This window comes from Malurus melanocephalus, unplaced genomic scaffold (genome assembly GCF_030028575.1).
Source record: "Malurus melanocephalus ecotype Western Australia unplaced genomic scaffold, MMel_1.1 scaffold_304, whole genome shotgun sequence".
Lineage (NCBI taxonomy): Eukaryota > Metazoa > Chordata > Aves > Passeriformes > Maluridae > Malurus > Malurus melanocephalus.
In genome coordinates this window covers 372,515-444,603 of record NW_026623536.1, presented here as the reverse complement: position 1 = coordinate 444,603, position 72,089 = coordinate 372,515, and the positions used below count along the sequence as shown (strand labels likewise).

At 39.6% G+C, this 72,089-nt stretch overlaps 1 long non-coding RNA gene across 1 annotated transcript; it reads right to left on the bottom strand.

The window, feature by feature from the left end:
* Positions 1–36,032: 36,032 nt before the first annotated feature.
* On the bottom strand, positions 36,033–65,321 carry LOC130579954 (uncharacterized). The gene is made up of 3 exons (XR_008966067.1): positions 64,870–65,321; positions 39,232–39,333; positions 36,033–36,367 (listed from the first exon to the last, which is right to left on the bottom strand). It is a non-coding gene; the product is annotated as an uncharacterized LOC130579954 (long non-coding RNA).
* Between the last annotated feature and the right edge of the window lie 6,768 nt (positions 65,322–72,089).

The window sequence follows — 72,089 nt, the reverse complement described above, 5'->3', positions numbered from 1 at the left end:
AAATTAGAGATATGGTTTGCACTGTTCTTTCCTGGAGTGGTTTTCCTTGTTTCAAAACCCACAAGAGTGTAGCTCAAGTAGGCTRCTTGAGAGGAAAAATTCATCATGTGTCTACTCCTAGGCTCTTGTGTTGTTTGAGGGCTAGCTAGACYGTGGTAAATAATCCACAGACTCTCACAGGAGGCAATGCTGGCTCACATTCCTTCTGGAAGAGCACAGGCTTGCATCTTTTGGTATCCTCCTCCTTCTTTTACCCCTTTTCTCTGAGATGGGAATGAAGAGGTTCTTTCATCTCTGGAGACTTCTGTGATGTTTATTTGACACAGACCTTTGTAGTTCGATTTCAGCTTGACTGGGCCCATCGAGGTTGCTTTCCATATTCTGCTGCATTCATCCCTGCAGACTGTAACCTGAGTTTCCAAAATGAGGATGACTTTTGGCATGTGAAGAGGGAATCTAACTCCTTTACATTAGGATATGCAAAGATAGCTATATAGGTGTATGTAAAGATATGTAAATGATATACAAAGAATATGTGACCAGCAGCTGGACCTCAGTCAGGGACCATACCATGATCTTTCTCTCTGGGGGCAACCTTGTGAGTATCATCTGATGTGTGTGCCAGTGCTAAGGTGATTTTATACTTTGGCATTTTTCCCAAAATATACCAAAACCAAGTAAGCTTTGCTTTTGTTCTGCAGAGCTGTTGTGACAATGAACCTGACGGGCAATTTGTGTTTCCACAGTAAAAAGGACTATGTTTAGAGCAAATSATTTTAACTCCCCTTAGTAAATAAAGGGGGAAAAATATTAAGCTCTGACACTGTGTTTTCCAGGTAATTGATTTTTAAAAATGACTTTGCTTTCTCATTTATGGCCAGGAARCAATAAAACTACTCCTCCCATCCAYCCCCCATTAAGTTCAGAAATTCACCACAGAGATGTTGCAAGTACAGAGAACCAGGAAAAGACTGAGTGCAAAATAATTTTAAAACCAGGCATCACATTTCTCTATAATGGTGGATAACCTCAATAATTTCCCCTTTCTTCACAGAGCATGAGGGATAGCATACTCATGGAATTACACCTCAGCCCTTCAAATGCTACTCACCCTATCATACAGCTTAATCAGTGATGAGATTTGTTTGAATGAAGTAGTTGCAGGCAACCCCTGGGCAATACTGCAGAAACAGTTTTCCTAAGCCTATCCCTTGCTTCCTAGGAATGTTGCTAAAATTTTGATGTGTTTTCCTAAGGATTTTAGTGGCTGCAGGTGAACATGGGATCCTGTGACATAACAAATAATTGCAAAATCTTCTTGAGACCCAGGTGGGAGTGTCCTTCAGCTTGTGTTCCTTTCAGAAGGAGCCTTTTGCTGGTTAGAAAAACCGGTTGGTACTTGCATAACCTAAGTTTTGCAGTTTTCTCTGAGACACCTTATCCAAGTTACTGTGGCAGCTGTGGCCTGAGAGTTGTCTGTTTTACAGATGGGCAAATAATGTGAGCATTAAAGATGCGTGTGGGGTCAGAGGTTGGCTRATGTTTGTTTAATTGAGTCCTGTGGCAGAAGCTGGAAAACCCTCAGTGAGAAGTGTTGYCATTCAGGGTGCACAAGAATTCTGAAATAGGTCAAATAAATTGAGTCTGAGCCTCCTGCATCTGGTGGAGCTTTAGGGTTTGGTGCACAGTGATTGTAAACTGCTTTTTCAATTTCCTGATCCTAAASGTGCTAAATCTATTCCTGTGCAATGCTGAAACACAAACTCCAGGCCCTGTCATATCAGATAGCTACTACTGGGTTTGCAATTTTTGAATTATTATAAGATAGATTCTGGAATGCTTTAGCATTCCCCTTCACATTCAGTTTATGGGAAAAAAAAATAAAAAGAAGGTAAAATGTGATGAAAAACAAATTTTCTGTAGTTTAAAACAATCCTGTTCCTGAATGAGATGGCTGGCACAAGTCACTGATAGACATGAATGCAGAACTGAGATGTGCTGAGTTTGCAGTGCAAGCTGAAAAGGAAATAGATATTCCTGGACAGGGAGATGGGAATTTCCCAATGTGCACATAGTGCCAGTGTGTGCCAGGAACAGCGGAAGATCTTTAATGCACAGAAGGGATTTAATGACTTAATGAACCCGCTGTACTGAATCAGTCAAAACCCAGCAAGTAAAGGTTTTAGAAAAACATGCTGACTTCTGGCAAGTGCTGCATATTTACTGGACTTCACTTATTTTATGGGCTTTGATAGATCATTACTTTCACGTTATATATGAGGATAATTACCAGAATTTCAGTGAAGTATCTGCCTCTTTATTTTCGGGGAAAAGTTCATGTGTATACAGAAAAAAAGAGCTCATTTATATCCATGATTTCCCTCAGAATACCCAAAAGCCTGAGGATGTTTTGCTCAAGTGTTCTCACTCTTGAAATTTAGTTTCACTAATATATGAATATATTGTGGGCTATACTATCCAGGAGAATATTAGTAATGAAAATTGTGAGAAAAAACAGAAGTATTTTAATGTATCATAGGTCACTTAATGTATCAAAGGTCAGATCCAACTAATCTCCAACAATCTCTCAGCATAATAGGGCTGCATATAAAATGGGTTTGAAATTCTGCACATAAGGTGGAATAGATTCCTCATGTCCAGTCAAGCTGGGACAATTTATAGCATCTGGCAGCTCAGCTATGCACAKTTTAAGTGTCTTCATTCAGAAGACAATATTATTTTAAAAGCATGCAAAGCATTGTTTTCAGAGAAAAGGAAGCAAAAGTTATGTATAACAAAAAAATCAGACATGCCTCGGTTTCAGTTTTAGAAACCTGGCCTATATTCCTGAAGTGGTTTGGAACTGTGGGCCAACTTCCAAGGGGAACACCCTGCTCCCCATGGGGAAGGATTTATGATTTTATTCAGGATGTATGAAATGTGATGATTTTGGCTGGAGTTCAGCAAAYAGAAGAGGGGAGCAGCGTCTCCATTCATTTACACCCCTTTCAGCCTGCCTGTTGTCAGAGACATTTTAATGACAATGAACAAAGGCAGAACGTGGGCTGCAGAATGGGAACTGTGTGCTTTGTAAAAGGGGCCAAAAAGAAACTGAACAAATTGCTGACCCTTCTGTGAGTAGGAGCTGCTGGTGCTGGCAGAGCTCTGAAAAACAAGGCTGCAGCTGAAAACAACAGCAGATTCTGAGAGCCCCCATTAGGGACTTTTCTTCTAGACCCTGAGTTCTTGTTCTTTGTGACCTACTGAAACAATCTRTTACAATACAGTGTGAACTCAGCCTTTGGAAATAGATTAAGCCAGTTGTTTCCAAAATTCATGGATGTGCAGACAAGTAGCTCTATTCCCGGAATATGCAGAAACTTTTCACCCCCTGAGCTGCACAAATGGACATCTGTGCATTTTGAGGGAAGCTGTTTGACATGGAATTTTTAAAACCTAACAAAAGTTCGCATATCCAGTCATACATAGCCAGAAGGAAATGTTTCCCACTGTTCCTTCTTGCTGATAGTTTAGGGTTATCTAACACATGGGAACTTTAATGAAAGCAGTGTGTGTGGGAAGAATCCCTATCTAAAAGAAGCAGTGTTGATCCCTGGCTTGCATCCATTGCCTTGCATCAGGGAATTCCTCAGGATCCCTGAGGTGCAGGAGGCTGGCCCCTGCAGCACCCTCTCACTGTGCCTTCCATGGGGGAGCACGCCTGGGATGTAGCTGAGGCTGCACAGGAGGGAGGTTTAAACCATTTGTGAACTCTGGCAAGCCCCAGCTGCTGCAGCAGCCCTTGKGAGGATGTTGCAGCTGAAGACAATTTTGAACAGTCTGAAGCAGCTCTGAGCTGTTGAGCAGAATCCCTGCAGGCCCCTGCCTGAGATGGAAAGTCCAGAGATTCTGGCAGATMCTTGTCTTGCTGTGGGAGGTGGTGACCAAGTATCTGCACTGAGATACACCATCAGTACCTTCAAMAGGGAGACAGAACTTGCTGGGTGGGAGCAAGGCTCCTGCCTGTCATTTAAACTTACCTACATTTTGTAAGCAAGGCAATAACTTCATGAAACACTGGAAGTAGCAGGTATTGCCTGGGAGGCTGAAAGTGAGAAATGAACTCGTGAGCAGGGTTCCACCTGGGATCTGTGAGAGCCTTAAGGTCATCAGCAAAGATGYCTTGACTTGAAATTGCAAACTTTCTTTGGGATGTGATGTGCACTGGAATAATCAAGTATGGAATGATTTACTGGCATTTTATGCAGATAGAAGGGTCGCTCTAAAGGGAGATAGATTTGCTCTTGAAATGGGTTTCTTTGTGATTGAAATAAAAATAAAATGCTCAGCTTTTTTCATATCGTGATGTAGGTTGAAATCTTCTCCATGGCCTTGGAGAGAGAGAGGGCTCATATCCACTGGACATGTATAATGTCAGCTATCATTAAATTTTTCATGTAGTGTCTAACACATGCAGAGTATGGATCTCTGATCAAGGCAAAGCTTCCAGAGCCTCAAACTGATCAAAAAGCAGCTGCAGTGCAACAGCATGACCCTGGGAAACCAGAACATCACCTCTACAAGTGTTAGCCACTGCAAAGTAAAAACCTGAGACTCTCACCTAACTAAGCTGATCGTGTCTTTCTGCCTTCTCATGTACTAATATTCCTAAATATGGGGTAAAATATCAAAATGTAATTATAGACTAGATTCTTGACTTTCCCTCACCTGTAATAGACATCCTGCTGCTTTGTTAATATTGCCATTCAGGTACAATTTAAAATCAGCAGAGAAAGTTATTCCAGAACCTGCAGCAGAAGGTCACAAACTCCCTTTGAAAGCACTGATACTTCCTTTTGTTCACTCTTATGTATCTGATTACAAATTACTAAATCCTACTGCTATTTGAGAACTTTTAGATTCTAATCAGTACTTTGATGAATGTACCGCACAATAATGCAGATGAGTGATGTCACYCTTTAAGCACACAGCAGCGTGCACTGACAAAAAAAGTGGAGAAACTATTCAAAAGCTCTGGGACCTTGTGATCTGGKAGCTTCCTTTGTAATCAATCCCAACGGTAAATTGTTGCCCAACAACTTACATTGTTAAATTGTCTAATTAAACATTAAAAGAAAAACCCCATGCAAATACAAAATGTTCAGCTTAAGTTGTGAAGAGTTGGCTTTATGTTGGTAAAGYAGAATGAAAATCTGGGATAAGGAAATGTTACAGAAGTTGGCTTGAATAAATAAGAAGGAAACATGAGYAAGTTCAACAGTGTCATCATTAAAGAGCTTTTCTTTAGGAACTCAGTAACTTCCTAACACTTTGTGCTACAGCACAAAAGACTGTTTATTAAATTAAGTAGAGGTAAACATCACAGCCTTTTCTTCCTTTTCTCATGTAATGAAATATGGTGTAAGGAAAGAAGAACAATTTAGCCAGGTGTTAAAAGATGAGAAAAAAAATTCTTAAAAGGTAGGCTGTTTCTGTAAAATATGATGAAATCAAGTTGTTGAAAAAAAAAATCATCAACATCATCTGTGTAATTTTTCTATGGCAGATGACATGGTCCTGACCTGTTCTTTTAGTCTTTCTTTAACACACTTGTGTTCAGTATTTTCATTGGGTATGAAAATTCCATAGGACTATTTTTGGTAAAACCAGTGCTGAAGGGATGTGGGGGCAGTGCAATGAATTTAGGAAAAGGAAGAAATGCAGAYGTCTGCTTCTGATACCTCTTCAACACCAGCTGGCAAGGGATAATGCCTGTCCCTTCTGATACAGTTTTTATAATTATTTGCCTCTTGGTTATGCATTATGATGTCAATATTCTTTTAACGTGGATTATGAAGGAGTGACCTTGTCTTGTTTTAAAACATGCACCATAAAACTAGGATAATTGGGGAATTTCCTGTAAAAAGGACTTTCCTGCCACCTCACAGTGTCTGGGTAGTTTTATGTGCTCTTCTGATGCTTTTCTTCAAGAAAAAGAAATGCATCCATAGCCAACTTTCCTAAAGTTTTCCTATACTTCACAGAGATATGGTGCAACCCTTTAGAGGTGCTGCTACCTTAAGCATCTGCCTTTTAATAACCTTCTTCGTTTTCTCTTCCTGGGGCTTCTGACACACCCAGCCCTTTTGCCTGGTGATCCTGAAGTATGAGAAAAGGTCTCTCCTCCATTTTAGGTAATCAGTGCTGTTTCTTGGTTGTAAATGGGATTAAGCAATCTGGTGATTGAAATAGTGTGAAATATTAAACCACTTGCAAGTCTGCCACCAGAATTGAATAGATGTTTGGTAGTACATGGTCTGATGATAGTTATTCATTCAGAGCTTTTTTTCATTCAAGAATTATAAATGAATTTCTGTGCTCCAATGTTGGAAATTAAACCGATATCTCTGTATTTTCCTATCCCCTTCTTTATGAGTGCGTATATATGCAGCTGCAATTGCCTGTGCTGTTTTATCTGGGAAGCCCATTGTACAAACCTAATGTTTTTCCCTACTGAAAGTGGGTTTTTCTTGCAGTGTCACTTTGATTATGGCAGCGTCCTGTCTTTTCAACACTTAAGCATGTTGTGTCACCACATGATTAACATTTAAAGCTGCTTTAGCAGTGAAAGTCAGTCTCACTTACATACTTTTCCCCCTTGTTAATCTTAATACGGGAAGTCACTATCCTTTAACTGGACAAATTCCTTTCAAAGTGAGCTTGAAATGAACACGGGGCGTAGCACTGTCTCAGTTCATATAATTCCTCCTCCGTCCTCTTCTTCCTGATATATCTGATGCATGTTAAAAGATCCTGGAAATAAGATAAACTGTAAGAAGTCTCTGGTAATTTCAAAAGGGATCAGGGAGTCTGAARCATTGGAAGGGGTCACCTTGAATTTGTGTAATTATGACAAAGGCAGGCATGCCAGCCCAGATGGTCTTTATACTTTTTTACGCTATAAAAAGGGGCATTACTGTTGCTTGGATGGAAGGTTTTTTTATGATCAAGAACAGAAGAAAAGGATTTAGAATTGTTAATATACTGCTTGAGTGCTTAGCCATTTATATTTACAGTAATTGCTTCTGAAAAAAARGTCCTTCTCCTGCCAACTGTAGGAAAAATAAAGGCTGATTGAATTAAGTCTGGGAACCAGTTTGATTAGAAACTGAAACAAATCTCCTAGGACTCTAGAAACCTGGTTCATTTGTGGCATTCCTTCCATMCTGTAATGGGCTCTGATGCTTGATACCAAGTGATAAGAAATGCTYGTTTCTGAAAACAGCTGTTGTGGGTTTGGTAGTTTGGAACTGCTTTTGAGAGCTGAATGTAAACCATAAACATGTGGAAATGCAGGCAAGTCAGATTGTTCCTCCAGATAGGACTGGAACCCATGGTCATTATTTTAAAAATGTTCACAGAAAATTTGAAGAATTGCACCTTTCACTTTTGGAAAGAAAAGCAAAAGCACCATGATTCTGGTGAGACTGTAAAAGGTCTGTAATGTGTAATGTCATGTGTGTGCTCTGTGACATATAGCAGACACTGGGCAGTACCACAGATCAGCATTTTGGTATTTTTTGTTTCCTGAACTATACCCTGTACCACTATGCTAGGATGGCACTGATATTGCTTCAGAATCTGATTAAAACTAAAACAGAATTCTGTTTAGTAATAACTCAGGCCTTCAAATGCTTGAAAAATTATGACCCTGCTTTCTAACTTTTCCATCACTCATTAAAACTTGCAAGGGATACTTGGCCTTTAGTACCTTACAAAGTTTGGAGCTCTTCACCTTTAGCACTGCTCCAAGTGCAAACTTGAAATTCAGGCATTTTGTGGGGCACAATTTCCAAGCTGAGAGCAACAAGATCTTTTGGTCAGGAGATCACAAGATCTTTTGGTCAGGAGATCACAAGATCTTTTGGTCATGAGATGAGCTTCACTTCATTTCTGTTGTTTCCCATCATCAGTCACCACAGTTAAATTAGGTGTGAACTCCTTGGGCCATCCCTAAGCTAACCCACTGGCCAAAGATTTCTGTGTGTCCCARTCCCAGAACAAACAGTGGTTTTGCACATTTTTAAACAGAAAAATGAAGTTTTTCTCTTTATTCTTAATTGTAGAGATAATTTTTAGATTATTTATCTGAAGCGATAAATACATTTCACAGGTAACTCTGTTTTGCAGGTAGCTCTTYAAAAATGACAAAACTACTGGTAATTATCATTCTATATAATGTATAATTATGTATTTTTTACAGAATAAAGAGTGAATAGTGGAAGTAAAAATCATGTCATAACCTGCAATATGAAGTGTTATGGAAGAGCACTTTTTAATGTGGCTGCATCTTTCATCAATTGTGGGAAAATGTTTCTAAAATACAGCATGGGCAGGCACTGAATTACAAATTGAATTTCATGAAGCAGGCAACACAACAATGAATTAACACTGACTTAATTTTTAAAATATTTAAACACCTGTTTTTTTGGTATCAACTGATCACAGTAGAGTCTTATTGAATGAAATTGTTATTGAATTATTTTTATGTATTTTGGCCTATTATGTATCACGAATAAATGATGTAAATTTAGTCCACACTTTGGAAAACAGATTTTTGCCCACTTTGATGTGCAATGGAGTGATATTTGATAATTTTGCAACAGTTGCAAATTTTTCAGAGAAAAGCATGTRAAGAATTGTGTACATAAGGTGCAGTGACAGTTTGCATACACAAATTTTGTGCAAATAGAAATGAAAAAAACCCATGCGGTGTGTAAGCTGGAAGCATAATGCATGGAAACTGTATGTGTAGTTGTGAAAAAAAATTATAGCCTGGCTTCCTAAAAACAAATTCTATCTTCAGCCTTAGCAACACAAAACTTTTAGAAAAAAGAAGAGGTAATTGGAAGCATTTGAATTATAAGTGTTTCCAAATCACTGAACATAAGTATATATAATTTATTAACTACATTCAGGAGGTAGATGGTATAAAAGCTTGCTGAATTAACACATTCAGCTGAAGGTTATATGACATTTACCAAACATTTTTGTGACACAAATCTGGGGAGCAGATGGGAGAGCTGCAGGAAGCCATAGCTGATATTTCAATATATTCTTGCATATTTTCTGTGGTTTCTGTTTGGTTTGGTTGTGTATTTGCTGGGATCTGCTGCGTGGCTCCACAGCCACTTGGACCCTATGCCCAGAGCATTCTTGGCTACACTTGATTTTATGGCTGTTGATTAAGACCTATGGAATACCCTACCTCCCTAGAGGAACTCAAATAATTTTTAAAAGGTTTTGTGCATGCAGTTTCAGACTCAGGCTTAAGAAAAAGAAAGGATTMATTTAACCCTGGAGATTGAGGGAGGAAGGAAGGAAGCTGGGAAAGGGAAGGACAAGGAAGCAATGGAAAGATAGGCAAGAGAAAGTGAGAGAAAACATCACATATAGAGATCCAAAAGAATGAGATGGGTATAAAWGGAGAAAAAAGATTGCAGTCAGTCAAAATACTGTTTTTCTTTGCTTTAAATACTCCATAAGCAAAGCAGTCAACAGGCAGACAATTATAGCACYAGGCACTTTAGATTACATTAGGGTGCAAAACAGGCTTTGCTTTCCATGGTTTATGATATCCTTTGAATCCTCTGGAAGAATAAATTGATATAACTTGATGTGACTCATACAGGAAAGCAGATAATCAGTGGTGTGCCATAATACAAGTGAGAAAAAGACAAAATAGAGTCAAAGAGTGCTTACACTGTTACTTTTATCTTCTGATACTGTTTATCATATTGGTATTATCATTATTATTTGCTAATGTTATCATATCACCTAATGACAAAAATTCCAGGCTTGGAGCCAGGATCCTAGACAAAACATCCTAATGCTTATGGCAGTTTCTTCCTTTGCTGGTTATGAAATTGTTTCTGTGAATGAAAATAACGATAACAACGAGGAGAAATGTACACCATGCCAGGACCAATTTCCTGCCACACCAGCAGCGATGCACACAACAGCCTCCTGCAGCTGGAAYGATGCTCTGGGATGGAGGGAGCCTCAGCGAGGAGTGCCACTGGAGTCATCTCAGGAATTGTTTTGCTGGCACTGGGATCACGGCTGCTGATTTAGTCCTTCAGGCTGCAGCATCTTCCTGTGCACTAAAAATGAAAATGCAGGAAAATAGGYCTGGCAAGGCTGGGAGGTGTTCAGATTGAGGTTTCAGAATGGATTTGCTGTGAGGATATCAATGTTATGGCAAAGTTAAAAACTTCATATCTGCATTTTGCTGCCTTTTCTCTTCCTGTGTTTTTATTTATTAAGTTATGCTAAAGGCACCAAGCAAACCTTTGATGAAAATGCAGTGCCCTGGTTTTTGCAATAAATGAATAGGAATTTCTAAAAAATCTATCATCTGCAGTTTTATGGAGAGCCTTGAGTTATGTTATGTGTCATATTTTTTGAAACTTCTTTTGTTAATCCTTTTGTAGGCAGACGAGATCTCCACGAATTAGCTGATGTTATACCAGTAAAAATGTCTGTTGAAAAGACAGATTAAGGAACTTTTCTACTGAGGTTTGCATTTGATAATATTTTTGCCATTAGATCATGCTTTTGTGGAGTTCCTAGACTCTTACTGGAAGGTTGTGCTGGATCTTTAACTGCAGTGAGTGTCCCTTACATTAATTAGTAGCTTATATTGGAAGCAAAGTGCTCCTGAGTCTTTCAGCTGTAATTCACCAATATTAGTCATAAGCAGGAAGGTGAAAATTTATTTACTGAAAGTAAAATATTTCTTTTGGCCAGAATGCAATTTTTGCCACTGGTGCTGATGCTTTTTAGGGCAAWTTTTGGTAGCAGCCTAGTAAGCCTGTGATTACAGACACAGACAAATTTAATAAAAGTTCAGTATAGTCTCATTTCCTTTGGTGTAAATCCAGAGTATTTTGCTGAAATCTATTGCCATCTGACTAAACTTTCTGTTTCCAGGGGCTGCCAGTGTACACMGTATTTGGTGTTATCAGCCCAGAGTACATGTATATTTAGATTTCCTCATTATCATRGAAAGCAAAAAAAAAATAGCCAGTCCACTTTATGAGTAACCAGATGACAGACTTGTGCTCTTGATGTGACAATTATCTGGTTTAGTAATTATGATCAATGGCAGAAGCAACAGGATTAATAATAATGCAAAAATTACCTTCTGAATGAAGTGTGTATTTCTGTCTTTTTTGTGCAGAGACTGAATCTGGGAGGTTAAACAGCCTGTCTGATGCTTCCATTCCAAAGTTCCCCCTCTGGAGTGTCCCAGTTTTGATTCCCTGAACTGAGGCATTGGAAATGGGAATCAAATAGTTAGACTTACTGGAATAAACTTGCTGTGGAGGCTCTGAACACAGTGCACTGACAATGTCAAGCACCCTAATGCAGATTCTCTGAGCTCAGTGGTAGCTGCCTGGATTTAGCTGAGCCTTGGGGTTCTGGTTTACACTTTTGGATCCGGCCTGTRCTTTTCCATGTCAGAAATTATTTAAACAGCTATTAGGCCTGCAACAAATTGCARTGGAAAGATCAACAGAGCATGGAGAAGCTCTGTTTACAAGGTACCAGTGACCACTTGCATAACAAACCTGTCAATGATTTATAAAGTGTACAGACACCGTACCACACAAAGTCTCACTCAAAACAATGGGTTACTCATTGCTGTGTGGTTTCAGTGATCTTCTCATCTTTCTGGATGTGCTGGACAGCAGGAAGGCCCTGCCTGTCTCTTTAGCACCTGATGATCCTTGGACAACTTTGCTGCCCTCTCTGTAAATGAATGTCAGCTTTCCTACAGAAGTACAGGGCTGCCTGCTGAAGTACAATGCCTGTTTTATTTGAATGTTCTCTGGGAAACAGTTTAGAGAGCATCCATATCAAACAATTCCTGCGCCGCAGTGTTTGTACCTCGAAGAGTTAGGTCAAGGGTTTTGGATCAAAGCCTAGCTCAGGCTGCATACATCATGGGGCCCAGAGAGAGAAGCATTAAATTTCTTGCTTAAAACTGGCTGKTAAATGCAAATGCATCATCCTTTGTGTTATATAAAATCTGAGCTGARTGTTCTCAGTATTTTCTTGAGGCAGCAAACTGTTGAACAGATTCCACTTCATTTCAAGGTCTTTCGATCAGGCTCTGGATGAGTTCATCAAGCTATATATTCATTATAGGTGATGAAAGGTATATAACCTTTCCGGAAAGGAGGTGGTCTGCTCCATAAATAAATCCGGTTTTGTAAATTAAAGATGTGCTAGAATGAAATACCTGGATCCAACAGTGCTGAAACATGAGCAAGGCAGTTGTAATGGCAGCTTTGGGAAGGAGGCTGCTCACAGTGGAATGGATGGACCTTGTGAAGTACCCTGATGGTCTGAAACTTCAGGCTGTGCTGGATCAGGGGAGGAAGTAAATTCCTTGCCAGAGTTTCTCTCAGTTGAAGCTTGATTGTGATAYTGTTGTCAAATTTATTGGCAGCGGGAATTGCCTATTGGTGCACTTGCTATAGCAGTTGGATGCCAATGGAAAATGTTTTATAGCTATGGCAGCGTTAGAGGATCTCAGTGGTTTTCCTTAATGACTGGACACAATCCAGTCACAAATASATTAGGATACAAATGTAATCTATGTTTGTGGAAAAACAAACATCCCAGCTAAGACCTGAGCAAATCCTCCTCAGTACTGACTGTGACCAAGGTAGAAGCCAGGTCAAGTACTGAGAAATAAATATTCACCTCATAWGAAAACTGTAGTTTATTAAATCTGTGGTTGTTTTACATTGAAGTACCAATTCATGATACAACCAACTTAAATCTATCAAATGCTACCATCATTCTTTTTAAATTTGGACTTTCCCTTCCACTCTTTCTGAGTAATTCCATTTTRATTTCATGGAAAAGATTCTACCCTCAACGAAGCTCTCAGGAGACTGCAAAGCTACTGTGGACAAARGGGCTACAGTCAGTCACTTACCAGACAAAATGTACTTTTTTATGGCKTAATGCAGACTCAAAATAAGAGCCACATTTTAAAATTTTAGCATGACAAGTCATGTGCACACACAAATCATTCTGCTGTCATCAGGGTCTTAAAAAACCATATTTTTTTTTGAGAAAAAGTAGACTAATGCAGTTAAACAAAGCACATTACAGAAGGGGGAGAGGGAAATCTACAAAAGGGAATTTARTGTACTACCTATTAGTACCTTTTAAAATCCCTGTTCTGTGCCTCAAATGTTAAATAGCAAGCTGGAAAAAACATGTATTCTTCCTGCACGAATGTTGTATTGCTTCCTTCAACATAAATATCGGTCTTAAAATACAAGTTTATTAGTGAATGAATTGTATTCTTATTGTGGTGCAAGCAAATGCTGCGTGCTATTGAAAGAGTTTTCCTTAATAAAATGCAGAGGCTAGAATGTTCAATCTTTTGAAGTTGCTCCTAAACATGTAATATTTAGCTTGAGAAGCAATAGTGAGGAAATGAACATGATAAGAGCTCATTCAGTAACAGCCCTAAATTGATTATTTCCTTCCTTATGTAAACTTATCAGTCAGCCCTTTGGGCTCACTTCCGAATACCAGCTCAGCACAAGAGTCTTATCACAAGGAAATGGAATGTAAAAGCCCTGACAATTTTGATAAGGCACGTACTTTGGTTATGATCCTATCTCTCCCCTCCTCCCTTTTAAATAATTCATCTGCACTAAAAGGGGAGATGCCCTCTCTGTAACTTTGGTATAAATAAAAGTTGATGTTGTTGTAGTCAGAATAAATCCTGGTTCTGCTGGTTTCTCAGAMTATTCTGAGAAATATTCAAGATATATTGAAAATTGCAAGCAACTTTGGAATGGAGTGGCATAGTGGTCTGGATAAATTTTGAATTTGTAGAGACTCTTATGAGTTTTGGACATAATCTAAAGATTCTCAGTTGAGTGGATACTGCAGGAAAGTTAAGACTCTCATTTTTTATTTACCACTTATTTATTTGCCACCTTCACCCCACCCATGATGCTGTGGGTCTCACACCTACTTGTGACGGCAGAACCCAGACTGAATAAACATCCAACAGCTCACACTGCAAAAGCCAAACATGCAAATTTAAAAAAAAAACCCTACTACACAAACAGCAAACCACACACTCAAACATACATAAGGCAAAAAAAAACTGACAAGCAAGCTCTACCCAYCAGCCACCACAGACTCAAACTTCACAGTTTTAGCAACCAGAAAACCAGCAAAACAGCCCCAAATACAAATTTCACTTCATTCATTTGTCCCAGTAAAGTAATAATTTAAAGGGGTACGTAACAAGTTTTGTGGTTCATTGCATACCAGGACAGCAGGGCCTGATAAAAGCACTCAAATGACAGTGCTGTTTTTGTTTGAGATGTGATGACATGCTCCTTAGGCAAATGTTAYAGGCAGCAAATCCGTGACCCAGTAAAATACACTCCAGACCATCAAAGTAGTTCTACAGTTGATGAAATCCACTCTTCTCCAACAAGAATGACCTAAAACTCTTCAGAGGAAAAAAAGAAGTGTGGAGGAATTCAGAGAGAATGTTTTTAAAGCAAACAGTGACATACCAAAGTTCAGTGTAACTTTTTCAGTGAAACCTAAAACTAAGCCAAACTTACCTGATTTATTTTTTCCAYAGAAACTCAAATCTTGAATCGTTTTATGCAAATTAGGGAAAAGACATGACTGAGGCTGGACAAGTAATTTCGATTGGTTGCTTAGCTAAACCTCCTCTCAGGAATACTTRTCATCTAAAAAGCGTCTCATCATCATAAATCAACAGGGGTCTTAATCTTGGCAGTTTTGAAGTGCATGGCAATGATACCATTGATTTTAATAGGGTTAGGATTTTTCCAGCATTTTCATGATACTTTGCATGAGGAAGCCCTTGGACTTTTTCACAAGACTTCTTAAGTGCTTTATAYTGAGAAAAATGTTGCAATGGCGAGTCTATTTGGTGAAACAGTGGCAAAAATAAGACTGGAGAAAAAGACATGGAGCAAATCCAGACTATTCCTCCATGCACATGAGCATCCAGAGGARAGGAAGGTTTTCTGATGGAAGATGTGTGGTCTGAGTAGATAAATCTATGAACTTTCTTAACTCTGTGCTTTCTATGTCATACCAATATCACCACATGTGCAACTGACTGTACTTATCAGAAAAAAAATCTTGTTAATATTTTTGGAGAAAAAAATCACAAATAGCAGGGATAAGGAAAAAACTATATATTTGCATGGTAGCAAAATAGAAGAGGGTGTAACTGCTTTGCCTGTCATTTATTTCTTTGGGCCTACAGCAGCAAAGTCCTCAGGGAAAGAAATTACAGTAGCAGATATTATCTTATTTTACTGCTGTATTTCCTATCTGAAATTAATAGTGCGTAGGATTTTGATTATAATTGATATAATTATTCATGAGTCTGTTTTGTTATACAAGCAAGTAAAGATCACTTTGCTGCTCCATAAAGCCTGTCTTGTTTTATGRAGTTTAAATTAGGGCTTCAAGATATTAGTGAAGTGGACAAATGTAATTGCTGAAATTCTCATCCAGCCACCAAACTGGTTCTCAGAGCAGACAACAGATGGAAGGTCTTGGATTTTCCATCCATTTCTGCACTGCTGAGCCTCCTTGGGCTAGGTTTTGCCATTCCCACTGAATGGAGTACTGTACTGTGAGAAGAGGTGCACTGAAAATGTTGGGGGTTGCTCAAAGGTGGCAGAATTGGTTATTTAGGTCAAATAGACTCAAGTACTTGGAGAGCTGGGGAGCTTATGTAATGCACTAGCATGGTATGAGGAGCTACAAACAGGAGGAGAGGCACAGATGGAATAGCTGCACACTYTCTGAGCAGGTGTCTGATGACATTTCATGGTGATCTGGAGACAATTGTGGGGCCAGAGGCTTCCTAATAAAAATATCTGCTGAGTCCCAATCAAAACAAGCCCCACACAATTCTCAAAATACCATATAAAATTAGACCAAACCAGAAAATKAAAAAGATTTTCATATATTGTGCAAAGAACATTGCACACCAATCTGTGAAGCTGCTGTATTTTCAATGCATGTTAAATTCTCCACTGTACAGAATCTGTACCTTGGAGCAGAGTCAGTTGCCTCTTTTGGTGAGTTAATCTTGTGAATTAGCATTACAACAAAGCCYGAAGAAGCCTCCTCCCCTTCCATTTCCTTTTCTTTTGTAGAGGATCAGTTATTCACAGGACACTCTTTGTTTTGCCAAACTTTGTTCCACCCCTGTGTCTAGTAGAGACCTGTTCCAAGATGTGTTCCATTGGCTAGAAATGCGGCAGCAGAAATGCTTTTCTTGCAAAACTGTCTTTGCAAGCATTTTATCTGCTCTCCGCCCTAAAGAGGAAAGATTTTGTTGAAAACAAATAGACCTGTATGCATTCCCATTGGGAAATTCTCCTTAAAAAGGCACATTTGGGGAAATGGGCTATATATCTAAATATGTAAAGGGATTTCTCAGAGATCTGTCACAATCTGTTATATTTCAGTGCTGCTCATGGGAATACATTTCTAAAGGAGCGTGAATTGTTCTGCTTTCAATGGTTCCAAAACATTGAGGCAATTCTGTGAGGTACATTTTGCTTAATTACATCTGGTATAAGAGTTTCCATTCCTTCAGGTGCTGAATTCCCTGCTAGGGGTGGAAACTGCATCTTCCCCCTCATAACCACCAATCCTAATAAGTGCATTCTATACTGTACATTTATTTTTTTGTGGGGCATCATTGACTCTTGAGACTTGCAGATCCAAAGGTGACTTTGTCCTGATGCAAATACAYTGCAAATACATTCCCAGGTTCTGCATGGCCTTGTGAGAATTTCGAGAGGAAAAAGGTAACAGAAAGACATGGAATATTAGAAATGCTTGTTATAAAGTTGGAAAAAAGTCTCACCAAGCCTCAGATCCATTCTTTGTGGGTGAAATGGGAGAAAATGTTTCAGAGGAGCTGACTGAGCATCAGGTGTAATTCAGGTTAATAGAAGAATTTGTTCAGTATAAAATCTTCTGCAGAAGACAATTTTTCATTGAAAGTAGAGACATGAATGGGTCTAAGATAAAAACCAGTTATTTTTTTTTTTTAAAGTGAGTAGCCTCTGTGTCCTGGTACCATGTGCATGGTTTCTGCACCATGTCTGTTSTACAGAAAATTAACATGGTTTTTAATTGTCTGAGGGCTTGCTGAGRAGTTGGTTTGTTAGGGTTACTGCAAATAAAAGAAGATCTCAGTAGTCAGTTATTTCTTTGTCTAAAAGAGGTCATTAAATTTGATGATAGAAGCTGTCAATGTATAAAAATATACAAGTGAATAGGACGTGAGAACAAATGCTGACAAGTGCAGTATACAGCCGGTGCTCATGACAAGACACAGGATTGAACTGAACAAATGGCTCATAAAGCTCCTTTAGCAGGAGGACAGTAAAATCCTTCCTCTAAGGYGATTTAGCTTTTTAGTAAGCATTTATATGGAGACAGGGGTCTACCCTGGTGGATGGGGCTGCTTGCTTTTGCCAGGCACTGCAGACAGTGCTGCAATATAACTTGAGTTTATTATGGCCCTAAAACTATTAAACTGTGACTGTCCTTTTTTCACTTGAAGTGAGGTTTGTCTCTAACCAAAAGGGGACAGCCATTCTTTTCCCATGCTGACTATTGTTTTTGATGGGCAGGCATCTCGTGTCTTTTGAAAAAAGCAAGAGCTCAGTTTGTGCTAAATGGCTGCAAGGGAAAATATAGAGTTAACTACAGAAGTTGATCAGTAACTCACAACTACAGTAGCKCCACTTAACATTCAGAAAAGTTAAAACAGTTACTCCATTCTCTGTCTCATTGATTAGCATTATCCAGATGAAAAAATCAGTGATGTCCACTTTCCTGGGGGATGAGCTCTGATGGGTGTAGGGAGAGCCCAGGTCAGGAGCCCTCCCATCATGATGAGGGTCTGAGTGATGCCCCAGGTAGCAGAGAGCTGTGGTGGCTTACTCCAGGGAGAYAGGCACCTCTGTGGCTGGTGTGGGTGTTGGATTTGTGGACACCCCAGATCCCTTTGGAGTGAAGTTTCCATTCAGGGGGTGACCATGTTGGACTGGGACTCCGGGCTAAATCAGCAATAGGCYGCCATCCCTCTGCCTGATGTCCTGGTCTGCTTGTGTCCATCCCTGGTGTGTCACCATTGTTTGTGGCACAGGACAGCTCCTACAGCTGTGTCCCTACCCAACAAGTCCCCACCATGGTATGGGGCTCCTGAAAATAGCCCAGCAGGCCCACGATGCTGGGTTCACTCCTCTATTCCATTTTGGATGCTTATTCTGGGGAGATGCACAGAAACTCATTCCAACTTGCTGAAGTGTTTTTTAGAGTCACTCTGAGGTCACAGAGTCCTCTGAATCACCGAGGTCACTTAGACATAACCTAAGTGTCTTTGAGAGTCCTTTGAAAATTGCTGCTGGTATTTTCTCTGACCGGGTCATTATCTGCTCACTGAGAAAGAGGAGGTTTTGTAATGCACATTTTCTTCAAACTGAATGTTTGCAACATATGAGTCCTCATTTGGACTGGAAGTTCATCTTTCAATTCATGAGATGCATTAGAAAAAAAAAAATCTCAGAACACACTGACAAATTAACACTTACAAACCCAGATTTCTGCAAATTGTTTGAACCTCATGGAAGCTTTAGATAAATTCTTTATTGATTTTATTCAACTGTTTCTTCAGATAGAGCATTTGGATGAAATAAACTTTGCCTTCCCATGGCAATCTTTGTGTTGATTAAGAAGGGCTGTGCACTCTCTTATAAAACAACCTCTGTTACAGGAGCTCTTGCACACCTGCTTTCTTGAAAAGAAAAGAATGCAGCCATCACAGGCAAACACCAGTCCTAAATCAAAGCAGGGGCTGTGGATCTGGTCCAGGGTGACAGAAATCTGGTGCTGTGCAGAGCCTAACCCAAAGCAGGAGTCTGTCAGTGCTGCTGCTCACCCCAGACATGACGATGTCTCAGCAGAGCAGTCCCCTCCTTCCCTAGGAAGCCTCAGCAAAAACCTGAATGTTTCAGTTTAGTCCAGGAACATCATGCACTCAGAGAGTAGGACACACATCTGTTCCATATGGRCACCAACCATGACTTTTAAGCTGTCTTAGAGACTTTTTCTGGATCTGTTTTTTACCTTTTGCTCTATGACAAATCCCAGTAAATGCATATTAGCAGATTGTTTTTATTATCCACAAATCCCACAAAACTGAATAAGTTTTCCACGATATCTCTCTCACTCCAAAACAGAAAACCCCAACAATTACAAACATTCTCATGTATCCAGGTCAGAAACCTCAGTTTATGTTATATCTGTTATTATTCAAGTTGACCAGTCTACCCTGGCATATTTTGACTTTAAACCCATATCTAACCTTAACTGTAGCATGATGGTTTTGATATAATCAGACCTTTAAAACTTCAAGCCCTTGTACCCTTGTAGTCTTTTTGAAGACACTGTTCTGGGGCTTGGAGTCATTTGATGTCGTTTGTAGCTATCAAATTGAGCATCATACAAAATGCTTAAAATTTTATTAACCCATTGTATTTAATACCTGACAAAACAAAACAACAAAATAAGAGYAGCAGCCAGCATGTATTTCAGGAAGACATGGCAGGCTTGCAAAGAGTGGGAGCTCTGCTTCTTAAGTGGATGAGACAGACAATAATTTACTGCATTTTGAGAGCACCTGGCACTCAGTCTCTTGGCCATCAGGAYAACTTAAGGGAAAGTGGTGTTTATCACAGTGCCCTGTTAAGTGGATTTGAGTACAACAGAAATAAACAAAACAGCCCCTGGAAGAGTTTCAGGACTTTCAAACTGGTGAGTGCTCTGGTGTTGCAGACAGCTCGGGTCATTTATTAGGAGCCAAACAGCACAAACGACAATTGCACTTCTATATTGGCTGGTTTCTTCCTTCTAATTTTGTTTCCTTGTAAAAAAGGGGGGATTTCATACAGCTGTAATAACCCTATCACTTCAAAATAATCTCCAGTCTGCCCCTCTGACAGATCCTACATCTCCTTTCAAATTTTTTTCAAATTCTTTGCTCTGCCCCTCATAAGGAACCACTCCTTGGCTGCTCTGCTTTTCTTATGTGACAYGAAGGAGACAATTCTGTGATCGTGCTAAGCCATTTATTTTTTTTCTAACCACTGCAATATGTGCTGCCTGCTTTTCRGGATTGGTATGTTGGTAGATGATCTAAAATGGATGGATTGCATGCTACAGATTCCAGGATGTAATCATCTTACAATCTTGCATCTTGCTTGCAAATGTTGCAAGATTTGCTTCTTGGCTGTTTTCTGCAACCAGATGTTGAAGGCTGAAGTCACAGAATGGGCCTCCCCTTACTTTTAGCCAAATATCACTTTATTTCAAATGATTAATGTCAAATAATTTCTGAGTTCAGCATGTTATCCAGTTTCCCAGGCCCAGAAAGTTCAAGAAATCCAAGATGGAAATCCAGGACTTTGTTTTCAGGGCTAGAAGTTTCAGCTGATGTGAATATCTTTATTTTAAAAAGCAAAAAAAGTCAGCATTTTCATATTATAATGGCCTAGTATAAGGCAAGARGTACTTTTCATTCTTAGCAATGCCTGTTTTTAATATAAAGTTTATTTGCATATTCAATTTACCTTTTGGGATAAAGCTTTTGCTTCTATCTGTTTTGGAAGTCCAATCACAAAGTTTAATTCCTTTAAATATGCCATGAGAGTCTCCTTGCTCAAACCAGGGATAAATCTACATTCAGGTGCTGAGGAAGATGAGAATTAAGTGTCACAGAATAAACACTTCTCCACACCAGAGAGAAGCAAAATCTCCAAAATCCTGAACGGACTAGGAATTCCACCAGAATAATTTTTTATTGGAAAGGTGGAGAAAGTATCACACGTGATGATTCACTCTGATTTTGATTTCTTTTGTGTTTTCCATTGGATGAGTAATTAAATGAAGGACAAATGAGGACTTTGATAGAAAGTTTGAAAGAAACCCCTTTTTCCTTTACCTCTATTTGAAGGTAAATACTAACTAAATTTCAAGCTGACTGTAACAGAAAAATATTTATTTCTGCAAAATGGATTTCTCTTTATGGTTCATGTTATCTTTTGATGAATATTTGCACAATTGTACTTTAGCCTCTCATCTTGAGAGAGAATGGGATATGTTTACCAGTGTGATGTATATTAAATACTCAGCCTTGTAAAGGGATTCTCTGTTATGCCTAAGGCCTCCACTGGCCAGGATGGCTGTTCACCCCTTTCCCTGTATTTATTTAAATCCTCTGATGAGTGGACTGTATTCTCATAAATCTGTCTGTAATTTTAGCGGCCTAAACTGCTTTCTCTTCTTTCTTTTYGAAATGAAATGATGGACAAAAGAAATATGGCTGTGTGGTGCACTAAAAATGGGTCATACATACTTTACATACATGTGCTTCAGAAGTAGTTATCACCACTATGAAATACTAGCTTCTCCTTTAATAATTTGTGAGATTTTGCATGCTGGCAGCCAAAGCTTCCCACAGTTTTTCTAAATTGTAGGGGTTTTTCATTAAATTGCTGAAGATTAGAAAAGTGGGACACAGTGACTTGAATGACACATTGAATTCTTGAATTGTAGCTATGAAGGCTGCACAGAATGGTTATCTAAGGTGTTGCCTGCTTATACATTTGAGCAATAAAACTTTGAAAGAGTCTGTGAGGGCTCTGCTTCGGCAAAGTCCTTGGTCTCATGTTTGACTGTAGATAAAGCAACTCATTGCTTGTAATTCACAATAATACAGTTTACTCTTTCCTAAAACATGTTAAAAACAGCTCCTGAGTTACGCTGAAGCAAAGGCAATTCCAAAATCCAGCAGTTTGTTGCAAACACTCTGCACTGTTGCAGCAGAATGCTGCAAAAAAAAAAAAAAAATATATATATCCTAGTGGACCCCCTGGTTCATCTGAACCTCTTTCTAACATTTCTTGCAGCCTTTTCCCAGCCGTGAAAAATGCATGTTGCATTAAAAAAAAAATTTAAAAAAGAAACTTAGAAAGCATCTAAATGCAAACGAAGTTACAAAACCAAATCCACCTTAAGGGGAAGAGAAACAAAACCAAAACTCCAAGCCTGGGTCATAATGTTGCTTTTTTATATCACACACTCATTATGGAGGTRGCTTTTACTTAACCTCTTAGTTCTCACATCACTCATGTTAATGGCCAGGTTTCTGATACTGGTGGCATTTATCAACTGATCATCTGTGACTCCATGAGTCAGTGTCTCCAGGCTTGACATAAACCACTCAGACTCTGTGCCAGGGTCACCTGGACTTTGTCACTATTTAACAATTGAAAAGGAGCTGTATTTTCCTAAAGCACAGGCCAGACCCTCCTGTGATGTAAAGGAGAACAAGAGAAGCAAAGTCAATAGAGCACTGATGTTTTCCTAAGGCTCCAAGGAAATTGAACAAATGCTGAAGCTCTGTTTTCCTTCTGCACTTTCTTTTCCTTGCTCATTTGTTCCTTTGCCCTCTTGGGTTAAATCAGATGTAAATCAAAAGATATAGGCAGTACTTGAAAAGTAGCTGTTGGTTTATTGCATCCAAATACCAGGATACCACACTGACTGTGTGACAGATGAAAATTTTGGGGCTGTYCATCTTTTGCTCTACCTCTAGTGTAATTCTAGATATACTGACAAGATTATTTGGTTTTCTTTTTTAAAGAGAAGGTCTTCTGAATGCAGAGAATGGTTACCTTTGTGCTATTTTGCAGAGTGTAGAAATGTAATGTAGGCATAGCACCTAGGAAGGAAGTGTTTATTTACCCTGCTTTTGAGTGCAGTGTTGCATTTTGGCCATGCAAATGTGATAACTCTGAGTAGATCTGATTTCTCAGGAGGCAGAACATTTAGTTTAGTCCCATGGTTGGCTCTTTCCTGTGCCTGCATCTGTAAAGGAAATTCTGTGTAAGAGGGAGAAATGAAAAGGCACCCTCTCWTTAAAAACACTTCACCTTTCAGTTCCTGTGCAGTTTAAAGTCTGTATCAAACCTGAGCCCTGCAGGCAGTGGGTAGAGCTGTAGGGCCCAGCTACAACATGGGAGCCAAGGCCCTGAGTCAGAGCCACTGAAAAACTGTGTCGAATTCAGTCCTGTTCTCGGCAGATGGTTGGAGTATATATGCTGATTTTGTTTTCCAGGTTAGCTTCAGCTTTTTCTGCTTCCAAGCCCCAGAAAGTAAAAAAATGCATGTTTGATGAACTTCTTGAAAATTACAGTTCCTGTATGCCTGACCTGATTAGTAAAAGATGTTGATGAAGTTCAGAAATTAATAGTAGGAGAGCTTTCATCCAAGTGCCCAATATGTATTTCTCCAGTACATGAAGTCTTTAGAACATCAGCCTAGGTCAGGAGAATCAGACCACTGACTCAATGTAGATAATTTTGCATTGTCTAAACATTGTTTGAAACTTCTGCTGGGAATTTAGTGCTGCTCCAAGTGGGAAGTGCTGGTAAACCAAAGGACGTGCTTATCCTCATGTCTCTGCTCCTCTCCTTCAGCCCTGCCCCTGAAGAATGTGTCACAGGATCTATTTCTGGATCAATGGCAGAAGTCACCAAACAATCCTTTCAAATTATTCTGTTGACCAAATGAAGGCTTAGCTCTCCTAAAGACAACAAGGCCAATGYAATGCTGAATGCTGTAATTAATTCCACGTGTTTTGAGGCATTAGGGTAGAGTGGAATGACCAGAAGTGTACTAATAAATAAAGACCATATCCTGGTATTGATCTGTATGTGGAACTCACCRCTGGAATCAATAGGGAGTGCTGAAAAAAAATCAATGGCAGGATGTGACCCTGAGATAAGCTGGTTTCAAATCATTCTGTCTCTCCACCACAAGAAGACAGGTTWCTCTGTGTTATCTAAGCCCTCAAACATCCTCAAGAAGTTTGAGAAATAGGAAAAAGCCACATGGAAGGGAACTGCAATAGAAAGATTTACGTGACAAAATACTTTCGTTTTGTAAGACCTCATTTAGTTGTTGCTTTGCAATATCAACTCTCTGGGTGAAACATGTAGATGGTGTCTTGTAATTAGGAATGAGAATACCTTGGGGCAGAGTGAGTGGTTACTTTTCCTCTACTGGATACTAAAAAGGCTGCTTTTTGGAATTCATATGTTTCTTGGCTCTATTTGCTTGTGCTAAGCACCACAGTGCAAACAGGGACCCTTTAGGCTCACAAACTTAATTTTTTTCTTTCAGAAACCAAAGTGTAGGGATGGGCACATGGGTGTCTGGATATTGTCTAATACAGCATCAGCTTACAGCTGAAGCTTATACCCAGCCCTTGTTAACTAACTTGATTGCTCCCATAACCTGAATCAAAAAATAGCTTTAAGGTGGCTGCATGCATACTCCTCTCACTAACTGTTTTCTACTGATGAGAGTATTCAAATTTTTTTTTAGTTATTAATTTTATTTTTTTTGGGTGAGAAGTCCTCAAGCAAATGTTTCTGGGAGCAAGAATCTTTTTTTTTTTTTTTTTTTTTTTTAAATGGCATACAAGCATTTAATGCACATGAAATGATTCAGTTTGCAGACAAAAACCAGCAGATAAACCTGCATTCAGAGCTTTGTGAACTTCTGGTTCCTAATAGTGGAAGATGCAACCCAGCCAAAATCCCCTCTAGATGGCTCCGATGCTTTCATTGCATTACCAGTCTCTGCTCAGATCCTTGTCTGGCTCTTTTCCCTATCTGTAGCTTTGTTCTCACTTAGAATTGTAAGTTTGAAAGTTCCTATTTCTTTTTATCCATGGAGGAGATCTATCTCAGTAATACAAGCTTTTGCATGCTGCCCCATTAGTGTCTCATCTTAATCCATGCCTTGAGGGTCCAAATCCAGGGAGGATAGAATAATTGAGTCTCCATGCAGATCTTGGACTCTTCTCAAACTGTGCCAAGAAGTGTACCAATTAAAACTGAATTTTCATGACATTGCAAGCCAGCCCCTTGCAGAGAATGTGGATAAGAAAAATGAAAGTTTATAATTTAGGTTTCAGAAAAAGAATTATTTCCTCTCCAAAATGATCTGACTTGTGTCACTCACAATTTTGTCAGAACCTGGAATGCTACCTTCAGATTATGGAAGCTGGCAAAATTCATAACCTGGCAAAAGGGAAAATATTCACATAATTCTCTCGGCAAGAAACCAAATCAAACTATTCTTTTTTAATTGCAGGTGAGTAATAGCACTCTTACATTTCATACAAATAACGTCAGCACTCTCCTGCTCTGTGATTGATGGGATGTTTTAAGTGGAGTGCTTTAACTCAGCACAGCTGGTCTCTTGTTGGATTCCTCTCCTAGCCTAAGAAACTTYTGGTTTTGGATGTATTGGCAACAACTTTCCCTGTTAAGGCTGAAAAATATTCCTCAAGAGAGTAGATGTTGAATTGTCAGCTCTTTACTTGGTCTGTATCCTTGCTAGTGAAAACCAGGGATTACTGTGAGTTTTGTTTGGTTGGCTTTTTTGACCAATTCATTTGGTCTTCAAGGTCTTGTTTGAGCTTTTGGATTGAACTAATGGTCTGTAATGAGAAATGTGTCTGTAGCCTAAGTGCTTCCTTGTAGTGCTTTCAGGAGTTTTCCTTTTCCCTGGATTTCTGCCGTTTTGTTGCTTCCTGTGGGTGTCCAGGGAAAGAAAACTGATGGGTGTTTGAGAAAGGAGGACTTGAAACCATTTCTGTTAAGCTTCCARAAAGAAGGATGTGCAGTTAAAAGGTGGGATTTTTTGAGGATCTTGCCATGCTACCAGTTATGGAGTTCATTTAAAACAGGCACATATCCATTACTGTGTAAAATTCCAAGCTTTAGACTCACATGGATTTATTCTCRGTGAATCCACATGAGCTTTCAGAGCACATAATAACAGGAAAATCGTGGCTCTAGTTAAACACCTCCCCAGGGAAGGCCTGGTAAATGTCCAGGGTGGTGATTAGGGAAGGTTAACTTACGATGTGACAAGGAAAGTAGTACAACTTAGATAATACTAATAAATGACAGTGGTGCCGAAAAAAGATAGATTATTCTGAGGTGTTCTGTTAAAGGAAATAAATAAACAAACCAAGCAGCTTTTAGAGGAATATCCTGAATCTGTCTGTGCCCATGTACAGTTGTTTACCATTCTGGCATATTGAGCTGGATGTCTGTGTGTGGAAAATATACTGCAAAAGGAATTATTTAATATATAAGGAATCATCTGGTGTGCCCCACACAGGACAGGACACTACACAAGCTTCCAGTTTCTGTGGCTGACTGAGCACCCACAAGGCCATTTRTACTGAGGAAAGTACCAGCAATAGAAAGCATTTACTGAATGACTGAAAACAAATTTGCAAGGGGAAGACAATTTTCTCTTTGCTCTTRTTGGTTTTATGCTCAATACATTTTAATCCCTAGATTGTGGAGTTAGTAAATTGAATTGTGGGGACTTCTTGCCATAAAGAAGGGAAACCCTAAACTTCCAACGTTAAAAAGCATCCTTTTTTCCCCCCAAGGATTAGCCATTTCCTTCTTGTTGATTTTCTTATGTTAGAATTTACAGCATGATCTTCTTTCCTTCTGTTATAGCTGTATGAATTATTATTGCTGTATTTTGGGCAAATAGAGATTTTTAGACTTTATTCCTGGTTATGTTGCAAGCTCCTAGCCTTGCACAGGCTTTGATATATGCTCTCCCTGTCATGCAGTGATCTGAAATACAGATTTCAGAGGGAGAGCTCATAAGGAAAAAAATTAAGCAACACTTTACCATTTGGGATCTAACCAGCTCTGTCTTGCTCAGTGATTGAATAATTGCTCAATATTCAGGACTTCCTGTGATGGACCCAGCCTGTCTATCCAGTGCCAAGGACTGTGGTGCTCAGATATCCGATCTGTCTCTGGGAAATCCTGGATTGTCTGTGCAGAGTTGTCTGGAAATTGTAGGGCTGCTCTCACAACTAGAGCAGAGCCCTGCACCCACACGCTCCTGCGGATTCCACTTTGGAAATGAGTTCAGCTGCTGTTTATTTGGATGTCACTCTATTAWCCTCCACTGTGTGGACATACTCAAGAGGTGTCTTTTAGGGGAGTTGATGGAGAAAAGCCTTAGCACAGTGAAAAGCAGACTCCTTGCTGATGCTTGGAGATCCTGTGTGCATCTGTAAAAAGCTCTGTTTCCTCAGGTCTGGTCTTGAAGCCTGAAACAGATGTTTTATTGCACTTTTACCTACTTGAAGGAAAAAAAAARTCTCTCCACTTCAGCAGGAAGATGAGGCCTCCTGACACCAAAATCTTTGTTTCAAGCATTAGAATGTGTGTTCTATGGCATGTAAAAAAAAAAGCTACTCAAAATAGGTTGATGCTTTCCCCACCTCTCCCAYAATGGATAAACATTTATCTGTCCGGTGCTGTTATAAATCATACATCTATTACGCAATAATGCCAAAAAGTTAAAACCTGAGTGTTTATWTCCAGAATAAGCTGATGTTCAGAGAGGTGCAGCACACATGCCTGACACCATGGTGTACAAGAGGTCTTTTCTGTATCTCTCACTCCTTTCCAGAAATCAGGAGCTGACTGCAGACATCGTTCCAGTGGAGAAGGTCTCCATGTTACACCAGCATAGCTAGGGTTGCTTTCTTCCAGGCACTTTCTTATTGCTACTCATTTTTTCTGGCACAATGGTAAGCATTTTAGTGTGTTTACCATTCTAAAGGTGTTTTCAGTATTGCCAGGGCTGTGGGAAAGCAGGACTTTCCATGTGGAAGTTTTTCCAAGATGGCTCTCAAGGTTTCCCATCCTGCCCAAAGCACTGCCATTTCTTTCTTTCTTGAGCCGTGTTGCCTGTACAGGAAGCTGCTCAAAACCACTTGGTTTCTTGTCTGTGCACCAGGAGGCTGCTGGTCTAAAACACAAAAAGAAAAAGAACATCATAAAAATTTGGAAAAATCATACTTTTTGACAGGATAAAAATGAATGTATTTATCTCTGAGATAAAACAAAACTTGTTTGTTTTCATCAGCTTCATTTACAGGACAAATGAACAGTTTTCCTTTACAWAWAASTGCACATTTGAAAAGGAAGAAWAAAAGAATTCTAYGTAAACTTCTCAGGAAAAAGATACCTTGTTACTTTTGCTATATGATAAGAAAATCACTAAACAAGAGCAAAACACAGTAAAAGGATGTATCGAATTGCATGTGGTTATAGATATGCCCTTGCTTTCCTTTTTATTCATTTAATAATGAAGGTGTTTGTAGTGTGTAATTCAATTTTTTTTCCTGGCAGCATTAAAAACTGTATTCACTCTCCATTCAATGAACTGAAGCTCGAATCCTAYGTGGTTCAGGCAGTTGAAAATACCAAAATGACTTTCTTCCCTCCYGCTCCTCCAGGCTTTCTTCTTTGCAGATGGCAGAGGACAATATGCTGGGTCTGCAATAAYACTGACTCAAAATTCCTTGCTAATTGTAAGATAACTTCCTAAAGATTGCAAGCTAAAGGAAGTCAGAGAACAAAGCAATGTCAAGTATGCACATGTCACAACACAATGTGCTGATTCCAAGCCTTTGGAAACATGCTGAAAGACATGTCTGGGGAAAAAAAAAAAAAAAAAAAAACCAACAACAGGGAAGTGCTTCCACACAGGCTTTCAGCATGAAAACAACAGCTGAATGTGTCTGTTCTCACTAGGAAAAAATACCCTGAAATAACAAAAGGTGCTGGAGAGCTAGAAATGAAATCATCAGATGGTGAGAACACTCTTTTGTCTGTTCCTAAAATTTACATAGACTGTACTCCCAGTGCATTGTAAACCAAGGGAACAATCTGGAGTAGTGTTTGACTGCAAGGTGCCAAGAAGACCAAGAAAAATGGAATGTATAAACAGGTCTCTCTTACAATGAAGGGCTAACAGAACAAAACAGGAGGAAAGCAAACAAAGGGCCACACTTTCAGATAATGTATCTGCAGGAATGCAAACTCTGCGCATTCCTGATCACTCCTGTAGGTACTGAAGGCACAAAAGGCAGACTCTTGAGGAAAATGGCATACACAGTGTTTCTTTGTGAAACAGAGCCTGCACACATTCCCTTCATAACCACAGGTAAATCTTTGCATCATTGGTGTACTCTAAAGATGTAAGTRCTTTCAATTAGGTCTGTCACTCTGCTGGCTTGCTCAGGCCAATTTTCTGTCATCTTAAGAGCTGGGGGCTGAGTAAATTCGAGGGGAAAATTATGGGATCCCAGTGAAAGACAATGCGCACATCACAAATGAAACACTGCATGCATCTGACTAAGGTACTACAAAAGATCACCTCCACAGRCAGAGGAATATCCTACCCAAATTCAAATGAAACAGCACTCAGGAATGAATAATGATGTGCCCAGACATTCTTCTTTTAAAGGTGACAAAAGGAAATAAAATGATCCCTAATTTTTGCAGGCAGAAATACTGAGATGAAAACCAAGGTGGTGCCTAACATGGCCTATCAGCTTAGGAACAAAGTCTCCATCTCCAGATTCTCAAGTGACTTTGTAAAACTGTTCCTTTTTGTTAAGTGTTGAGCCCCAAACARCACTCAGGACAAGTGCACCTGAGARGCTTGTTTTGCGTTTGATGCTTCTGCTTGTGCTCCCAGAGATACATGCCATAAAATGACCTCACAGTTTGCTCATGCTTTCTACAATGTGCAAGAAAAAGAAAGCCCAACCTTATCTTAAGCAAGTGATTGAGGCAGATTTTCTGTTAAAATCTAGCATAAGTGTTTATGCCAGAAATAGAGAAATTGTTTCTGTGATTACAAATATGAAATAAGCTGAGAAACTATTTCTTCCTAATGGCTGGTAAGTGTATTATCTCTCTCAAATCTATTCGTCTGTTAGATATTCCTTGTCAGTGTACTTTTGGGGGTTCAGGTCTTGCTGATTCCAACTGGGACTCCAGCTGAATGAAGCCCCATTTAAATCTGGYGTTCAGCTGTCTTACTTAGACTTCCACTCAATTAATGGATTTCTTCTTCCTTCTCGGGCTAAACTGAGATGATCTGACTCTCAGTCCCAAAACAGCAAGTTCATGGAAAATGTGGCTTGTTTAGAATCAATACAAGTTGGGTGTTTTTTTATTATTTGTGTAAACAAGAGCCTGACCAAACTGAGCCCTCTATTTTATACTCAGAAGAAAGCCTCTGCCACAGTAAATCACTATTGTAGATACCCTTGGAGGCTGTAACACAGCCAAGTGAGGGAATTACTCTCTTACTGCTGTCCATGGCCACATAAAATTTGGGAGCTGGCAGGATCAGTCAGGCAGCAAGGCTCATGAAATTGTTAGGCAGTGAAGGGAAAGAGAAACACCTTAAAAAGAGCTTTTGATTTGCAATTTTGTTATTCCTGCCAGAGGTTTTTGAAATAAAGCAAAGGATGAGCTTCTTGTCCTGGGAACAATATTCTAGCAAATTGCTTTTCCAGGACCAAGGGAATAGGATCTTTCATCGTAATTCCTCCTTTCAGACCACTGAATAAATGAATTGAAAGCTAACTTTAGGTTAAAAAAAATGAGAAGGAAAAAAAGCAAGCAAGGAAATATGAAGGTTAAATCCAAGCACTATTATACTGTCCAAAAGCACTGAAAAGATTGTAGCAGGTGGTCACACCACCTGTGCCTGTCTACTTCCATTCCAAATAATCTCCTTATCGAATGCAGAGAGAAGCAGACACCCAGGAGAGTCCCAGAGGAAGAGCAGTGGCTGAAAAAGAGTGACTAACAGAGAGATAGGAACCTGCAGGGCAGGGGATACATAACTTGGGGAAGCTGAAACTGTGAGAAGCACTAGAGACAGATCCTTGTCCCATTTACAGCTTGTGTATCTACAGCAACACTCCTGGCTTCAGCCCTTCACATTTATGTCCTGGTGGGAATGGATGGGAGATGAGAGATCCTGCAGTTCCTGATGGCTTGCAGAGAAAAAGGCCAATCATACAATGCTTTATAATAGCACCTATTTTCTTCACCCTTCCTCAATTGCTCCAGGAAATGCTTTAATTTAATMGAGTAAGCGGATGCATTGCCTGGATTGTGGGTGGCACACTAACAAYGTAAYGATCCYGACYCTCAACAYTGCAGGCAGGGCTGTGGTTTGCTTCYCAGTGAGCTGCACTTGCAATAGCTWTTTATGACTGTCAGGCTTCCATTAAAAGMAAACWAAGTGCTGGCTGAAAAAGAAATCACAGTGAAGACCATTCCTCTGATGTATCTGAATATTCCCTTTCACTCATTCTTTTTTGTGCATGAAATTTCTTAGGTAAATATTGCTGGGAGGGGAAAGGTACCTCAAAGGAGCCTGCTGTTGCCAGTGTGTATCCTCACATTCAAGTGGGCTCTTTTGAAGTGAAGGCATTCTCCAAGTTGAGGACTTCTCTGTCAAGCTGGGCATGATGCACASCCCGGAGCTGATGGCTCTACCTTTGCCCAAGTTGTTCCCTCGCAGAGCCAAGTTCTTGCTCTTCAGGGGGAGCCAGCATTTCCTTCTCACCAGGTCTGCTCTGAGGTGCAGTGTSTCACTGACATGGCTGAATGGCTKCTCAGGGGGCACCATGCTTGGCACCACTTTGCCACYTTCCACCTTCCACTTTGCTCCCAGAWGTGGTTCCTGTGCTCCTTKGAACTTCTACATCTGGGCCCAAAGGCTTCCAGGGCTTCTTGCCTGCACTGGGCAGTGTGGAATACTTCATGATAATTTCTTATGGGATCCGGCCCTCATGGCTTCTCTTCTGTCTGTTCCTCATAGACAGGACATTTCCCTGTCCTGCAAGGATCGCTTTGGTAACAGCCCTGACACTGGACCTGCTGTTCTGGGAAGTCCAGCTGTTACTCCTGAACTTTTCTAAAATCCCTTCTAGCAGCACAAGAGGATATGGGCAAAAGTGAGGCCTGTTGAAACCCATCAGCAGGGCTGGGAGAACCCTGGCTAAGTGTGACAGAACCCAGCATCCACATCTTCCATAGTGATGGTTATCCATGAAAATGAGCACTGTAAGAGAGCTAATCCCAAAACAATCAGCAAAGCTTCTGCAAGCTTTAGTGGTTTGTCCTTATGCAGCATTACTTGATATTGGTTTTTCAGAGAAGGGAGTCTCACTTTGGATTCAACACTGYAGTCTCAAAGTCTGGTCATCTTGACAGCTATTTGCCACACTCATTTTGAGTGGCACTTTTGATATCCTTGCGTGCAATATTCTGAGTAAAAGAATAACACTGCAGCTTTCTTTCATGAAACAGAAATGCTTCTTTCATTACTTACATGATGTTGTCAAGACAACAGTGTCCTAATTGCACCTATATTGTTTGCCACAGTGTTTTGGAGCACACAATGTTCTGGAGCAGCTTTTGTTATAGAAGTATTTCCAAACCTGGGCAGCCTTTCTTATTTCCTTTTCTTTTTCCCCCACAAGTATTTAAAAATCTGTAAGGAAATATTTATTACTGACTAGACATTTAAGATCCAGAATCAGGAAGCTATTTTTTTTTTAATAAGACTCTCAGAATATACAAGGTTTGTACTAACTTTTATTAATCCAAAAATCCCATATATACAGAAGATCTAAGGTTCYAGAAGTTTAAAAGTCAGGGAGTGAAAAGTGATGATCTCTGCAACTATGATGACTCAGAAAWATATGACATTTTCTGTTATTCTGTAGGGTGATGACTTTATACCATCATATACTTAAACAGTGTGGCATATTTTATAGTAACTTCATTAATCAATTTGGCACTTTTACAGTCTCAGCTTGCATTGCACTTAACATGCTTTTTCAATATTTGATTTCCCTGACTAAATCCATAAAGCAAAGAAAGGAGAGATTAAAATAATAAGAACTACATTGACTTTAAATCAGCTCAAAGTTTATGCTGGATTCTGCTGTATACTTTTAGCAGGGAAGCAAAAAGTTTGCTCTCCCCTCTTGTGAAAGGGTTGTGTCAGAACAGGACAGGCCCTGAGGGACTGCCRTGAGTGCATGAAGAAGTGGTAGTGTGGTGGCAATTTCCTCAGACCTTCTCCTTCCTAGGAGTGTGCAGTCCTGCTGGTCAGAAGGGTTTTGGTAGGAAGGTTCCTGTCAATMTGAGTCTTCCTTAGGAATTTTGAGCAGCCTTTCAAAACTKTTAGGAAGRAAYGATTTGGCTTGCTCTGATTCTAGAYGGATGACTTTGCTAACAAAAGCAGCAAAGCATGTGGTGAGATTCAGGCCTGGGCAGCAGTAATCTTTATTTCAGTGTGCTCATCTTGATATTGATCTCAACCTTGGCCAGTAAACAAGGGAAGGTGAACCAATTTTATATAAAGCTCCTGCTGTCTCCACTCAAAGGCCACAGCCTTTCAAGAGGAGCAACCTTTTACAGATGACTCCTGATGTTCTTCTTTCCTCAACTCAGGTAAATGGAAGGCTGTTCTGTCACAATAAAGGCTCACTAATTTGGCTAGAATTAATTTGCACCTATGCATAAAAGCCACCTGAMGATACCACTTGACAGAAATTCGGTGCTAAGGTTGCAAAGCCCAGAGTTTAAACACTAGGAAATGTTTCATTCACAACTGCAAACAGACCCTTAATTCAGATGCTTTTTGTGTTAAGATATAGGCTTTAATTGCATAATCACATACTATTTTTTCCAAAGGACCTCTGTCTCACTCAGGGCACAGGACCTACAAGAGGGCCAAGTAGAGGTTACACAGGCACACATAAATCTGCCACTTGCTAATTTAGCTGTCCTTGACTTTGTAACCTGCATAATTTTGCTTTCAGAGCGATACATATTATCTTTCAGAGTGATACATATTATTTTCTTAAACCATGATAGAGGAGCTTTTCATAAATGGTTTCTTTTGGTGGGAAACCATTGAATGTCAGCTTCCTAAAGGAGCCATAGTTAAGGAATGGATAATTCAGTAAACACAGCCTCTGTGCATTTTAAACATGCATAGACTAACACTTCATTTACTCTCAGCTTGGAGTGTCTCATGGTGTTTCAAGTGCTAAAAGATTTACTATGGTTTATGACTTAAATATTTCTAACTCAATTTGTCGTTTAGCACCAACCCCCCCTGTCCTGCAGCACACTCAAAGGCTAAAGGGCATYGAAGCATTCTCCTGCTTAACTGCCCATGGATTGGAGCACCTCTCATGACCTTTCTATTGCTCTTGGGATCTTTTATGAAATTAATTATTAAAATGCAAGTCCTCAGGTCTATCTTTGATAAAATGTATGAGGTTTTCAGTGCAGAACCAGATTCTCTTAGTCACAATAATTTTTATAYATGAAACAGTTTTGCTTGAAAAGGATTATACTGTCCTTCAGTATAATTTTGCTTTTTCAATRCACCTTATTACCAGTTTGCTCTTCTGCAAAACAGAGAATGCATTTCCATTAATTGTCAAAGTACATCCTAGTCTTTATGACAGTTATCAGAAAGAGCCCTTCAGCCCAAGAAGATTGTGTTTAATAGGTGGTCAAGTCAGTGGGTTCGTAATCTGTAAAAATAATTTGCTATAGTCTACTGGAACARTAATTATTGAGTGGCAAATGCATTTTAAGGCCTTTTGGTGGCAGCTCCACAATTGATCCTGTAGAGACTGTTTTGAATSCAGGTTTTCATGCCTTCACCAAATGCAGGTTTTAAGTAAGAATTCAGCTGCGGAACATTGAAAACCTTCAGTGCAAATACGTGCCTGGGCAGTGCAATAGATGAASAATCTGAGGCAACACTGAAAGAATCCATTTTTCCCTTTCCAATTTCTCCCCATCTGGGTTTACTAGATTACCCAACAAATATGAGTTAATATTCTAGCTTGCAGAGAGTTCTCCTCGTGTTTGGAGGAACTGTGGATTTCRTAACAGTTTTATGAGTTTAGAGTTGCTTTTTGAAAATGTGCTTTTAAACAGAGGATGTGTTTTATCTTTCTTTTGAACATATTTTCTTGATTTAACTGGCGTGGGTTCATATTTTTTTGAATAATTTAAGCAGTCTGGATCCAGGGCCCAAATTGCGTTGACCTTAAATATAATACTGGTGGAGTGAATGTTGAAATAGCAAAGAGAAGTTTAGTTTTGTGTTGAAGACCAGGGTCAGCGAGAAATATTTCAGCTGTTACACTGTCCTGATTTAGAAGGCAAATGAAAGGCTTCTGTGCATCACATTGACGTGATGCAACTGAGTGAGTGCAGATGCATCATGATCTGGACTCTGCTAAACTTGTGTTTGGAGGACTATGAATATGTAAGAGTCTGTTCCTGGGACAAGTCAAACACAGGTTCTGGAAAGATCCCAGCAAATCACAAAAAAAAAGTTACACAACATTTATTGATAAGATGTGGTACAAAATAGATGATTTACCCATTTATTTGCAGTGTTGGAGCACCATGGACATTGGTGGTTTTTACCAATGTCAGGTCAGGAACAGGGCCCAGGAGCTGCCCTAAAGGCTCAGGAAAAAGTGTTATGTGGATAAAATTAGTATCCCATTGTGGAAGTTGCATTTTATATTATGTTGAATACTTGAATTTTCTGTTAGGCTGCTTCTTGTGCAGGAGACAAAACAGGGAAGCACCGGACCAAGCCCAAGGAAGAATGGCTACAGTAACTGACAAGTATCTAAGATCTTATGCTCCTGCAGGACTGGAGAGCCCTTCAGAAAAACTGAGTTCCCAGGAAAAGCAGAAGTTTACATCTCAAATCTGTTACCACTGGTCAGAGCCTAAGAAATAAAATTTTCAGTGTACAGGGGCAAAATGCCAAAAGGTAGAACACACAATAGAGCTGTGCTTCAGGCAGCCATACCCAAGTGGTTTTTCTGCATGGTCCAGACATTTATCCTGGCACAAAGCATGGATCTGTRTTTGGGATAGTTAGTCTCCCTCAGCTTAAGCATTTGAGGTGAAAAATCTGTAGCAGAACTGTTTTTTTAATTGGGTGGAGTGGGAAGAGAAGACAGCATGTTCCCTGTCTGAAATACATTATTTGAAATTATCTCTGGTATTTGAAAAATTAATTGAATAATATTTTGATAGGATTTCTCACCTATTTGCACCAATTATTGAAGAAGACTCAGCACAAATAATATTTCATTTTTCAAGCTTCTCTCTTGCTTGAAGTTAAAATTGGATGTAGAGAAAACAGAGATTTTTGAAAGAGAACTAAAAACAATGGGGTCCTCCTGGAAAAAAAAAAAAAGAAAAAAAGAAGACAATGGAATTTGTTCAGTTCCTTTAGAAAGCCAGCCTCCGCCTTCAGAGCATTCTCAACAGTCTATATTTTTTCCAATCACTAGCAAAACAAGGGGAAARGCTTTCCCAAGGGAAATCTGCTTAAGCCGGCTGCAATGTCTGTGAGGAGTATGGGTGCTGGTGGAGAGTGATACAGGGAGGAACTGTGCTGTCAACAACAGGAAGCTGGTGAAAAACGAGCGGTGCCCCTGGGGAGGTGAATGCAGAGCAGATGGCTCTAATTGTGAGTCACACTGTGACAACTGACAAGAGAAATTCTGCACTCTTGACACTTTAAAGATACCAAAAATACCAGAGAGCACATTCCATGGCTTCTTGAAGACTTCCATATCGAGGTAGCTGGGGGGGAGAGCTCCAACTCCTCCTGTTTCCATCACTAAACAGCCCATAAAATTTGCTGTTGATAAGCTTCCAAGCAGCCAAGCATTCTAATACTTAGATAAGTCACTAATGTTAATAAAACCACTGAAGAAATAAGAAGGAAGAGGTGCAAAGGGGATTCATGTGCAGGGCAGCACCAGTTGCTTTAGATACTGATCCTTTCAATTAAGGGTGGTTCTGGATAAGAAAGGGGAAAGTAACATCCTTGTTTATAAGCACTGCTAGATTTTGAAATATCTTTTTTCGTTTTTTTTTGCTTTTTCTTTTTTTTTTTTTTTTTTTTTTTTTAAATCCAGTATGACTGCAAGCATTTTCTCGACATATTCCAATTATTGTCCGGATGCAGGGTTGCAGATTTATATTGTACTTCTTTAGTGGAGTTACAAAAAGTCAAGACCAGAAACCATTCATAGCTGGTTGCCAATTTTTTATTTTGGGATGAATGCCTGGCTTGGGTGGATCTGCAGATGTCAACAGTGCTACTCCAGAAATGTGTTTTAGTTGCTGTATTTTCTCTCTTAATGCAACTGCTTTACTACCAGTAGTTTAGTACCATGCTCGGGTAGTTTGTCCCTTGAGCATAGCCAGGTTGTTTTGTGCACCCCAAACTAACATAAATCAGCTCCTTAGCTCGCAACTCTGTGACCACTGATATCTGGCTGAGCAATTATTGTTGTTTTCCCTCTGGTCCCATGCAAAAATTTTCCCCTGGATATTTGGGGAGGGGTGTGTGTGTGGGGGTGAATTTCATAGCGTTGGAAATATTTTTGGGAGTGTCTCGTTCTGATTGGATTCAGATATATGACATTTTGGCGATCTCCAYTGTTTTTCTGATTGTTGATATTTATAGAAGCTGCTAACAATGGAAAAGTGCATCTGGTCACTTGGGAAGGCACAACACGGCACAACTGTTCCTCCTGCAGCTGCTGGGCTGCTGTTCCAGGGTGCAGTTTCAAAGCTGGTGTTGGATAAGTGCTCCTGMAGGGATGTGGTGGCTTTGCTCAGGCAGGTCATGCAGTTCAGAGCTTCTCAGTTCACTTCAGTATATTTGGGTTGGATCTTTAGTGCTTTCTTTTATTATTATTTTATGTTTTACCAGTTAAGCATCTCTGTGTCTTGCAGCTCTGGCAGTTGTGTCATGTCACATCGCATCATCTGGAAGCGCCACTGGTTTTCCCCTCTGTACTGCTGTGGTTGCACCAGTGGGCCCTTTGGTCCAGTTCTCTTGTGTCACTGATATGGTTTGAGACGAGAATAATTTAAATTATTGTGCATTTTTGAACAAGACCTTCCCTYCATAACTGCTGTGCCAGACTGACATTTAACCAATTTGCTAGCAGATGTTTTATTAGAGGTCAGTTGTTATTGYCATTTTAAAGATGCTGTTACTCTATGAAAAGCCCAGGATTTACACTGATTGGAATTAATCTACTGAAATAATTGTGTTGTTACACTTGAGAAGTTGTAAGTTGTGTAATATCCATCCAATGTACATTAGGTTACATTTTCTAAAATAATGAAACCTTTTTTGTATACAAAAAGACCACAAAGATCTAGGCAGATGCACACATATGAGTCTCCCACGACATGCAAAGCTCTGCTATTCCTCTGTGGTATCACCACTGCCAGAGAAGTCAACTGCAGGACTCAGGAAACCCCCAACTTTCACATTTGGTGAAAATTTCAAAGTTTGTCTCTTGTGGTGTTATTTTTTCCTGCTGAGAGTAGGAAGAGGAGCAAGCACTATGTGATACTTTGTTCTCGAATCCTTGGCAGGGATTTTGAGACCGCAACTCTTCTCCGCTTCTTAAAGGCTTTCCCTTGGAGAGGTTGTAGGATGCAGTGGAATTTCTTTCTTCTTTGTATCTGTGTTGGCTAAAGCAGGACAGAAGAGCTTGAAAAGGCTCGCCCTCCTCAAGAAACGCTATCTGATTCGTAAGCATTCCTAGAGGTTAAGGCTGGTGACTATCAAGAAAGCAAATACTTCACGCAAGGGTAAGTCCTCTAATTGTGTTTGTGTTGAATAGCTGCCAGATCCCCATGTCAGGATGTCTGCAGTCACGGCTCTGATCTCACCATTCCTTCCTCGGCTGTTGCACAATTGTGTTGCATGTTTGTGGTGCGGGAGAAAGTTGGAGAGCTGGGCTATGAAACCATCTCAGGGAAGGAAGCCATGTTTTATTTTAGTTGCTTGGTTTGGATAAAAGCCTGTAGGAGATGGAATAACATAAAAAACCCTATAATGCGACCCATTCATGGAAAACAAACCTGGTCTTCTCTGCAGATATGTGAAATATGAGGTTTGATAGACAGGTTGGAAAAGGAAATGTCAATAAAAATATTTTTGTTAGTGTAGTGGAAATCYTCAGGTACATATGTGATAAGTCATTACTTGTTCTACCTGGACTCTCACCTGCAATTGCAAGATCAGTTGGGGTCAGGCWTGTAAATCCAGTGAGAGAACTTTTGAACAACTGCTTAGGAATCTGCTCTTCTGATGGATGACTTCAAGGATCTGTTGTGGCAGAGACAAAACAGTGACAAATAACAGGTTATGAAACAGGAAGGAAACCCAWAGATACTGCAGGCAACCATCTTAGGTGTGGAGAGAGAAGAACATTATAATTCCTTCCAGTCACAGTAGAAGAGTTTTGGGGACTCTCAGAACAAGTAAGGATTGAAAACCACTCGACTTACACAAATATTCACTCCTTGAAAGAAGATAGCAGTTGCCTTAGCCACAGAAATGTTGAGTAAAAGTAATATCCTGATCATTCTCAGCACCATAAATCTTAGATGATAAAGTTGTGCATTACTCCTGTTTGGTTAGAACAAAGCAAATGTCACAGAGGTCTACTTTTAATACAGAAAAATAGCAAGAGGTTGGGTTAATCTATGACCATCATGTCGTCTCACATAATAAAATCTGGTGAGCTGGTAGCAGTGCTCCAGGAGGATGTCAGTTCCACTTCCTAAACCAGGAAGGGGACAATTATCCAGAGCAATAAAGAGCTTGTACAAATAATACAAGGGAAATCAGAAGTTAATCTGAATACYGACTCTCTCAATCTAATCAGTACGAATAGCTCCCTGCCAACTGCTCCGTTACCTGAAACGGGGGTCAACTGATAAACATCAGCCAGTCCTCTCATTAAAAAAACACAACTAACAACCCCCCTTCATCTCCGAATCTCAAATTCCATCGTTCCCGATAAGCACTAACCAGTTCCTCATCTCTCATTTGCAGTTCATATCCTGAGCTGCAGAGATTTGCTGTTGGAGATAAGGATATGAGAAAGCAAAATGATATTAATACACATGTTGCAACCTGCGAGCCTCTCCAGGGCTGCCATGCCTGGYGCTGGAAATAGGGGTGGTCAGCGAGTGCAGTGGGATTTGGGATCTGGCCACCCTCCGTTTGTTTGGCAAYATTAGCCCAGATGAATATGTTCAAGGAAAGCAGTATGAGCCACCTGAGTGGGGAAACAGATGATTGGAAAAAGAGGGAGCAAGTAAAGAAGAGGAGGAGATGCTRTGTGTCAGGGAGCTGTAAGGGGGAAGAAGGACAAGGAACCGTAATCCCAAATTTGTGGAAGATGCCACCCAGCTGCCATCAGACCATAAAAACTGCCTTTGGATTCTCATCCTGTGCTCACCTCTGTTAGACATTTGTCAAAGCTAAAGGCAAGACAAGATTTCCTGCCTTTCCCACTTAGCATGGGTGAGGATTCACTGCCCTAAAAACCAGATAATGCCAGTCAGTGGTGGCATTAAGATGGCAGCCAGTAAAAGGTGACTCCTCAACCAGTGTTCCGATGTTTGAGTCAAACATTCCTCTTCAGCCATTTATGCAATGTTTTCCTAAATTTTTGGGAAGGCACAGAAGTTGTCTTTTTCTGCTTTTCTTGGTAACTGACAGAAATAAGGGTTGAGTCAGCTGCACCATAATGCAGAATTCTTCCTTACAACAGGTTAGAGGCTTCCCARAGAAAATCATTCTTTTCCGTTCTGCAGACTTTGTTTCTTCATGTGTTTTAGATTTGCAGATAAACTAGTCAAAACTAATCAAAAGCAAAACAGAACACAACCAATATAAAATCCCCCAACAGACTTTTTAAAGGTCACTGCCTCAACTATATTTAGTTTTAATATTCTTTTAATTTCAGTGTGTGGGAAATAAGCAGGGGTTATTTTCTCCAGCAAACCAAGGTTTTCTTAACCTGTTTTTTTGACTTCAGATATAGCTGAAGTCAAATATTCTGACCTGTARTAATCTGAGAACAATATGTCTTTTTTACACTCAAATTGCTATTCACTGTCACCTTACTTATTAAGGAAAAAATAAAACCTGTTTCAACGAGGCCCAGGCAAATGAAATTTCAGTCAGTTCTATGATTAAGACTAAGGGTCTTGGAGAGAAGCTGCCTGTAGCAACTTATATATGCTTATATTTTTGRAAAATCTACCCTCAAATTAGAAATAAGTCAAAATAATTTCAGTGAAACATTTTCCTTTTGAGCAATATCACTTGTCAGAGTGAATAATATAGAGAAACATATAACATGGATTCATTTAGATCYCTATTTGTGGAAAATAGATCTACTCTTCCACATTATGTTTTTATCTGTGCTTTCCAAGCACATGCTCTCCCTCCCACTACTTACTTTTAATTTCAAAGTGGGAAATAATGGGATGAGGGGTTTTGGATTATTATTTCATTTGAAATGCCTAGACAGCAATGAAATAAAATACCCTATGCATCCTTTAAAAGCCAGACATCTGTTATTGAAGGGGAAATAATTCCCCCCCTCCCACCCCTGTTCCCCCCAAAAAAGAAGAGAAAGAAAAAGAGAACAGGTGCAGTTAATGGGCCAGACTAAAGTATCATGGGAGATTTTCAAAGCCACAGATGAATTTAGCTGCACCACTTCCGAGGAATAGAAACGAGGGTTGTTTATTTGGGTTTTCTGAAGTTTGAAATTATCCTCTCCAATGTAGGCTTTGGGGGGGAAGTCCACTTGAAATAATTGTAGACATTTGGAATTGACATGTCAGCACCACCTCATATGACAGGGATAAATGCCACTCATTCATACCCGGATTTTCCATGGACAACCAGAATACCAGAGAATTTTACCAAGCATTGCCAGAGAAAAGTAGGAATAGCTTTTCCTGACTGTTCCACTCTTTATTTCATTACTTTTTCAAAGCTGTCTCTGAGTGGGAAACAAGGCCTGGGTGTTGGTCTCAGGCAGGCAACRTTCTCTTTTCCTTTCCTTTGGTTTTAGCAGAACTTTTCCTCCCACCTACACTCCCTGCATTTGTTTATCTAATATTGTCCCAGAAAGTGATGAGTTTGTAAAAATGTAACACCGTGTCTCGATTCTCTGACATTAATACATTGTTAATTAAGAACTGTTTCAATCCCACATACCCCTATTCCAAATATATACATGCATTGAGACACACATGTTGAATCTAATAAAAAACAACTGTCAGGAGCATTTGGAATTAACACAAATTAGACAAAAATGTACAATACACCATCTGCCTTATTAATGGATGAGTCTTGCTCATCTCAACTCCTACACCACACATTGTGCTGATCCAAACACACACCAGATTAATTTAAATGGATTTTATCTGTGATCTTATTCTAAAACCTTAGTTCTTTGTAGGGTCTACTATTTTGTAAGGTCTCTGGAAAGACAGAGAAAGCTATTTATTGAAGTGCTTATGGCTTATSGTAATTTCCATAAGGGAGATTTTTCCCCCTCATGCATTCTAACTTTAGTTGACCATCATGTTCCTTTATATACAGCATTTAAAAATAGTTTTGGCAAAGTGGCTGTGTAGTCAAARATGCAAATTACCTTTCTTGAATTGTTTTTCCTTCTTACTATTTTTCATTAAATACCCACCATGTATTCTTCCTTACATTGACCCACTGCAGGTAAATTCAAAGCAAGAACCACGCTATTTCCTTTATTCCAGTGACTCACTTCAGTTTGAAATAAACTCTGTTGTGTTAGTTGTTCCTTTTCAAGATAATATCATGCACTGCATTCCAACGTAGTAAGTTTTTGATTCAAAATCATATAGAAAAAGGAATGATTGAAAATAACCCACAAGTAATAGAGAGAGCTACTGTAGAATCATTCTCAGGTCTGGATTCATCTGTCTGTCTTTTCTACAGATTGGGGGAATTTTTTAAAGTTTTTTTTTTTTCTTTTAAGACAGTTTTTAATGCTTAAACAAATCCCTTTTTCTTCCCTTCGGTAATGTGGTTAACTGTCTGGAATGTGAGCCACTGGAAATTCTTCCCCACAGAAGAATCTCCATTAAGCTTTCAAACAGARTTACTTCATCCCCACAGCTGCATGGATAGAAGGCTTCTAGCGTCTAAATACTTGCTGTATATGTCATCCTTAAATTTAATTTTTTTTTCCCAGCCAGAGCTTTGGGAGCAGGTGCTAGCCTTTTGCTTCCTTTCTGCTTCCTCTGTGGGGAACGGGCTGGAAAGAGCCAACTAATTAGAAAATTCTACAGGGAAATTAATTCTGCAAACAGCTGAGGAATGGCATTTCAGTATAATGCTCACTTTGTCTGTCAGCAGAGCGCTGGTTGGCTTCACAAGTGGCAGCTCTCCCAGATGTTACACATGTTGTGATGGGACCAGAACTGCATCATGTTGCCCATTCACTAAAAGAYGTGGTGCTCTGGAAGAGTAAATACACTAAAACCAACCTCTGGGACATGCTGCGTCGTATCACAAGGCAGCAGCATGGGATTTCTTACATGTGCTTGAAGTGTAGCAATCAACCAAATCCTTTTTAGTGAGCTTAGTTCCGAATGTTGCCTTTGCTTTCATGTAGGGCTGGGGGCATGGGGGAGGAGGGTGAGAGGAGTCTCACTAAACCAGTCCGTGTGAAGGCCTGGGTTGTCAAAGCGTGCCGTACACTTTGGAAAATATGTGCAGCTCTGTGACAGCTCTGAGCAAACCCTTCCCTTGCTCAGTTGGCTGCTCATGTGCACATGAGGAGAGTCGGATCTGCATCTGCAGGCTTCCCTTTTGGGAGGCACTGGCAAATGAGGAATACAGACACAGACCCTTGGAAGGAGCCTGTTCTGAGATATTCATGGACACAGAACTTAGTGAAGATGGTGACAGTCCACTTGTGTCACAGAGATCTCACCAGTACCCAGTTTTGTCACCTTAGTACTTCTTACTTGTGTGAACTAAATCCCATCCAGCCATTTGCATTACCCTCAGTGACGTGCCTGATACTCAGCTCAGTTGTGACAGACCTCTGTGACCCTCAAGCCCTGTGCTCCTACCAGCCACATTCCTCATCTGTTCCTTCCACAGCCCCAAACTTCCCTCCAGCTACCCCTCAGGAACAGACTTCTCATGCACATTGCTCCCAGATTGACTYGGCATCCTGTGCTCCTGAACTGCCAGGGCCAGGAGATTGCCTTGGGCTCTGTTTTAGYGTTCAGCTATGCACAAGTGACCCTCACGCTCCAGATGTCTGGGAATTTGTCCTGGATTTAACATTGGAAGAGTGTGTGAGTGCCCATTAATACAGAGCTGCTTTCTTATCTTTTTGGTCCCAACATGATTTTGAAGCTTGGAGTGCTCTGAACACCTCTTTGTGGTGGTTCATTTTTCACGTGTCTTTCTCTCCCTCAGTGGGTCTTGTATTMTTGAGCTCTCTTTTGTACTCTCTCTCTTTCCTTCCTCTGTCTGCTAAGAACTAATTTGTCTTATCTAAGAATATAAAAAATGGGACATTCATGTAATTCCCACAGAGATACGTTGTTTTTCTGCAGCTGAAGGTTTTCCAAAGCATTTTCCTTTTTCTTATATTGGTTGACAGTAGCAGGACTTGACCTTTATTCCTTTTTTTAAAACTTTCCATTGTCCTTTGCTCTGCAAATGAAGTATAATAATCATTCTGTATTCTGTCTCAGAGAAAAATCTCATCACTCCTTATTTTCTTATCAGTCTGTTCTCTACAGCRTAATTACATTGCTTAATACATTGCACTGTGTTGGGTTCAAGGACTGTTTTTAATGGTAAAATATCCATATCCTATTACCAGTCCAGTGTTAACATGCAGATATTGTTTGAGAAGTATTTGGTTATGAACTTTATTTAAATAAAAATTTGAAATTTTGGCTGTGCTTATGTTAATGTATGATCATCTTCCAGCATGTAGCACTAACTAAAGGGCTTTGAATTTGAAAGTCATTTTCACAGAAGATCATGCTTGCAGAAGAAAATAATAGCATTCCATCTTTGTCTTTAATAAAAGTCAAGCCAGTTTCTACATTTTCCAAATTTACTTCACCTGTTAGTAATTACAGTTTTCCTAATGAGATGTAATTACTTAAAAAACCATTGAAATTAAATCCCAGCTAAACATTAACATCCTCTCCTTATCTATTTCATAATTTGAGAAAATTCTTTGCATGTCTTAATTACTTTCTACAGCTGCATACATTATCAAATTGGAAGAACTAAAAAGCATCTATCTCTGAAAGAGCAGTGCATGGACTTTTGGGTGCAAGCAACCTGAGTCTAAAGTCTCTTTGAGCTAGAGAGATCCCAATGTCTCATACAGATTAATTCTGCAGTCACGTTTTCTGAATTAATTGCCTTTTTAATTTTGAGGTCCTAAATGCATCACTGCCTGGCAATTTTCCAAAGTGCATTGTGATATAATGATGCCTGCATTATGGAAGTTTGTCAAGTGGTCCATGCTTAACACGGGGACCTGTTTGCATTTAAAACAAGAACCAAGTGAAATTATTAAATATTATTATCACATATTCTTCCCAGAATTACTTTTTTTTTATTATGGAGTGCTTAATAATTGCAGGAACATTGTCAGCTGAAATTTTCAAAGTGGTTATCAAATAGGAAATAAAATGGAAAAGGGGAAATAAAATGGAAAAGGGGAAATAAAATGGGCTACTTATTGCAGGCAAATGTCAAGCTAAATTGCCTTTATATTATACCTAGATAAAAGTTCTGAGTGATTTAATTTTCTGTTTATTGTCATCCAGATGTTCAATATCCTGACCCAGCTGGTGTGGAAATTTCATTTTTTCCAACTTATCATAATAAACTGAATCATAAAAAAGAATCATAAAACATCTTCATATTCCATCCATGGAGATTCACTAGGATGATTTGCACTAAATGGATTTTTACATGGAATGGATTTCTTTTCCAAAGTTCAGCAAGAGTCAAGACTACATCCGTACGTGTTTAGGAGCCAAAAATTTTAAGTAAAGGAGAAAACACATCTGTGTGTGGAAGTTACTGAATAATTGCATTGTTTGTTTAATGATATGGCTGATGTTATGAATGCTCCTGGAGAGTACAGCAGAGCTGTATGGATAAGGATGTGATCCTTTGGGATAAAGTGAAATGCTTTGCTTTGTCCTTTGTGTTCAAGAGGACCGCACTTCCATTTTGGCTTCAAGAGATCTCTTAAAATTGAAATTCTCATTCTGAAAGGTAATGCTGGTTTAGGAAATTAAAACTTTTATTTATTTACTTATTTCCACTTCAAAGCAAAGTAGTTCACTCACCCATTTTGGGAACAAAGCTACTCACTGAAACTGACTGGAGTTTGCAAAGGGTTTTAGTACATCYGAGATAGCATTTTCCAGTGAATTTTATATTCATCAAGAAACATTATTCATCTCTAGCTATAGCTAGAGATGTTTTGGTTTGCATGATTTTTTAAATATGTGTTTACCACCCATATTGCAAGAATTAATAAATAAGCCCAAATTGATTTATGACTTGTTTTGCTTGGACAAGTTTATGAATAGAAACATCGTATAGGTTTTTTAATTAAATTCTTTCTTTCCTCCAAGGATGCCACTATTCACAACAAATTGAAAATTTTGTTCAGAAAGTGTGCTCACACTTAGTAATATTGTGGATACTCTTGAGATAAACTTACATCTGGGGTAAATATTCATAAGAACAGGTTCCAAAGTTCAGAATGGAAACTTTTAAACTTTCGTGTTGCTGTTAAGTTTTAGTACATGCCTGTCTTAACACTGCATTTCAATATTAATATAAATTCCATATTTTGCAYAACAGATGCACCTCAGCATTTTCTTGATACATTTTGGCAGCAGATGTGGGTAACATCCCTTGTTGAATTTCTAGATTGTTCACTGAGATCGACATTCACCGAGCATTTTGTCTACTACAATTTAAAGATTTTCCTCTATCTAATCTAGAAACGAGAGTGTTATTCTTTTCTCTGAAATCCCACCGATTTGTTATTTGTAGGCACAACCCGGAGAGGAAGGAAGAATAAAGAGAGAGTGGGAGTGASTCAATATTTTATTGTAGTGACACTGTGGTATTATTCCAGCCAGTCCGTTTTACTCCCAGCCTGCTGAATGCAGTGCTATCCATGGCAGATTCTCAGAAATGAAAGGCTACATCTCTTTTGCTTCTGGTTCATGTGAGGAGAACATCACATGAACACAGATGAGAAAATAGGTAAGTATTCATGCCAAYTTTAGTCTCTGACCAAAGAATCTGACAGTCTAAAGCTGTGCCACCTCTCCCAAAACCCAGGTGTAGGGGTCCATGTGGGGTGGACCTGTATCCATCCTATTTATCAACAATATCTAGAAATACCAGAACTTGAAGACCAGAACCCCAGAGGGTTCATCTAAAGATGTTATTTAAGCACCTGTATTTCATGGCCAGAAAATCACTTCATTAATCTGGAGTCTGCTGACTCCATAAGAGTGTGTTGGCGTGGCTAAGGGTACCAGGTCATGTCCCTCATGGCTGAAAGGAAAGAAGTCACGAGTGAAAACACAGAGATTTYCATGATTCCTTTCCCATCAATAATTTTTTTACTCACAGATAAAAAGCTAGGCCAGTACTGGCTGCTTCTGGAAACCCATCCTTAATACCAGCCTTCTCAAGTGCCAGCCTGCTTGCCTTTTTTCCAAACACTGCAAAAATCCCTGAAATCTTTGCCCCTCCCAAAACAGAAGAGGTTAGTTTGTGGTTTTTCTATTTGGTAGTTTGGGGTTTTTTTTGGTAGGTCATCTAGAAAAAAAAATTGTGGAAATAAGATGAACATAAAATGATTTTTGACACATTTGGCAAATGGTAGCATTTTTAAGAAGTCTGCTCACAAACCCTGTTGTGTAAGCATTCACTTGCACCATTTGGGTGAGACGATTTTTTGCCAGGAAATGGAAAAAAAAGATCACCAGTTGCGGATTCATCCTTTCCACTCYTATTTTCTTTGCTTATGATTCCCAAAGTGTTTGGTGGAAATGGCAATGTTGTACTTTTTCAACCAAAGCACAGGAGATTAAAGTGAAGGTATGAAAACATGAATACTTGAAAAGTTACAGTTCTGGGAAAGAGAATCACAGAGGAGCTGACAGAGAAAGCTGATGCTCAGAAGTACACTATAAACCTTCAGAGGGTTGGCATTTATGGAAAGCAAAGCGCTTTTTTAGGASCCTAAATTACATGCTAACCAATGGCCCCAAACTTTTATTGCATTCTAGGAAAAGAGCAGGAAAAAGAACATAAAATATTCATAGYTATCTACACTAAATACTAGACTGGATATTATATCCTGTCTTTATTGTTGGGGAAAAAAACCTGAATGGTCTGAATTATTATMATTTTTTACAAACTAGAAACACAGTTTGGGAAGAAGTTTTTACTCTGGGCTGTTTCTGAGGAGTTAAAATAGCTGCAAATCTCATATTTTGCATTGCATAATGGATGTTTCARTGACTGCCCAAATCCTCATCATTCTGTTCCATTCATAAGATTATGCCATACACAGTCAAGTGGCATTTGTCCAGAAGCTGACATGTCCTTTCATTGCTAAATACCTTGGTTTGGAATGGAATGGAGACAAGTACAGGAAGGAAATGATTATGGAAATTGGAAGAATTTGAGACCTTGGCTATCTTCAGACACAACAAAACATTTCCTCCTGTTATCAGAAGGTATGTAATTACTGATCAGACAAAAATGCCAAGAAATATTTCAAGAAGGTATTTGGCTCCTGGAAGCAAATTCTGCCATCAGAGTGCTTGTCAGACATAAGCAGAACATCTCACTGGGATATGAAGAGAAGCAATTAAATATTTGGAGCTTGGGCTTTTACTGMCTGTTTCAAGGATCCTACTGAATGTCTTTGCACCCTCAAAAGAACCTTTATTAAAAGATAAGCTCCAAAGAATGCTAGTAAACATTGTTTTTCCATTTAAGTGGATAAGGTTGAGAAGGATACACCTGATTACATTATCAGTGTCTAAGAATTTTAAGGTCAGCTCAAGTTTCATAAAGTTCAAGCTATTCACAAGTTAAAATAATTTTCAAATACATAATATGAAAGACAAATAGAACTAYAGAGGTGATGCTGATGCAATGAATTTTCCAAATTAGTTGGAAAAAATTAAGTGTGGCGCTGATTGGGTGTGTTTAACCTTTGCACAATAAGAGTGCTCCTTTCAGCTGGAAATAATGAAGTCAAGCATAAAACACTTCCATATCTAAAACATATTCATAAACTGGACTTCAAGCCACTTCAAAAACACAGCCATTTTTAAATAAAATTTTGAAATTTGTCCTATACAACAAGTAACTTCTGTTCTCTTAAAATTATGTATTGTATACTAGAGTATCAAAATAACAACAGCATTTTCTTGCTAGTGAGACACAACAWATTCATTTAAGTAAAAATATAGGATATTTACTGCACAGAAAGAAGAAAATTTGTTGGGCATGGGTAATAGTTATTTAACTATGTTTGCAGTGGAAACCACCTCTTTCCTGAATAGAGCTGGTTTTTATTTGTACCTGCATCCTTATAACTTAAAATGAGCTACAGGAATGTTAAGTGAAAGSCAATCCTAATTGATTACAGTTTGATCAGTTAATATTTGAGGGGATCAGCTCTACATGGAAACAGTACAGGGCTAAATCTGCAGAGAGTACATTGCTGGCTAGCACAACATCTCACTTGAAGGCATCCTGCCAGCTAGCAGGGATTTCTGCTCCAAGATTAGGCACATCTCTTCCTTAATGAATGGAGGGGAAGAGCTAAGTCAGCTCAGAGTAATGTCACTGGAGAGCAGCAGGCTAAACTCTTCCAGGGAAAACCAGCAAGATGTCAGTTGGATCCCTGAGAGTGAGGCATTTAATTCTATTTCAAAGTTTCTCTGCTGTGAATTAAAAATCCCCAAACTGRCTAAAGGAAGTCTCAGCCCAAATTTAAAGCATTCACTTGAGTGTGTACTGGTTTTCAAAACCCCTGCTGCTTTAGCTTGAAAACACATTTATCTGTCTTCCAGCTTTTTTTTTTGTTGAATTTTAAAACAATATAGATTGTATGTTTTAAGGGATAGGGAGGAGAGTGCGGTTGATCAATCAACTTGACAGGAAGATATTCCTTGGCAGAGGAGAGAATGGTGTTCAGCTTTCAGGTCTTTCAGGTGTAACAAATACTTCTGCAAAGAAATGTTGGTACCCGAGAAACTGCCAGGATTTCTGTGGYAATCCAGTAAATCAGTGCAATCATTATTCAAATACAATCCATGTATATGGAGACAGAACTTCCGGACAGAGACTTACAAATATAATATTTCTTCATGTATACCACAAAGCAAACTGTCCCAGTACATAGGACAAACCAACAGCAAATACTTCTGCCTTTTCAGGATTTATTTTTGTAAGTAAATCTTCACTTTTTCCAGTTTAAAAATTTTAAACCAATGATCACGAAACCATGACTTTTCAACCCTACTGACAGCCTRGAAGTCACTGAGTAGCTCATGCAGATCTGTGTTTCCCTGAGGCCACAGACTGCTCAGTAAATCTGCTTGGTCTTCTCACTTTTGCAATGAATGTAAAAGTCAAAACAAAACAAAGAAACCCAGCCCCTAAAAACAAGTAACACTCCTGCTCAGAGGATGCTTGTGAGAGTTATTCCAACTTGTTTTTTCTCACACTTACCTTATATAGGAGGAAATATTTATGGAGAAAACAAACTGAAAAAGATCACAAAGATCCTACCACACAGACTTCCTGGTGTTATTCTAAAGAGGAAGAGGCAAAAATTCTTTCCTCAAATTCCTTTCCCCATGTAAACAGGGGGGAAAATATTGTCTTTTGTCAATATTTTGTTTTGTTCATTTGTTGTTATTTCTGAAATTATTCTATGAAGATAGAATTTTTAAATCATGGCTCTTGCATTCAATAAGAAAAATGATCCTTTGGGACCATATTTGTAATATGTGCTGAAAAGTATTGTTTGCTAAGTGGTCTTATCTAWAATTCAGAGAGTATTTGTGTGCTTTGGAAGATCATTTGGCAAAGCTTGTGAAAGGAAGTAATTCAATTATTTGGCTGCATTAAGGATGAAATTAATTCAAGATGAATTAGGCCCTGTAGAAAAGTGATATGAAAAGAACCCAACARCCCAAGTTCTTGGGTTTGAAAGAGGCAGTTAATGAGTACTGGAAGAGCCTTGATGAACTTGCAGTCAGATATCCTTTAGTGGATCTAGGGGAGCAATTTAAGAAGGTATTCACCCTGGTGAATGCTTGTAGCCTGTTTAAGTGATAAAGCAGATTAATTTAAATCATCGCTTTAGATTATAAAGAAGCAGACTTCATTTCAGTTTGAGTCCCTCTCTCCCTCTTGTTGCTCCACAGCCATAAAAATATAGAGATGTTGCACCCCCAGCACCCAAGAGAAGGCAAAGCCCCATCTGAGACTGATTTGGGTTCCAGAAGGTTCAGGTTCACAGCATGAACTTAGAGAGTGGCTATTGAGAACACATTGGCTGGTAAGTCTTTGCTAAGTGAAGATCACAAGCATTTGTTTCGAGTCTTTTCAGAATAGTGATAAATCTGTGTGATTTTATTTTCAGCACAACAGGACATTGGATGTTGCTAAACTGTTTAATGTATGTAACATGTTACTCGATGATAAAAACGATGCATTAGTGAACTGAGCAAAAGTGAACTGACAAAAAGAACTTGTCTAAAAAAGATCCTTAAGGATAGGCCAAGATTGTTTGCCTTTGTTTTAATTATATCCAAATGGTGTTCTGACTAAAGATGTTAATAATTACAATGAGCAGTAMAACTCTAGAAAGAGTTAAATTTACTGGCAGGGTTTATCCTGCTGTAGTGTTCTGTTTGACATAGTTTCATAACCTCTTCCTTTCAAAAAATGTCAACTACTTTGTTTTATTTTTTTAATTTCTCCAATGTCTTAGCTGTGAAGAGAGACAGAGCATGGAAATTGTCAGGGATATATCACGTTTTGCATTCACATGTTCATGGTTTTCCTTAGGGTGACTGAAAGGTCAGAGAAGATGCTGCAGGAAGACTTTCAAGCAACAATAAATATGGAAGTTGTTTCAGAGGGTGGGACTGGCCTTCTGTTTATCTGGTACTAGAGACACTTTTGAGAGCATGTGATTTGTAAACGTTAGAAAATAATGGAATAATAATGGCCTTATCCATCTCCTACCAAGAAATAAGCAGCACTAATAAACTTAATCCTCAGCTCAGTTTTARCAGTATTTCCAAAGGCTCTTTCAGAAAATGTAAACACATTAAACAATGGCCAGAAACCCAATCTGCTCAGCAATCACAGATTTCTCAGTTGTGTGTTGAAGACATAGCAACCTAAATTACCCTTGAAATGACTCTTACTTGTTTCAAGTCATACACTTTTCCAAGCTGTATTTTTTTTGACAACTTCATACTAGTAGTACAAGGGCTTGTTCCAGACAAGGACTTAGCTTGGGTTTATGTTAACATATAATTTGTTAAAGTTTGTAATAAACATCCTTCACTGAGACTGGCAGAAACTGTAGGAAGGAAAACACCACCAYTAACTTTGGCTACTTGCTTTGATTCAGACCTCATTCTGTGATGTTTGTTATGAGAGTTCCAAAACTGCAGAGAAGTGATGAATTGTTGTGTCACTGAGACCAGATTTTCCAAAGCAGCCTTGTCCTTCTAGATTTTGGCTTGCAATGTAAATACTCCCAAGAGGCCTGGTGCTTGGATCGGGAAGTGTACTAGCARGCTTTCATTCAGATAGCAAGAAATATGCAATGCATCATTCAAGACCTTAGGTCTGAGCTGGCATCCTGTAATGCACTCACTGAAGCTGACGAAATTTTAGGGTGTACAGGAAGTGCCAGCTGAAGTCTTACAAATAAACCTTTAGTGAATATTTATGTAAATGTGGTAAACAGAAAAATGCCAATATGCACCTGCCGGTGGTCAGTCCGGAATTGCTACTCTTCTCAGGCCAGTTTTTATATCCTTTAGAATAATAGGGCCATCATTATTTTTCCAAACCTGAGATAGTTTCTCCTCTGTTAGTCACACAAAGTAAAAGCAGGTCTGTAATCTCAGTTCAGCTGCATTTGGAAACTAGTCTTGTTTGTAAGGATGGAAGCAAACCAGGAGGCAGGAACCTGTTTTTCTGCAGGAGCACTCAGTTTTTCCATGGTCACTCTTTTCTCTGCACTGAGTAGCTTCTCTGCACTGGGTAAAGGTTTTGACTCCTTCAAAGTACCCRTTTATCATTGGTACAGTTCAGGCTGCATCAATGACTTGGAAAGGGTGTTTTAGAAACTGCTGTGATATTGCACTCTGTGTGTGTTCTGTTTTATTATTTAAAACACAGTTGTAGTTGTTCCGGTCAGAATTGCTCATGRCATTGTTTGATACACTGAGCAAGCTCATAATGATTCAGATCCATTTCTCTGAAGTGCCAGCACTTTAAATAATTTAAAGCCATGYTTCCTGTTCTCCAAAAAGGAAGCTTAATCTCTTGCTTAACCACCCAGGAAGCTACTGTTCAAAGGTATTGGACAATGTTGAATTAAGTGGAAAACAAGTTGTTGGAATAAATTAAATAAATATTTCCTTGTAATAAATGGTGGCATTTTAATAATTAGTGAGAAGCCTTGTTTTTATAGATTTTGCATAACATGGCATATAAATAACGAAAACAGAAGTCTGTTTATTCAGCTTATAAAAGCCAATTTTACAGGAACAACAGATGGAGAGTGCCAGAGCCAGRAGAAAGTGAGTATTTTTTTTAAAGCTATGTGATCATGTAATTGAATGGATTAAATATGAGAATTCACAAAAATTTAGGTGCGTTAAGTTCTGTTCTCATTGACACTGGATAAATAATGTAATTTCTGCTTCCCCACACGTACACACTTCTAGTAATGTTGGAATTAACAGCATCACAGCCATGCATTCACCACGCCCCAAACTTCAACAGGACTTAAAATGATCGGTTCAACATAACCAAGTCTTTATGGAGGGAAATCAAAAAGCAGAAATCATTCTAAATTGCTGAAACATGATGAGTATTACCTTGTTAACATTTGTTTCATAAGCATGACCAAACCAGTAAAACAGAAGCGTGCCAGCATGTCAGAAAGAAGAGTGGGAAGTAGCGTGGGAAGAAGAGGGAATGACTGACCTTTTCATTATTATTGAGCTTGACAAAGCTGGAAATAGTTCCACCTTCTCCAAGTCATAGCATCTCAGAAGGAAATGAATTTTAAAAGCCTGTAGGAACAGCACCAAGGACTGTGTATGTCTATTGATGCCAACCAAACTGCTGTTCCTTTGAGGAGTTTCAGCATCCTTGGAGCTGGGTCCTGCTTTGTTTTAAATCATCTCCACCATTGCTTTTTCAATCAAATAATTTTATACGTGTTTTCTACCATGGGCTTTCTGTGTCACAAGCAGAGCCAGCCAGCACCTGCCTGAAATACACAGAGCACACTTCTGGTGCTTGCTCTTTGATTTGCTTCCTATGGCTACCTAGACACACAAACAGAACTACCTGTGACCAGCTTTCCTACCTAAGGTCTGGAGCAGATAATTTGAAAAATTCAAGGAAATTTAAGTGWCCAAGATTCATCTGCAGTGTCTTTTTCAAATACAACAGCAATTAGGCTTTCCATTTTATCSTAGAGATAAAATACATACCTGTTAAATCTGCTCATATCTCCTGYCACCCCATTGGAGATAAAAGCAGGCACTTGACTGGCTTTATTGAGGTCACACAATTGCTCTGATTCCTCTTTAGTGGAGGGTTCTTTTTCTGTGTTAAGCTCATATGTAAATACGGCAGCTTTCTTATGGCTTTGGCAGTATGTGACCAGCCATGCTGTCTCTAAGAAACAGCCAGYTTTCTATTATTTTTTTTATTGTAGTTTTTTACTGGGTTGGGTATCTTCCTCTTTACAAGCACCTTTCTGTCAGATTAACCAAAGACAGCCTTCTCCTGCCTTCCTGCAAAGTCCTGCATGGAACAGTCTCCTGCAGCCCACAGGTCTCACAGCAGTCACTCAATCGAGTGCACAAATTCTACTCTGACCTCTGTGTTTCTCACACTGATAYTAACAATCTCTTTGGGGAATTGGAAGAGACTGGATGGCTCAAAATATTATTGATGGACTGCTGAAGCTCTGGCTACATCTTTTGTAGAGCCATGAGGGAATTGACTGTGCACTCTCTATTAATCATCTTGTGGTTGAATCTCTCAGCTAATGCCGATGGCTTCAGGCCTCCATTTAGCAATTTGGTTAAAGACGGGCTGGTGGCAACTGGAAACTGAGACCAGCTGACTGCTGTATCCAGTGGTAACACGTGAAAATTGCTTGAGTGGTTTCAGTCTAAATTTTACTGGCAAAATCTCAGTATCTACAAAAAATTCACCCRAAGTAACTCCTAGTCAAAGGTTTAGGGCCAGCCAAGGTTTAAAGATGAGAAGGGTGAACTTGTCTCTTCCCAAGAAGTACTCTCTGTACACCAGCAATGAAATGCAAAGGGACACATTGATGTTAGCACCACCCAGGCTGTCAATATAGAACTTCTGTCCTCAGAAACACCAAATCAAGTTCATATGAATTTCCCACTCTTCTGAAACCACTTTCCCACCAGGCAGAAGAGATCACAAAACTGAAGAGCATTCCCCCCTTCTCATATCTCTGCAGTCTACTGTAAGCACTGTGCCTGWCACAATGTTCCCAGGAGGTTTCCTTTACCATCCTGTCTCATCTCTGCAAGCAGCTGCTTCCTTTTTTCAGAAGMGTTCTCGGAGACTTGCTTTGCTTATCAAAGCTAAACCACTGAAAAGCTGGTAAATGCTACGTTCTGTYGGGAAGATGAAATCCCACTGCAGATGGAGGGGTTTGCTTAACCTATAAAATAATTCTGGAACAGCTATTGCTTTGGCAAAATTCTAAWATGTAACAAAGTTTGATTGTTCTTGGCTCCTAATTTGCTTTCTTTAGGGCTGTAGCTGCTCCTCTCTCTGCAGATGTTGGTCCCATTACTGTTCATAGGAGTTAAATATATACAGATATTTAAGAGGGACTTGACCATTTACTCTAAGTGTTCCAAGGTCATTTTAAGTCTGGACCTTTTACTTTCTGTGTGCTCCACTAAGTGAGAACAAAACTTATGCAAGACTTCCTTGGGGAGCACTGGGCCTGAGGATTTTACAAGGCTAAAATTCAAATATGAGGCACAGCTGTTTGGACAGGAGTGTTGGAACTCTTTGTTTCGAACTACAGTGACCTGCTCAGCCTCACCAACACAAGAAACTCTGAAATTCCTGCACAGCTAATGAGTGGGACGTGAAAATTGCGTGGCAGGCAGTGACCAGTTTAGGGTGCTCTGGGATTTGCAGGTGGAAGGACTGYTCTTTCTTTTCCTTTCTCCCCCACWCACATTGCTTATACACATCATTSCATMCATGTGCAGGTTTRAATCTCTGTCCACCACCCAAACTGACCCAGTGAACCTGCTGCAGAGGGTAGCATTTCTCCCTTCTGCCAAGGACAGGTATTTTTGAGCCCCTGGTAACAGATAAGGTAAAAAGGGAACCAGYATGGGATAAAATAGTCAGTCAGTTTAAGCAGAGATAGACCTCCTCTTTTAAGTATTTCCTATATCCCTCTGGTAGTACACGTAGTTTTAAGTATATCATACATATTAAAGTGCTGCTTAAACTTTCCCTTTGATTTAGCTGCAATCCCACAAATATTTAGATATCAGCAATGAATAATTTTGCAGAACCAAGATGTGATAAGCTGGCTAAAAGCCAAATGTTAAATAAATAGTTAAACAGACTGGCAGCGGCCATGAGGGCTTGGAGATGAGGAGAGAGGTGGCTGCTGCTTGGCTGATTGAGCTTTCCTTGAAGTCAAAGACAGATCCTCTTATAACCCCTTACATTTAGAATCCAATTCTAAATCATGCAATCATCTAATTCAATGTCATATTCTTTGCAATAATTATATGTATCTATATATTAGTTATATGTATTATATATATTAATACCTGGTCACAACAAGATAAAGGGTATCTTGATCTGTTCCGAGTGTCCGACCTTTCACATTCATTTTGCTGTTGCAAAACGTGTGAAATGCTATGGAAAGATTGTGGAAAAAAACCACACTTTTTAATGTAATAATATAATGAACATCTTTGTATAAYCCAGATAATAGGAATTCCAACATTTGTGCTTACTATAAGATACAGCAAGCAAAGACTAAGTAAATCCTGATTTTTTAATGCAGAAATAATAATTTTGATTGCATCTTTGGYTGGGTATGACATGGAAACTGGTGATTATTTATGCTTTGCTCCTTTTTTTTTTTTAGTCTGCATTAAAATCCCATATGAGAAACAAATTTTTTGTCTAGGAACAAACTGTTACTTTTTTGGGGACTGGGCTCTAATTAGTTGGGTAGTAGGTCTGTTTCTTTTCAGCTGGGAAAACGCATGGAGTATAAAATCCAGATGGACAACACATGATGCTGGAACCAGCCACRGCCAATCAGCCACGTCACTCTGATTAAAAGAAACCTATAAGAAATTAAGCCAAAATCCAAACACAAGATAGTGAGAACAACAAACACTGCACTGTGGGATTTTATCACAGCCCTGGCTTCCCCACACCTTACTGAACATTCACCTGTTATTTAACATTCAGTAAGGTGTGGGGAGGCAGGCAGGCCTTGCAGAGGGATGGAGCAGCATCTGGAATCCCTAYGGATAACTGCAGGGATGTTTATTCTTCTTTGTTTATTATTTTGAGTGTGTGCTCTCTACTTCTTCCTCTCTTTGTCTCCCTTAGTGTAATATAGGCATATAAAGTAAGTCATCTGGCATATAAAGTAAGTCATCTGGAATTGTGCAACTCCTTCTGCCAAGAAGCTGGAAAAGCCTCTCTCCTGTGCAGAGAGGAAAATACGGACTCATTGCAACCACTGAGAAATTACAGAAATAGAGCATTTGTCTTTGGATTACATTTACATAGCGAAGTGCTGTGGCAAATAATTGTGCTTCTCACTGTTAAAAAACTCCTTTCATCATGCCCAAGGTGTTATGTTTATTTAAAACTTAAAATAATTTGTGTATTTTAAAATAACTTGAAGCCTGCAAAGTACATTAACAGGGCTCAGTGTCATACTTGCCTTCTCTGCCAATGGTGGCAGAGAAGGAAAAGGAAATAAACAGAGAGGAGCATCTTTTACAGTCTCATGGCTAGTGAAATGTTGTATTTGCTCTTTGGGRAAGGGCAGAGTAGCTGCAGAGCTGCTGGCTGGAGAGGAGCCGGCACTGTTTTTATTGGCAGGCGAGCCTGAGCGGCTGAAAGGTGGCCATTAACACCCTGACACGAAGTGCTGACAGGGCGATTATAAGATTAACACCCTGTGTTATATTAACAGTGTCAAACCCTCCCCTTACCTGTCAGGGAGGAATAATGGCACGAAGGAAAACATTATATACAAACGGAGATTTTAACCTGAAAATACCACACAGCTACTCTTTCAAATTGGTGTAAATATCTAAGTGACCTGTGAAAGCCCAAGAAAATGAAAGAACATATTTCAAATTAATTTTAAGTTGTAATTTCACAAATGTGCTTGGCCACTTGCCTTGCCAGTTTTATTCCACAACTGTCTCCCCTTCCCGTGTACGTGCATATATTTTAATTATATTTTATATTGTACACAATGATTCTGTATGTCCTATATGTTTGTAAGGCCTAGAGAATAAAAGCACAGCACATATCTTTACATATAATTCAGTTTCTAAACAAGATCAAGGCAGAGTCAAGGCATTCAAAACGATACAAAGTGCTCATGTGTTGCATAAGAAAAGTTCAGCTGTTTTAAATCAGATTTTGGGGGTTTTCAGAGAGTTGCAGTGCCAACAGATCAYGAGAGCTTAAAGGCTCTTGAAACCCCTTAACAAAGTGGATGTAGTTCACTTATGACTTGTCACAAGTTACTAAAGCGCCATCTGAAAAGTTCAAATGTCTCAAAGCAGATCCAACAGCAACATTTAATAACTAAACAAGGATAAAGGATGGATTTATGAGCACTGTTTGGTTTGGGGGCTCTTGGAAGACAGTGCAAAAAATTCACACTTTCAGAGCTTCTCTTAAGCTCTGCAAAAAATGGAGTATTTATTATCRCAACTGATGAGAATTGCCAAAGGTAGGGAGTTTCCAATAAACAGGATTCTAGTTTTAGGAACAACCTGTTGAAGTATTTGTATGTGTAATTTTATTACAGCATCTGCTTTGGCTGACACAAAGGTCTCCAGGGCAATTCTGAACTTTCAAGTCATCTATGGAATCGAATGTTTTAATCTACATATCTTTCCTACTTCAAAAAATTTGGAATATGACATAATTCAGAGAAAATTATGTTTAATCATGTTTTATTAATGATATTCAGGCAGTTTTCCATGCTGACAAGAGCCTCAGCATATTTTCTGAAATGTCAGAAATGCCTTTAGAGATTTTTGGCATTTTGAAAGATTTCTTTTTGAGGAATAATCAAGACACATTATCAAGAGAGTAGRGTATCCAGTGGTCTCATTTATAATAAATAAGATCAGGTGGCCACTAAAAAGACACTCAAACAATGAGATCTTGCATACAATAGTTTTCTGATTTTGTGTAATTTATGAAGGCTTTGTTTGCCAAATGAATGACACAGAGTTGAGCTAAAAAATGCTCTGTTGTTATATCTGTTCAGCAAAGGTGTAGTTCACTGTGCTTTGTTCTRCTTTTCTTAGCAGGCTTAAGGCACTTTGTAGGAGCCCTGTGTTGCATTTATGTGCCTGWGGAAGAAGACAAAACTCCTGTTTCACAGGCAAGGGAGGATTGTGCAGCTCTCCTGTTCTCTTTGCTGGGTGAGACAGAGACAAGCTCTTCCAAGTGCTGCTTTTGCAGGCAGCATTGAGGGGATTTTGGGCTTGGTCGTGCTAAAACCAGTGATCAGTGCATGCCACAAATTTGCTGTCTCTGAGCTCTGAATGGGAGCAGAGCAACAGGCTGAATCTGCTAATCCTGATCCYTTTCTTTCTGCAAGTCTTGGGTGTGACAAGGAGAGATGACGGCTCACACTCTGCCCCAGCCCAAGACCTCCTTTCACAGTTGCAAATCAAGACACACTTTGGCAAAGCTGAGGTGGCAGTCAACAAAAAGAAAGCCACAATGCAAAGAAAGCCACCAAATGGTTCATAAACTATGAAATCATGTGTAGACATGAAAGTGGGAGGGGAACTACCTAAGACCTTATTTACAAAAGGGCAAAGACATAAAAGATGACCTTCTGTGACCACTGAAGGGATAACTTCATCAGGATATATTTGTGCCAGAACATGACTCCTGCATGTCAATCATGCTGAAGTGCTGGGAAAYTCTCTGTAGCCACTTGCAAGGGGCTTTGAGTGAACAAAGTGGGGTTTTTTGGTTTGGTTTGGGTTTGGTTTTATTTATCTGATGCCTTCACTCACCGAGAATAAAATGAATATACACTCTTGAGCTAAGATTCATGGTCCTGCCACTATGCAGACCAGTCAAAGAAAAAGTTCATTTTAAAATGACCTGTGTAACCAAGTGTTATTTTAGCATTGTGTGACAAGCAGTTAATCACCTTAGTGCTTTTTTAAAAAAAAAAAAAAAGCCATGTATTGTACCTTTGCCTCAGACAAACTRCTGAGTGACTTAAACTCCACCTACATTAAAACCAAAATTCCTCCTCCCCCAGAAACAGCAKGTCTGTATTGTCAGTACACAGAAATCACATCTTCTGCAAGCCCTGCGTTATCTGTGATGTGAGGTGTGCATTGTCAGCTATAAKATGGGCTTGTTTTCCACGTTCTGGTTTTCCCAGAAAGGCAGCATTTTACATGTTGTACTAAGAAAGGATTTAATTAATGCTTATTTAAATTTCAGAAAGTAAAATGCAAAACTTTCTCCAATAAGTGTTGGCCKGCTTGGTGCAAGGTCACCTATGAGCATCAGAAAACAGTGGGAGAAGGTGGAACAGAGCCCACAAATAAGCAGCATTTTAGCATTGACAACTATTGTCTACATCACTGTCTTTTCATCTGCACAGCTTTGCCTTCCTGAACAGATGGCCAGGGAAAGATGGATGTTTAAGGCATTTATAACATAATATACAGAAAACATACTTTTCCCTATTTCAAAAATACTTTGAAATATTTGGAGACTTTGTTTTTATATAGTTGCTTGAGATGGATCCATTTTATTTTTTTCCTCTTTACTTGACAAACTGTTTTAAGCACATAAACAGATCACTGCTGCTGTCCTTTTTAGACTAAAAAAAAAAAACAAACCCAGATTCTTATATGTATGAGTGACACCATGGTGAATTTGCAATAGCAATACCAARGAAAAGAATTCTTGCTTAGAGTATTGCAGCTTGGAAATGGGCCAAGTCTGAACAGARTATTGAGGGATGACTACTGCCAGCAGCTGATTTTTCCCATATAACCCTCACAGATCCAGAGARGGAAGTTTACATCAGCATCCCCCAAGGATTGTGGATGGAATCCAAGCTTTGCCCACTGGATTGTTTGATGGCACAGCTCTGCTGACACCCACCACAGTACATGAACACTGATATGAGCCCCAAAGATTTTCCCATTCCCATTCCAACACCTCTATGCTGGATAGTGAACAAAATACTTCATGTTTGAGGAAAGGAATGAAGTAAAGTGTGCAGGGCAGCTCTGTCGGCTCTGTTGCCATTGTTGCTGTTTGTTTATTATCATCTGTCAGGATTGATGGGTGTCTAGAACAAAACAAGCCCTGGTTTTGAAAGGTTGCTTAATGAAAGAAACAAGTTTCAACTTTATTCTCTGCCTTCATGCAACCAGAGGTTCTGTTTATTTAGAAAGCTAACATTTATACAGATTATGCACTCACTGTGGTTCCTTGCCAAAAAACACATGACTGAAATGGGTCTTTCCATCAGTCTCTCAGTGTTGACCTGTGATTGTTTTTACAGGAACTGGATCTTTTAAGCAATAGCCTCTGGTAGAGTAAGGGGGAAAGCACAGCACCTTGTGCAATGGTTTGCAAATGGTGGTATRGGCAAAAGGGTGCATTGGGATCACTTGACTGACTAGGACTTGTTTGATTAGAATTGCAGTGGAGGTGGAAAGGGTGATCAGGAAAAGCTGGTTCACAGGAGCAAAGTCACCAACTTAAAGAAGTCAAATTTTCATGCAATGTGACACTTTTGATTGATTATGACATCCAAAAACTGTTCAAAGTGTTAAAAACTGTAAAMTAAGAATAATTAGAGATGGCAATTTGAGCTGGAAAAGTCACTGAGTAATGATTTAAGTTGTAAATTTGCTGTTGTTGTATGTGCTCATTATCCTGCTCTCAAAAATGTTTGAWATGTTTCCTAAATGAGCAGGGTTCTAAGAAAAAATTGATCAGATTGTGTTTGTGTGTGAATGCACATTTAAAAATCTTTTTAAAAAGAATGGCAAATTATAATGCTCAGAATGATCTGCTGGGCCACATCCTTTGTAATAACACATTATCTTGAGGTGTGAATATCCAGTCTGACAAATGCTGTGTTTATCAGCCAGTGGGTAGAAATGATAATGAGGCATGTGATTACAGAGTGCTTAAAWACTCTTGATTTTTCTCAGTTGAATGTCTTTCCTGGGAGACAATGGCTTTCCTATGGAACCACTCTCCAAATTAAGGATGAATGAAAAGAGAAACATTTTTCTGCTTTCCAATATTTTTCCAGCTGAGAAACAGTGACAARGCTKAAGAATGTGATTTTTTTCCCCYYCMMMWTYYYMMMMYTTTCTAAATGTTTTCCAACTGGCAAAGCAGCCACTGTTACTTTGTGCTCTTTCCTGCCTTTTCAGCAAAAGTTGGTTTAAGGGACAGGAAAGCCCTGTTTGAAAACWGTGCTAGTATTTCTCTGTTCTGAACTATTTTTGGAGACAAGAGCAGAATCAAATTATTTTTCTTTTCATAACTATGAAATGAACAATCCACCACTTCAGAAAACATCCTCCTTTGAACCATCCTTCCCAAGGCGCGTTTTTAACTGTGGTTATTTTTCACTCACCTTTATGTAGSAATCTTCAGTTTGGCCAAACCTATCTTACAGAGTCACAGTCTTCTAACAGATTTTTTGGTGTTTTCCTTTCAATAGACATCTGTGGGCTGATTTGCATCAGCAAAGTGTTCATTAAAAAGGATTAAGCACGGTTAAGCRCTGTGGCCCCATCAAAGAAAGTGAGGCTAAACACCAGGCACCTTCCCTYCATTGAAGGTGCCCACCCAAGCGTCCTAATTTGGGGGCCTTTTGCCTCCCATACATCAGGAAAGCTAAAACTTTTCATAACACAGCACAAATTACCGCCTCAGCAAGGGAGTAAATAATCACTGTTGACTTCTCTCCTGCACAACGTTTACCCCAGGGTTGTGTGTTGGTGGCATGAAATGTGCTGTGACTTGYGGGGCAGAGGGTGAGGTGTGGTCAGCTGGCTCTTCCTCTCCTCAGGCATGCTTGTCTTTCCCCTTTTTTCCACACAAAGCAAGATTTWGGTGCCTAAATTGCTTTGTTCATCCCTTTATCAATGGCTGTACCTGCTGTGGACCTACGTTGGGCTCAGCTCCCTCTCACCTTGGGGAGGTCTCACATTATGGGGATGTTTCCTGAGGCCCAAACCAGGCGGAGAAAAGCATGACCTGGAAACACATCGAGGATTCCTTGCCTTTCATCTCCTGTGCTTTCATTTCCATCGAGGAGGAGGAAGCTGGACTCATTTCTTTGAGTAGGCTCTCCSCATTTCACAGACAGAGGCAGGAAATGGTGACTAACAGCAGGATCCAGAGGTGGGTGAATCTGCTCTGCAGAACACCCACAGCTGCCCCAAAGTGAGGAAAATATTGCATTTGAATGTTTATTGCTGAGCTGGCCCATTTCATCAGGTCACTCTTTTCCACTCTGATATGTAAGTGCTGCAATTACCTGGCATGCTGCTGTAAATGAAGATTTCTCTTGAAGAAAGAGAAAAGGAGGATCCAAAACTTCACTATATTTCCTACAATCCTACAAAGTTTACTGAAGTGGTTGTAGGGTTTAGCAGATTGTCATCCTRTAATTACATGTTGTGTCTCAAGACTTACATTAAAGCTGGGGATGGAAGACTTTAAATAAATAGCTGAAATGTGTAAGACTCCCTTTATTCAGAAAATCTGCCTGGAAAGCTCATAAGACAAGGCTTTCCTGTGAGATTTTCTATACTTCCTACTTGAAGAGAGGCTGGAAACCTGAGAAGAGTCATTCTGTTCCAGCTAAAGAGGGTAGGTGCCAGGGGTTTAGGAGGCTTGGGGAGAGGCGAGGGGAGGAAAAGGGAGTTACACAGTTTATTTCAGAAATTTGGGTTCATCCTGAGTTTTTTTGGAAGATTTTAGGACTCATTTTTGTTTTGTCTGAACAAATTTCTTCCTTTCTATTTTGTCTAAATCACCTGGCTGAAGTACAGCCTGAGCTTGGCTTGCTTGAGAAGCCACACTGAATTAATAGGTCTGTTCACAAAGCCCAAGTTGAATCCTGTTTGTAAATCCCTGCAAGAGCTAATGTGCTCCACTCACCTCCTGCCAGGCACATGGAACCTCTTCCATACTGCACCAGCTCGGCCCACGTTACTGGAGATGAACTTGACCCAAATCCAGAGCTGAGCTTTGCTTCCAGGATGGTCTTTGGTCCAGGAACATCMGTCAATGTGAGCTTGTTTTGATGTGAGTCACTCCATTTTCCAAAAGAACAGCTTCATTTCCCTCTGCCARTGCTGTTTAAGGCATCTGAAATTCAATTTTCAAAGTGGTGAGATAGCATTCAGAACTGATAACCCCCCCACAGCTTGGAAACTTATGACCTGAAATTGGCTGGCTCTTGGATGGGAGACCATCTTAAGCAAAAATTAGGGCATGAAAAGCAAAGCACCTGGCAAATTCTTTACCATATTTTCTCCCCTGAAGAATGAAGTGCACACAGAGGGACCAGAGGGACTCTATGCCCCCTCAGAGGTACATGATGCCTCAAACTCCAGCCTGTCACCCCAAAAAGTGGCCTCAGCAAGATGGCAGCAAAAACATGACTTGTAAGAAAAATCCATCAGATTTTAGTTTGGCTTCAACCTGTAAATGGCACACAAAATGACTTCTGCCATTGTTTTGCTGCCACCCATCTCCACAGCAGTGATGGGTGCTTTAATTTTCAGGTGCCTGTATTGAAATAAGGCAGAATTAAGATTTTTTTTCAATCCCTCAAATGCTTTCTCTCTCAAAACAAGTTCCTGCTACAGCCAAGGCTCTTCCAGGAGAGTAGCTCTGTCCTATACTGTGCTACCAAGAATAAACACTCCATGAGCATTAAGTGCCAAAAGAGAAAAAAAGAATCCCTCCTTTTCATTTTTTTCTTTCCTTGCAAGGCCCAACATGCTGTCTTTGGACAGATTTCAATCCTGCTTTAATTCATTAAAAAAGTGAAACAAAATCACCATTTACATCCTTGACAGCTGGCAGGTTTTATGTGTTCTTACTGCTCCTGCCAAGTCAAAAAAAAAAAGTTTTCATTCAGCTCTGTCATGGATCTTTGGAGTGCTGGAAGTGTGAGAGATGTCAAAATGTACTCATAACAATGACATACAGTACCTGAAGGCAGGAACGTATTATGCTAATGTACTGGTGTAAAGGAAGTTACAATTCTCCTTTTCACTGAAAAAACAAAACAAAACAAACCAACAAAAAGCTCCATGACAACATCAGAAAACAGACCATTATTGAAAGAGGCAGCATTTTGCCTTCCTCAAAGCCATCTGACATGTTCCAAGAGCTTTCTGTTCACCAGATTGCATTCCAGTCTATACCAGGGGGGAAAAAATTAAAAAAAAAGAAAAAAAAAAAAGAAAAAAAAAAGAAAGACAAAAATCTGGTAGCTTATTAGCATTTCTTGATTCCTGTTGCTCCTTGAGGTGAGGCTGGTCATGCAGTTCAGGTGCTGGGATGGGCTGCCAAAGTGCTACCGGCAAATCCTGCTGCTGCAGACCTGGGGAACTCTACTCTTCCCTACTGCATATCAGGTCCAGGGAAAGTCACAATTTTCAGCCCCTATGTGGTTGTATTTGCAACATGCCACAAACAGAGAAAATAGAAACATTATAGTGATTACAAGACAGTGATTATAGTGCCCTGCAGCTACTTTGGTACCAAACACGAGCAGAAATGCCATTTGGCTTTTAATGGGGGAAGAGATAAACTAGGAATTGGCCCTGCTGATTTTGGCCCTGTTGCATTTCCTTGCCTGGCTACCCACTCCAAGGAAATGTGAGTTAAATCCATCTAAGCACAAGAGCAAGAGGTGAAACTTCCCGTTTCACCCTGCACAGATGTTTATATTAGAGAGAAGCCCTTTTGGAGAAAAAAGCAGAGAAGCACCCCATGGTATAATTACAAGCCATGAGCACACCCCTGCTATCATATCCAGAGGCATTTGGGAGGGAGCTGCTGCAGCTTTGAGAACCAAATCCTCGCTCAGGAAGGACAGATGCCAGATCATTATTCTTGGCTATAAGACAGAAAATACCTTATGGGCATAAGATGCTATTTACTGCCTACAGTACATTTCAAAGAACGCTATCTTGTCAATCATGCACTCTTTGTATTGCTTGACTAGGTCATTTTAATTTTGCTGTGGTTAGTTATTTTGGAATCAGTGTTATTCTTACGATCAGCTATCCCTTATCTACCGTGGTGAGAATAGCTTGGGGTTGTGACTTAAAGACCACAAGTATGACTAGTCTTGGCTCTGAACCTTGGAGACCCATAGGCACAGTCTTTTCTTACAGAATGCAATCACTGTGGCATGCACACAGCCCTGAGCTATTTCACTTATTAAGCCAGCAACTGCTTAAAATGGCAAAGCTGCTCTTGGAAAAATCAACTTGCTGCTTTTTGCCTGTACAAGATCCCTTTTGATACACATAAATTTTTAGAAAATCTAAGCCTGGGGCAATTGTCTACCTCTGAGATACAGTTACAGCAGGATAATGAGGAGACTCTCAGTTACACTGCTGTGCTCATCTTCACCCTCATTGTAGATGCAACAGGCAGAAATGATTTGTTCTCTGCCAGAGCTACTTCAAAAACCTCACACCGATGGAAATGTGGCTTTTGTGTGCATATMTGGTGTCAGGGAGATCCAGAAAAACACCAGCTGAGGGAGCAGGAATAGTGTGGCGTCATTTACCAGAACTAGTTCTGGGAAGTTTCTGGAATTCTTACCTGTGAGGGTGGTGAGGCACTGGTGCAGRTTTYCCACARAAGGTGTGGATCAACCATCCCTGGAAGTGTTTGAAATGAGGTTGGATGAGACTCTGAGCAATCTGGTCTAGTGGAAKGGTAGAGCAGGGSGGTGGAATGAGATGATTTTTCCAAGCTCCTTTCCAACCCAGCCTAGTCAATGATTCTCTGATTATCAATGCTGTTTCTCAGAAATCCTGGGCTGTTCCAATCAGAGCCACTGGAGAGGCGATGGAGATGCTGTGTAGGCTGATCAGCAGAGAGTTTTCTCATGAAATCTTTCATCCACTGCTTCTCCTTTTCCATGTATAACCATAGTCATGTGTTTCCTGCCCCAAACCTGGCCTTCAGCTCCCCTTCCTGAGCAGTTTTCAGTGCATGGCATGCTGGCTTGCTGTCCCCATGGGCAGCAGTGCCTCTCACCAGGCTCTGATGTGAGGCTGGACATGTGCAAAGTGCTGGCAGCTCTGGGAACCGTCGAGATAAAATGCACTCTCTGAAAATTAAGATTACTCTTATTACTGAGCTGAGGTGGAACTGTTTATTTTATTAGGTATCTTTTCAAATCATTTAATTATCATATTAGTTTTGTTCATAGCTTATATTCTGAGGGCACAATTGTGTGAGTGAAAGAAAGATTGCCTCCTGCCAATTTTACTGTACAAACATCCTGAAGCTYTCTCTGCCTTAAATATATATCCAGAAGTGGGCTGAATGTGTGTGGGAAGCAGAGAAAAACTTAGCAAACAAAAGGAGCTCTTAGCCATGGTCTCTTTTAGAGACTTTTATTAATTTATAAAAGAGCTAATCATCCTTTGAAGACTGGGAAAAAAAAAGTACTCTGCTCAATGCTGATCAAATGGCTCCCCAGTTGTTTACAATCAATAAGATTTTGCTTCGACCTTACCAAGGTAAATATTAAAAGAAATAAAAAAAATCACAGAATTCTGCTGTTCCACATCTGGGAAAGCTCTGTTTTTCCACATGAAATATATGACAAGCCTGGAATATTGGGACTGCCAAAAAGCGTATCTCCACGCCATATAAACAGTGCAGTTGAAAAAATTATGACCTTATGAAACTTATAGCCAGCAGAGTTATTGAAAAATTTTATATAGGGATATAGAGAAATTGGTAAATAGAATTGCTATCTAGCATGTTTTGTGGAGGTTTTTTAACATATATATTTATATATTYCCAGTTATTCTCCCTTTGGGTCATGGAGTTAAAAATGCAATGGTCCAAGAATTCAGAAATATTTCTAGAAAGGAMAAAAGCAACCTTCAGAAGATGAAATCCACTGCAGAACACTACAATGTGTCAAAATTATATATTTCCTTTACCTCCTTCCAAAGAAGGAACCACAGTGTTTCATCTGAAMGCATTTTGGTCACAATGCAGCGATGCATTTTTCACAACTGCATTTTCCAGGTGATATATTTTTCTCTCAAGAGGCTTGGTCAATCCTCTCCCTCCTCCCTCATCTGCTGGTATATCACACTGGAAAAGCATCTCCTCTCTGCTGGAAAARCCTGTGACCACTGTGTACTCTAGGTCAGAAAGCCTCAAATGGCATCAGCTCCATATTCCCAGGCAGATGCTGCACAGGGGGACAGGGATGTCCCACAGCAGCTGGGGACCATAAAGCACCTGCCTGGAAGCTGCTGTGCCTCTCCCAGTGACCCCAGCTGCAGGAGCATTGCTATCTGTGAGGCCCTGGAATGTTCCTCACCCAGCTGTGCTCCTCTGGATGCTTCCCAATGGACTGGAACAGGACTGCTGACAGCATGGTGACACGAACCTTGGCCAGCTGACAACCAAAATTTGCCTCCACACACTCTGGATTGGACCCGGTGTCCTTCCTTTGACCCTCAGCTCCTTCCTCTGGCTCTGAGTAATGAGTGTAAGCAATCTCATCTATTTCAATATATCTTTTCCCTATTTTTCTTCTAGCAGAGAGGATATCTCTCCTTCATTGTTTATAGTCAGATTTGTCTTCCAGAGAAGTGGACACAGCTGGTGGRGCGTTGATAAACCTGAGCTCATCCATTGGGAAGGGTTCATGGAATACTCAGTATTTTTCAGGTAACTTGGGATAGCAACATCCTCGCAGCTGGAAGATTTTCTTTCCAGTACCTGAATAAAACACACCTGCTGAAGAGCATGATCCTATACTGGATCCACAGACTGGACACACTCGGGCCTTATCCTCTTGTACAATACAAAAGAAAAAGGACAAAAATACTTTACTGAGCACTGAATTTCCCAGGAGAATATGSCTGAACATTTCTGCAGGTAAGTCACCGTTGTTTGCATACTCTGTTTGCCTCAGATTCACCCTCTCCAGCCCATCTGTAGTATTGYACTTCAGACAGTAACAGTCATATCAAACATTACACAATTTGGAAACCCAGGATGCTTTTTATCCCAAGATTTCTTGAGTAGGTCACTGGCATGTTTTCCCCTTCAATTGTATGTCAAGAATGGTTGCAGAAGAGAGTCATTGGTGGGGTGGGCCACAGTGCCACCCTATTATCAATGTTACCATCAATATTATCAGTGTAGGACAGCAAAGTTCTTCTCCTGTGTCTGCAGGAGAAAAGTCTTAACTGCAAAGGCAGAAGCCTCTGYAATAGACTAAGAAAATCTCCTTAAATAATTGTGCGACAGAGAGATAAGCAGTTCTTCTCCCTGAATCGGATATTGTGCACCATGTTTGTGTCTCAACAACAAAAATGATCAAGGTGAAATCTGGAGAGATTTAAGATGCAGAACTAAAACGCCAACGAGTCTCTGCTGACTGAAAAGGTTTTTGTCAATGTGGGGCCAAAGTTACACACTACCATGTATAATCAGACAATCAGCATGTCAGATAAAATTAGAGAATCTTAGGCTTTTAAATTGCCAATTGCTCATTTTTTAGTGTTTTTTTATCTCTGTTTCATTTTATCTGTTATTATTTAAAAACTGTGATTTTTTTAGCTCTGTTGCTCTGAGCATCTCCCTGYTGTAAAGACTGCTGAAAACTGAGTGGTGATCACAAAGGAAGGATTTTTCTCTTCCTCAGCTTCCCACCAAGCAAAATGTCTACAAATGAACACAAAGGGCAAGGCAGCAGCTTGCAAAAAACACAAAGTCAAGCTTACCTGTGGCCCACCTCTGCAGCAATCTTGTTTACACATCAGCACCTCAGGAACAATCCCTACTTCATTCACATTCCTCAACACCAGCCTTTATTATACGGTGCACCACATCCTTAMATTAATTAGCACCTCACCGGTAGGCTGAGGATCATTTTTCAAAAGGACTGCATTTAACAAAATAAAACAAATCTCTTTTTAGTTTGAGCAGCATCACTACTCTCCCTCTGTTCAAAGTAAAGGGGGTCAAATTGTTGCTTTCCTCTGTAAACCAGCAATGSAAATATTTCCCATCGTGGGGTGGTTTTCACTTGCCTACCACCTTTTGCCTGAATATTTGAAAGGACTTGGCAAAGCAAAGGGTGGGGAAGGATATTGATTTTTAAAMWTTTTTCTTCAGTTTATCTGGGGAGCTGGAGGCAAAAAGGGTTACAGGATGAGTCATGAGCAGATTCTGGTTTTGTGGGCTCKTGGATTATTCTCCCCAATAGATAATCCAACAAATGCAACAATTTCACTGCAACTCAAAATTTAGTAACAGCTGGGGAGCCAGAGAGCTCTTAATGGCAATGAACAGGATGTAATCAGTTGAAATACGCTGTGTTCCTTTGGATGCTTTGCAAGATGATCTTTCCTTTGTGGGAAAAACCCTTAATAGATGGGGCTTAAAGATTTCTTTTCTTGTTTTTTAAACAAATTCTGTAGAAAAAAAAAAATTCGATTTTGTGTATAAAAACTGCTTAGATTTGTCATTAAAATACTGTGGCTGAAAAAATGAAAACAAAACATAAAAATATTGACTGTTTTTGATTTTGCTGGTGGGTCACTCAGCTGATGTCATGCCCAGAGCAGGAAAGAAGGTAAGCTTAGAAAAACACAGTATTGCCTCTGGAGTGCAAACTTCTTTTCTGGATAAAACTGTTTATCTAAAATGGGGAAAAAACAGAAAAAGAAACCTCATTCCTCCCTCTCCAGGAGTCTCCATAGGGCCAGCCCCTTCGTTGTGGGGCACCTAACAAAGCAATTCAATAATTTGTCCTCACAGGCCTGGTAAAGGCCTTTTAAAATCATCCCAAATAACCTCRGAAAGGAAAAGCTAATTTTCTGCTTTCAGTTCAGCCCTGTTTTGGGTGAAACATGTCAAACCCTCATGGAATGCTGTGTTGTGGCAGTGCCTTTGTGACACCAGCAATATCTGTGTTTTGTAAGGAACTTTTAGGGCTTCCATGTGGCAAATTGGCAAGTACATGTTCCTTCCCCATGAAATACTCCTGTGCTGTGAGAAACTGTGAGTGCTGGTGGGTTTTTAACACCTGGGAGGAAGACTAATGCTACATCACTAATGAAGATGGCAGAACTTACCCGAAAATG